Below are 72,089 nucleotides of genomic sequence, written 5' to 3'. Positions count from 1 at the left end.
GGTAGAGCCTTGCCCAGTGTCCGGGCTGCTGGGCGGAAGGCCAGGACTGGAGCTTGGGTCTGGCTGACTCGAAGTCTGGGGCTCTCTCCACCAGACCCATCCAGGATGCTCCTGGTCATGTCTGCCCAGGTGGTGGCCAGCAGCTGAGGTCATCGGACGGAAAACACTATCTCTGAGCCGTACTCACCCCACCCAGCCATCTCAACAGCTTCCCTGAACCAGGGAGAGTTTATTCGTCCAATGCCCAGATCCACTTTCAACCTCGAAATGGCCCCACAGCATGAGCCCATGGAAAATTTAGAGCCTAGGAAAACACATCTGACTTGGACAGGACTCTTGGTTATGAGTTATGTTGGGGAAGGAGGAGGGCTTCGGAGCAGGAGAGGCCAGGGTTGAGTCTTACCCGGCTGCGTAATCAGGAGCAGGGCCCCCACCTTCTCTGACCCCCAGACTCCTCCTCTGTAAAGTAGGAAATGACAAGAGATATAAATAGCAATAACTCCTCCCTGATCACTGTGCAGTGAAATGAGGTCATAGATATGAAACGGCTCTGTGAACAGTCAAACTCGGCCCCAGAGTCTCATCACCTCGTTCCACGTGGGGTCCGGAGTCCCACCCTGGTGCAGTCACTGCAATCACATTCATAGGCCCAACCCAAGGCCAGGTTCACCCGCAGAGGAGTGCAAGCTCTCCCAACAACGGCACCACAGTCAACATGAGCTTAGTGTATGACCTTGCCGAGCCACATGCCCTGCATCTCTCTCTGTCCTCCCCTTTGCTGCTGGAAAGATGGGTGCGAAATGCAAACAGATGCGTCTCTCTCTCACACATACACACACACACACACACACACACACACACACACACACACTTTCCAAAACTTCAGTGCCCTCACACTGTTCTCAGGACCAAAACAAACTCTCAGCACTGCCCACCAGGCCCCAGGAGCATGTGCTCCTGCAGTCAGACACAACACATCCTGCTTCTTCCATGCATCGCCCCTTTGCCTAGTTACCCCCTCGTTTTCCTGCAAATCTCGACTCAGTCAGGATGCCTTTGTGTCTTCACGGTAAGCCTTCCCCAAATATATGTGACACTAGGGACTTCGATTTCCTAGTTCCTGGTAGAGGAGTCATTTTAAGTCACTGCGATTCTCTCCTGTCTACCTACTTATGTTCTAGATAACAAATTCCACACAGGCAGGAGACATGTCTATTGGCTACCACGATGTAACCCTAGGGCTTAAGACAGTGACTGGCATGCAGGAAGTTCTCGAAATAAATGTCAAATTGGTTGGTGTATGGTTGGAAACCAATGTCCTTTCCCTGCCCCCTTTACCTGGATGCCTGGGCCTTTTACTTCAATTGAAAAATATTGATGAACCTAAACCCACCTCACATACCATACACAAAATTAATCTGAAAAGAACCACAGACCTGAATGTACGAGCTGAAACTGAGATAAGTCTACAAGGAAGCATAAGAGAAAAATCTTCATGATCTCAAGGTAGGCGACTATTTATTAGGACATGGAAAGGATTACCTCTAAAGAATAAAATCATAAGTTGGACTTTCTCAAGACCAAAAACTTCTTCTCTTCAAAAGAAACCATTGTTTTTAATCAAATAACTTTAAGATTTTATTTTTAAGTAACATCTACATCAAATGCGAGGCTCAAACTTATAACCTCAAGATCTTTTACCCCTAAAAGAAACCAGTTTAAAAATGAAAAGATATCGGGGCACCTGGGTGGCTCAGTTGGTTAAGCGTCCAACTCTTGATTTCAGTTCAAGTCATGATCTCACAGTTGGTGGGTTCGAGCCCCACATCAGGCTCTGCACTGACAGCACAGAGCCTGCTTGGGATCTATTTCTCTTCCTCTCTCTTTGTCCCTCCCCCACCAACACTCTCTCTCAAAATAAATAAATAAACATTTAAAAATAAATAAATAAAATAAAAATGAAAAGATAGGGTCACCTGCATGGCTCAGTCAGGCTTTCCACTCTTGATTTCAGCTCAGGTCATGATCTCACAGTTCATGGGGTCAAGCCCTGTGTCAGGCTCCACGCTGATAGCACAGACCCTGTATGGGATCCTCTCTCTCCCTCTTTCCCTGTCCCTCCCCCGCCCCTTGCACATGCATGTGCCCACTCTCTCTAAATAAATAAACTAATTTTTAAAAAATAAAAATGAAAATGAAAAGATAAGCCACGGGTTGAGAGAAAATATTTTGATGCATAAATCTAACAAAGGTATTATATCCAGAATACATAAAGAACTCTTATAACTCAGTAACAAGACAAATACAACCAGTAAATAAAATGGGCAAAAATCTTGAACAGGCACTTTGCAAAAGAAGATACATGAATGGCCAATAAGCACATGAAGAGATGTGCAAAACCATTAGTTGTCAGCAACATGCAAATTAAAACCACATAAGACACCACTTTTCACCACTAGATTGACTAAAACAAAAAACCTATAGTATCAAGTGTTGACAAAGATGTGAAGCAACGGGAACATTCATCCACTGTTGGTGTGGCTCTAAAAATTTCAAAGTGACAGGGGCGCCTGGGTGGCTCAGCGGGTTAGGTGTCCGGCTTTGGCTCAGGTCATGATGTCACAGTTTGTGAGTTCGAGCCCTGCATCGGGCTCTGGGATGACAGCTCGGAGTCTGGAGCCTGCTTTGGATTCTGTGTCTCCCTCTCTCTCTGCCCCTCCCCCGCTCACACTGTCTCTCTCTCTCTCTCTCTCTCTCTCTCTCTCAAAAATAAATAAACATTAAAAAAATTTTAATTTCAAAATGACACAATCACTTTAGAAAACCAGTTGGCAGCATTTTTTACAGTTAATCCTACACTTATGTCCCAGGCGTTTACCCAAGAGGAAGTAAAATATACGTCCACACGAAGACTTGTGTAAGAACGTTTGTAGCTACTTTATTCATAAAAACAAAAACCGGAAATAACCAAAAGAACAATAATCAACAAAAGAACTGATTAACTGTAGTATATCTATATGATGGAAACTATTCCACAATAAAACTATCTGAAGTGCTGAGCAAAAACGTAAATAAATCTCCAAAACATTCTACTGCACGAAAGAAGTTGGACATGAAAGAGTACAAAATACAGTAAAACCTTGGATGGCGAGTAACTTGTTCTGCGTGTGTTCTGCAAGACGAGCAGACATTTCTAATAAATTTTAACTGGATAAATGAGCGATATCTTGCAATACGAGTAGTACGTGACCCTGACTGTCACATGATCACAACTAAGGCAATGGTTCTTGAAATTTGCTTTGACAGACAAGTGCTTTGGATCACAAGCGTGTCTCCAGAATGAATTATGCTCACAAGCCGAGGTTTTGCTGTATATGATTTCATTTGTATGACATTCACTGAAGAAGAGGCAAAACTAATCTATGCTAATAGAAATCAGCTCAGTGGTTGAGTGGGACAGGAAGTGGGTGATGGAAATATTCACCAAGGGACTGGTTACATGACTGTATGTGTTCCTCCAAACCCATCAAAGTTTACATTTAAGATCTGGGCTCTTACTCTCTGTAGATTATGCCTCAATAAAGCCTTCACTCTGCCACAAGCCCTGCTGAGTCCTGGGGAAAGGAGGTGAGAAGGCTGGCCACTCTCTCACCTTCCACTGGCCAAACTTTCACCAGACGAGAAAATGGACATTTTTTAAGGAACTGATGCATGCACGGGTTGTGTTTTTTAAAGAGTACATGACTAAGCTGTCTCCTGCCTCCTGTCTCCTCCCCTCCTATCCATTTTCCACGAGAAAACTGGATGATCTTTTGAAATCACCACCCTACACATGTCCCTACCTGCCTAAAAAAATCTCCTCAACCCTCACTCCCATAAGAACTGGGTTTACGTGGCTGTATCAGTTTCCTGGGACTGTGGTAACAAATTACTACAAACTGGATGGCTTACCACAGAAATTTCTTCTGTCACAGTTCTGGAAGGCAGAAGTCCCAAATCGAGGTGTCAGCAGAGCCAGGCTCTCTCTGAAGGCTCTACGGGAGGACCCTCCCTTGCCTCTTCCAGCTTCTGGTGGTTCCGTGTTCCTTGGCTTTTGGTTGCATTGCTCTGAACTTGGCTTGTCTTCACACAGCCCCTCGTCTTCTCCATGTGTCTCTTTCACAGACAGGCACCATTGCATTTGAGGCTCATGCTGAGAATTCAGAATGACGGCCTCTTGATTCTTAACTTAATTACATCTGCAAAGACCTATCTTCCTACTCAGGTCACGTTCACAGGTTCCAAGGATTAGGACACGGCCATGTCTTTGGGGGACGCGGAGGGCACCATTCAACACTACGCTGGCCCACGGCCACTGTTTTAGCACCCCGACTTTCTTTTAGTTTATACTGAAATGTGAGACGTGTCCTACAGGAGCACATTGCAAGGGTTCAACATTTTCACTGAGAGAGTGCACCTGGCACCCAGCACCCAGATTGAGACATAGAACTTTACCAGCCCCCAGAAGCCCCCCTGTGCCCCCTTCCCAAGGGGATGTCCCCTCCTGACTTCTAAGAGCACAGACTAGTTTTGCCCACTCTTGTCTTTTATAGAAATAAAATGGTACCCTATGCTATCTTTGGAGTCGGGCTTCGTCTTGCAAATCATCCCCAGTGCTGCACGTAGCTGTAGACTATGCGTTCCCGTTGCATACGGTATTCCACCATTGGGAAAACCACAACATATTTATCCATTCTCCGGGAAATGGGCATTGGGGGGCAGTCTGGTCTGGGGGTATTTTGAAGAAGGCTGCTTTGAACACCCACCCTCCTATACGTTCCTTGGTGCACGTGCGCACACAGTGCCGCTCGGGGCATGACCGGGAGTGGGCTTGCTGGGCACGGAGCGTGTTCAGCTTTAGAAAATGTAGCTGAACCACGTTCCCAAGTGGTGCTGTCAGCTACGCTTGCACCAGCGGCCCCTGAGAATTCCTCCCACCCACGCCAGCACTTGGGATTGCCCACCTTTCAAATTGCAACCCTGCTGGAGGGCCTCGTAAATCTTGCTTTCTGCCGCTTGTTTTGTCATTCTTTTTAGGGTGTCTTTTGATAACATTAGTTTTGCTGTGGGCTGAATGGTTTTGTCCCCCCCGCCCCCACCCTCCCGGATTCACATGTTGAAGCCCCGGCCCGGATGTGATGTATCTGGAGGCTGGGCCTTTGGGAGGTAATCAGCTCCCGAGAGGAGCTCTCATGAGTGGGTTTAGGGCCCCTGTAAAGAGAGACACGGGAGAGAGAGCTTCACTCCCTGCCATGTGAGGACACAGTGAGAAGGCAGCTGTCTGTGAAGGGGAAGCAGGCTCTCGCCAGATGCCAGACCTGCAGCACCTTGCTTTAGACTTCCACCTTCCAGAACTGTGAGAAACAAATGTCTGTTGTTTACGGGGCCCAGTCGGTGGTGTTCGTTACAGCAGCCAAGCTGACTGAGGCCACACCTTTGCCTTAAAATTTTCCATGTGTCAATTTCTCCCTTTTGATCGCTGAGGTTTTTTTGTCCTGTTAGGGAGTCTTTGCCTGCCCCCAAGACGCCTGCCTCCTGCTCAGTCCTGTGGCTGCCCACCGTGCCCGCCAGTGCTCCAGGACCTCAGAACTTTTCCACGGATGCCTCAAGCTTCTCATGGCTCTGTGCCTTAGCTTTAAAGGCTCACTCACGCCTTCTCTGATGGGAAAACCCCCCTTTTGGCCCTTTAAGACCAGTTTAGATGTAACTTCTCTGGGGCTGCCTTCGCTCACCCGGCCCATTCACCGTCCTGCGCCAGCTACTGTCCGAGCAGCGACCTGATCCTCTCTGGGCCCTGACCCTCCAGGCTTCCCGCTCTCTGTGGTATATAATCTGTCCTTTGCACATCTGCCCCTTGTACTGCAGCCACCACTCTTCAAATGCAGTGACCAAGCCTGACTTCTCCCGCGTGTCCACGTCCCGCATAAATCCCGGAATGTAAGAGTGGTCACCGGATTTGCTGAAACGAAACACACAAATATCAGGTATCGCCTTGGGTGTTATTTCATTAGAACCGTTAGGGAGTCTAGCCTCGTCCTTAAGATTTTCAGGAGCTCTGAGCCTGTTTCCCCACCTGTAAAATGGCTAATAATAGAACCTGTCCTCATGGGACTGTTGTCAGAACACCGGAAGAGAAGAGCTGTAAAATGCTCAGTCCTGTACCAAACACGTAGTAAGCAGTCAGTAAAAACTGTGATTATCCAACCCCCCCCCCCCCCGCCCAAAAACAAAAGAGCAGATCATAGACCCATGATCGGTCCCTGGATACCAAGGATGCCAAGACAGAGTTAAGCAGGAGGAAACATTTGCACATCTTCACCTAAAGCGCCTTGAAGATGAGCAGAATGATCCCGCCCCCCCCCCCCCCGCTTCCCGCTGGAAAGCTACAATTTTCACACCTGTATCAGGCACATCACCTATGGAGGTCCCAGGAAAGCAAATTGGGTTTATGTTGCAAATAGGAAATGATGACACTAATTATGTTACATTGTGCTGGCCCGAGATGCTTCCCTGAGCACTTCGCCTTCCATTATCTTGTTTGATCACACTATGAAAGAGAAGAGACTTCCATCTCAGGTGTGCAGAGCTGTATTCTAGATTTGAGACCACCTCTGCTCCCCATCGTGGTCTTTCTGTTTGTTTTCGGGATTGGGAGAGACTCACTCATGAGGCGTTACTTATTTCAAGTGAAACCTTCCCAGGATGCAGCGGGCCTGGGGCCCAGGGCCCCATACTGGGAGAGCAGGGTCACTAGGAAGTCACCGTGTCCTTGTGCTCTCTGGAGCTGGGACAGGGCTGTGATGTCAGAAGGCATTCCATTCCCTCCTTCCGCAGAGCTGGTTGGGTCCCACTAACAGCGGGCTCCCGTCATTCAAACTGGTTGCACCTCTCTGAGTTGCAAGGGGGGCCTCACTATTATGAGTAGAGTCCCTGAATTATACCCGGACGAGCGACGGGGGTCTAACTGCACCTTGGACGTGACACAAATCATCCTAACCTGACACAGACCATTTCCCTGCCAAGTATATAGGAGGTTCTGCCAGATCCAGTTGGCAGTGGGGGCGTCGCCTCCTTCAAACAGGATGTTCCTGCCATCCTGGGTTTCATTTTGGTGTTTGAAGGGAGTTCCCCTCTTCATTTAGAGGGAGATTTCCTTAAAAACTTTTTTTTTCCTTCAATGTGTGTCCTTTTTTCCATTACAACTGGAGAGAAGGGTCATGAGCTCTTCCCTGATGAAGGTATAAATATTAGATTCCAGAGGTGGAATCGTTCGCCTCCCACTTTGCAGAATCCCCTTGGGTAAAATCTCACCCAGAGCTGCAGTGACCTTACTCTTTTACGTGCTTGTTTGCAAAAGAAGCTCCCAAGGAGTGATGCAGACCTTCTCATTTCAAATGCTGCTACTCTTCTTAGGGTGAACTTGACCAACCACATCTCAGGCCTGCTCAGCGGGGGACTCTGCAGCTACCTCTCTCTCAATTTCCCGTTTTTGTGGACAATCCAGGAAATTTAGACCTTTTCCGATTTGGGAGAACAAAACATGTACCGATATATGAAGCACTTTTCTAGGGGAACACCACCTCCCCACACTTCATCTCTCAAGAAGTGCGCTGTATTTTTCATTCAAGAGATTTTTGAATGATAGGCTTTCCCAATCTCTCTCTCTCTCTCTCTCTCTCTCTCTCTCTCTTTCTCTCTTTTCTCTCTCTCCTCTCTCTCTCTTTCTCTCTTCTCTCTCTCTCTCTCCCTTTCATTTCCAACTGTCCACATGGCCTCTGAGAACAGCTCTTCCGGAAACGTCTCCAGCAGGACCCTCCTGGAGACTGCTTGTTCCTATTACCTTTACCATGCTAAATGGTGCTTTTTCATTTTGTTCATTTATAGGGCTACTCTTTTATCTGAGGCATGTTTATTAACTGGTAGCTGTTAATTATATAAGAAGATAATTTCATGTAAATGTTGGATTTAAAAGCAGCCTATCTAGCATGCTTACTGTTTAACAAGAAAGCTTTGGGATTTGTTTTTTGTTGTTCCTATGTGAGTAAAGCAATTAATTGATTCAGTTGATTGAATGAAAAATGCATCGTAATTGCTTTACCCCATCAAGCAGCTACTAGAACGATTTAATGCTGGCAGAGGGACAACGGCCTCCATGATACACCATCTCTGCTTACTGTCCTAATGAGCCACAGGAGTTGGGGCCCTTGGCTAACAAAGGGACACTCAGATGGGGTCCGGGTGGTCCTTTCTCTGAGAGCAGCGAGAACAGCCCCAGTGACTTGCATTATTTGGGACCAAAAGAAAAGAAAGAAGAGAAAAATCCACTTTTGTCTCAATTAATCCGGGCAGTTGCCTCCCCTCCCCTTCGCTTCTGGGTGGCTGGCTTTGTGGGGTCTAGAGCACAGGGACTGGAGTGTGCACACTGTGTTCCTTTCAGGAACACATGAGGTTCTTCCCACGGGAGAAGGATGTGGGTGGCTCCCAGGTATGCCTTCTACGAGGTTTTCAAGCAGGGGCTTAAGAAAGATTAAGGGTGGGGACGAGGATCTTGACAGACCCATCTATTCCATCCAAGGACCACATATCTGATTCGCCCCCAAGCTCCCTGTGCCCAGCATGGGCGCCTGGCTCGTCACATAGGCTCGGGTTGAAATGGAGTGAACAAAACCCACCGACACAGACCCTCTGGTGCTCTCAGTGCAGGTTAAGCTCAGGACAAACCACGAGTACAGCCCGATCCGAGCCCTGCGTCCAGGACCATTGAAATTGAACCCCCACCCTCCATACATGGCTTCATCTGGCATTGAGAACCAGCCCTAACAAGTTCTCCCAATAGAAAGGAAACTCCGTATTGGGCACCTACCACAATGTGCTTGATCTGAATTGTCTCGTAGGCGTGGATTTGTATTTGACAATAAACTCACAAGGAAGATTTTATCATTGGCATTTGTGGAAGGAGAAACTGAGGCACAGACAAATGGCCGGCTTGCCAATGAACACATTGGTGGGGAGTGATAGAGCTTAAGTGTGAGCCCAACTCTCCTGCTCCAAAGGCCAAGTCCTTTCCGTATAAAGGACCAGTAGAGCATCAGACACATGGAGAGGAAAGTGCTCCTTCGTTATTAGCTCTCACTGTGTCATTAGTTCTCAATTGTTGTCTTTGTAGTTCCACGGCGCTAACTGCCTCCATCTGACCAAAAGAGCCTACGGTTTCATCTAAGATGTGCGTATCCGGCCACAAGTCGCTGATACTCCGTGGACGGCTGCAGATTTCCAGGTGGACCCCAGTGCTTCCCTTTGTCTCCTTTTCCTTTTTTGTAATGGGTGTTCAAGCCGGCTGACTCAAACCCACTCTTACGTGCAGTGACAGAATGATATTGGGGCCACCAAACTGGGACTTCTTCCACTATAATGGCCTTCGGGCCTCTGTCGCTAGAAAGCCTAAAGAAACATTCAAATCACAGTTGTGGATGAACCAATGGACTAAACACACACACACACACACACACACACGCAACCTGTAAGGATGAACTTGAAGAAAACTGACCCGCAAATTAAAACAGAAGAGAAAAAGCATGTGCTGTGTGCACTGTGGAGCTTCCCACATTGAGCAGTGACGTGCCATCATAAAAGGCGACACCCGCTGATGGCTCACGGGCAGGAGGACCAAGACCCAGAGCCATCCCCTTGCTTTGCTAAAACTTGTTCCACACCAAACAATGGCGAAAACAACAATAATGCGCCAAAATTCACTTTGGGTAAATTAATACAGACCAGCCTTGAATTTTTTTTTTTTTTTCTCAGCTGCCAACATGAATTATTTAGTGTTTCTAAAATTAGGGGGCATTTCTAACGCCTGTGGTAATGACCTTCCAGATGAATATCCATCACCGTTGAAGACATTTGGCCAACTGGGTGCCATTATAGTGACCATACGTCACCTAGGCCCAGCTCTCCTGGGCCCGCTGTGCTGCTTGTTAGGATGACACGGGCTCTGGTGTAGACCCTGCTACTCCTGGCCGCGTGCATGTCCCAGCCAGTGCTTCCTGTCATTGCCAGAGACACACACGACTCTTGTTGTGAGGCAGGGGCCTGGCAGGCAGGCCCCTCCTTGTCAAGTCCGGATGCCTCTATTTTCCGCAGGAGAGAAGGTGGAAGGGGATGGAAGAGCTCTGAGCAGGGCCGCCGTTTCCAGGTCAGACAGTAACTGTGTCACTTCAATGACGGAGGCTCAGCCACCGATGACTTGAGCCACATTACGATCAGCCAATGTTAATGAATTTTAAAAGCCTTTCAGGAATAAACATTTGGGGGATGCTATGTTCTCTATTCCCCTCTTGAAGACTCACACTTCTCCTTAGCACTGTAAAGGCTCTGAGAAGTCCCTCAGTAAAGAAACTCGTTCCACAACTTACTCAAACCACCTTTTCCCACTTCCGTCACTGCCAAATATTTCTCAAGAACCCTCTCGTAAGTCCCATTAAGCTGCCACCTCCCAACGGCCACAACTTGGGAAATGCTAAACAGGATGGCAGCTTTGGTCCTTTCCCACGCCGATGCTCTCGAATCTTTGGAGCCCTGTCATGTGTCTCTTCCGACGGCGTCCTGCGACATCGCTCAACTGAAAGGACTTGCTGTTTTTGGAGATTTGCCTCCTAGTTTTACTTAGAACGCCTTTGTTCTCAAGTGAGGGCAACCTTCCTCTGACCACCATGCAAATAGAAGGAATTTATTGAGGGACAGGAATACTGGGTTGAGGTGGCCCAAAATCCAAGGCGAGCTAAAGAATCGGTACCTCGAGGATTGGAATCTGCAACCCAGTTGTGTGGGGGTGAACAAATGGGGCCGAATGGAGGGACCTTCTTGACTTCTGGGTACATGGCCGCCGGGAGCCCCAGCTGAGCCAGCCCCACGTAAAGAGAGAGATTCTTCTTTCTATCGTCTCTATAGCAGCCTTGGGACAGGATCCTGGAGCCCCCAGCTTGAGCCCCCACATGTCCACTACACGATTCATCACACGTGTCAGGTGGGTACACTACTACCACTCGTGGGTCACACACTCGCCCCCACATCAGGAGGTCACACACTTGCCCCCCGTGGCCGGGGGTGGGTGGGCGCAAGTGCACTGAGGCTCGAAACCCCACGGCAGCTGCACGCAGCAGAGAAGCGGTCCCCAAAGGAAAAGAGACCACTCCCACAAAGCAACGGGGAGACGCCAGGCATGCACAGCCAGTGACCTCCCCTCTCAAGCAGGAAACATCCAGCAATGAAGCCCTTGCGATGGCTTACCACCTCCATCTGTCTCAGCCTTTCTTCAAGCTAGATGGCAAGAGTCTTAAATTGGAACGAATGAGCCTATGTAATGGATCCTGTCCTTAAAAGGCTACAAACATCTGTTGGTTTGCTTCCAGATATAGTACACTCCCGTGTGAAAGGGAAAACGAGAGTGTGGGACTGATTAACTAGGACACCAGATCGGGAGCCACCAGTCTACCCTAAGGGGTCCTTCTTCGGACGCTTCCATTGGTGAGGGTTTCTGTCTGGGACCCAGGAGGATTTACGATCAAATTAGCCATTCAGTGACACAGCACGGGACCCTGGAAATCATCAGGGCTGTTTGTGTCAGTGCAGAAGGTGGTTCAATACTCAATTATTGCTTTTCCTGGGGTTTTGTCCATATCATGCCAAAACAGCTAGTTTAGAAGTGAAAAATCAGGCTCATCAAGCAAAAGCACCATCTCCCGAGTGCCAGTCTGCTATGATCGAGGGTTTTCAACCAGCGCCGGGTTGCTTCGGCCTCGTGGTATGAAGATCTACCGAGCTGGTAAAGAAAAGATGAGGATATTCGGGTGGAAAAGTCTGGACTACCATTAATGTGGTAAACGAGGGGGAAAGAATCTATTCGTGCTTAATTTCTCATTATTCCTTACAAAAGCCTTGGTGTCGCACGTCAGCCTGGTAGGTTATTTGCCTCCCACAGGGCTTGGGAGGCAATCCACCTTGCCAAGAGTGGAGTTATTAACGGGGCCAGGTGTTGCTGGAGGACAGGGGCACGCATCCACCGCACCCCTGCACAGACAGGGTGTGCGCACTGAGGGACGGTGCGCTTTATGGGTATTCGCAGATGGACGTTCGTAACAACTTGACGCCCGCAGGGCTGGGGCACAGGGACACAGGGAGAAGTGACGTTTGGGCTGAGGCTTGAAGGATTCTGAGAATTATCCAGGAGCAGGGGGCTGGGGTCAGAGGAGAGAGGAACAGCATGGGGGAGCCTGCAGGAACCTGACCATCAGTAAGGAGTCCTGACCATGGGAATCCAGACCGCTCCCGACACGGGGCCTGGGCCAGCGAGGGCCTTGTCCTGGCCGCCGCCGAGGGAGCGGACAGGGCAGGTCCAGTTGCAAGAGTGACACCTGTGACGAAGATGGAGGCACCCACAGCTCGGCATTGACCCTTGTCCCTCATCCCCAGTGAACTGACCGCCTTCTCCAATTCTTTCTGCGTGACCTTGAAGGCAGGTCTGGCCTCTTCAGACTCTTGTCCCACTCAAGGGGGAAGAGAGACACCGGACTTGCGGTGACTGTGGCCAGTTTGCGTCCATGTCCCTTTTATTCAAAAAATTAATGATCTGCTACCCTATGACCCAGCAATAGCACTGCTAGGAATTTACCCAAGGGATTCAGGAATACTGATGCATCGGGGCACTTGTACCCCAATGTTTATAGCAGCACTCTCAACAATAGCCAAATTATGGAAAGAGCCTAAATGTCCATCAACTGACGAATGGATAAAGAAATTGTGGTTTATATACACAATGGAATACTACGTGGCAATGAGAAATAATGAAATATGGCCTTTTGTAGCAACGTGGATGGAACTGGAGAGTGTGATGCTAAGTGAAATAAGCCATACAGAGAAAGACAGATACCGTATGTTTTCACTCTTATGTGGATCCTGAGAAACTTAACAGAAACCCATGGGGGAGGGGAAGGAAAAAAAAAAGAGGTTAGAGTGGGAGAGAGCCAAAGTAAGAGACTCTTAAAAACTGAGAACAAACTGAGGGTTGATGGGGGGTGGGAGGGAGGGGAGGGTGGGTGATGGGTATTGAGGAGGCACCTTTTGGGATGAGCACTGGGTGTTGTATGGAAACCAATTTGACAATAAATTTCATATATTGAAAAAAAAAAAGAGCGAAAGCAATGTTTTTCTCCAAAATAAAAATCCCTCAGAGATTGATCAAAAAAAAAAAAAAATTAATGATCTGTACTCAAGTTGGTGAGATGGGACACAGCAGACACACTTTCAAAAACTATGTGCAGGGGCACCCAGGTGGCTCAGCGGGTTAAACGGCTCTCACAGTTTGTGAGTTCGAGCCCCAGCTCGGGCTCTCTGCTGTCAGCACAGAGCCCGCTTCAGATCCTCTGTTCTCCTCTCGCTCTGCACAGCAACCCCCCCCCATTCTCAAAAATAAATAAGCATTAAAAAAAATGTTTTTAACTATGTGCATAACAAGACCTTCTATGCTTTTGATCAGGGTGGGATAACCCATCTGCCCAAACTGAACTAATATATATTTCAGCTCCCAACTTTTTTGTAAGTAACGATTTCCATTAATGCATATTCCTTTATTGCCAGGAAATGTGGGCTGGCCACCGGGGACAGAGAGACTACTGGAGATGTCTGGAATTGTTCCCATCCCCTCTTCCTCTCCCAGCTCGGTTCAGCCTCCCTGGTTCTCCATATATCTGAGACCCGCAGGCCAGGAGCCGCTGTCTTAGGCCCGCGTGGTGCTCGGGACGGGCAGGGTGACCACGAATACCCCGCACCGGCACTCACACCGTAAAGTGCCTTGCTTGCCCCCTTGCCTGCCTCCTTGACCACCTGGGAACCCCTCTGGGACGGGAACTCTCACAGAGGAGCTGGTATTCAGTAGGCGCTCAAAAAATACGTTTGTGAAGAGAATGAGCTGTGAAGCGCTCCCCGAAAGTGGGGGCCAAGCTGGACCTGTTGTTTGGGCTTCACCCCCTACATACCCAATACACCTGCACGGGCCTCATTGCATCACGGGGCTGAACCCTTGTTGCGGGGTGAAGGCTCCCAATGCCTGACTTCCAAGTAAGACCCAGGCAGGATGACTTTATGTCCCCCTCTTGCTAGAAAGATGCCACATGACTCAGCGATGGTCTCTGGCTTTGTGGCCTGGTATCCGTGCAGCAACGGCCGCTCCTCGCTGGGCAGCCAATAATAGTCCGTTAGAAATCACCACCAAGGTCAGTATTGGGTCACGGGGAAAACCACCTTGTCCCTCCACCAAAATGGTGCCCTCGCTCATGACAGTCACAGAGGGAACCTAATTTTAGAAAATGGATCTTCTAAAGCCATTAATTAGAGAGCATCAGGCACTGTAATTACCCAGGTCAGGATTTTCACAACTCAGGCCTAACTAACTATATTATTAAATAATGAGCATACAGTCGGGATGTTATATTTTGCGTGTTTAGAAGAGGCATGTGTCAGAAGCCCCAGAACGTTAGTTCCATGTTCTACCGCTCAGGCGGTAAAAGGGATTTCGCTGCGTCACCGCCTGGCACTTGTTTGTTTTTGTGTCCCCAGCCCAATTACCCTTTAATTAAAAACTTCCCTAAGAAATGGAGCTGCCATGTCACTGGAGAGGTTCCCAGAGACACCAGGGGATATGATTGCGACTGTGTAGAGACAGGGTTCAGAGAGGGGCTGGCTCCCCGTGGCTCCCAGCGTAGGGCTTGTCCTGGGCAGAACAGGCCTAAGAAGGTATGGATAACCAGCAGATGTCAAGTATATTCTGGAAGGCACAAGTGGCTCGTTTGGGAAGCTTTGGAAAAGGCCAGTTCATTCTGAAACCTCGACCCAGAATGAAAGAAGCGGATGGTTCCACAAGGATCTGGCAGAAGACGGGGGGGAAAATCGCCAGCCTTTTGCTTAATTCCTCGATTGGGCCATAATCCTTCCTGTCTCGGTGCATCCCCACACATTCTGGTCCCTGTCCCTGGAACGCTTTCCCCCTGTGGCCGCCTTTACTGGCTCACCCCTCATTGGCTGCTTCTCCTTCGGATCCCACCTCAAACCTCACCTCCTCGGGGAAGCCTGCCCAGATGCCCCCTGCACCTGCCGGGTCCAGCTCCTGATCCACTCTTGTGGCATCTGTCCTCCTTGCCATCATGACTAGGTACAGAAATGTGTTTAGTTGTGTGACTCGTGTTTAATCGATGGCTGCCTCCCCTGTGGCAAGCAAGCACGATGTGGGGGTGAATCATTCCATTTCCACCCCTTGCTGTGCCCCAGGGCCCAGCACATGCCTCACACACAGGGGGCACTCAATAGTTGCTGAACAAATATAATAGATACACTGAGGGAGAGGCTCAGCAGGCTAGGCTGGATGGGCCGGTTTCATTTTGACCAATGATCTCTCCTGCTCTGCCGTGCACTTTATGATATTCCTGCCCTTTCGTCAAGTAGCTGCATACCCTAAGTGGCCGAGCGTGTGACGAGCCAAGGACAATGTAGACAGAGGAGCGTGGGAAGGGAAGGGGAGAATGCCAGGTCCCAATTCCCCAATCCCAGCAAGCACCGTGGGGACGACCAAAGGCAGCTTCGGTCGGAGAAGAGGCACCACCCGAGGCCTCCTACGCCCATTCGTGAGTTCGGTAAACTCTCACCCAGCATACTCTGCATGGCAGGCATCACGGGTACAGCAGGAAGCCGAACCGAAAGCCGTGCCCTCATGGAACGTGCTAGCGAGGAGAGTCGGCCAAGGACCATGTAAGCAGGTAGAACGTACAGGAAGCCAGATGGTGATCGCCTCATGGAGGATAAAGAAAGATGGACAGGAGGGTTGCTGTTGCGGGCAAGCGATCAGAAAAGCCTCTCAGATCAATTGACAATTGAAGCGTTCCAGCCACGGGCAGCAGAAAGCCCAAGGGTAGTGGCTTCTTCCTCACCCAACTTACTCAGTGGCATTTAAAGAACAGAGAGTAGTGACCACCTGGCACCCAAGATCCTTCTGGAATATTTGTGGCTTGTATTCACAGCCGGTTCATTAGGTGAGGCCAAGGGGGTGGACCACTGGGACGGGCCTAGAGTTCGGAGGACACGCTCACGTAGAGTTGATCTGCTCTGGCAGCTTCGGGGTGTTGCCAGCTGGATGCCCCGTGGGGCCTTTAGAAGGTGAGTAGGGGAGGGGATGGGAGGCACAGTGACCCAGTGTCTGCTTCCAGAGCTTTCCCCAAATGCATCACTGAGGATTTTCAGAGGATGCTTCCAGTCCCAACAAGAGCGTTGCTAAAAGACTCTTAGGCAGAGGGGAAAGAAGAACAGCAAATATTTTTGAAACATCCAGAACTACAAATGGATGACGGTCCGAACTAAGCCAGCCGTGGGCCGCACATACACGGAGGGAACTGCTGACTCACTCCCTGAGCCTCCCTCCCATCTCCATCCATCAGCCTTCCGGCTTCCTGAGCTTCCTAACTGGGAGCCAAGGAAGGAGGCTTTACTCAGTGGAACTGTACGATCTGAGCCTCAATGACTGGTCCCGCTATAACGCATCACACCAGCAGGGCCGCCAATCGGAAATGGTCACTTCTGCTGTGTTTTCGAACATAAATTCACCGAGTTCATGTTTGAATATGGCCCCTCCCGCCAGTCCTGATCTTACCTTTATGATAAGCCGCTGGCGGCTCTAGCCTAGAGCCTGGGGTCTCTGCTGCCCCTCCCCTCCCAGTCTCCGAGATGAAAGGCGGGGTGACCCGCTTTCCGACCAGGAAGCAGACGCAGACACTATCATGCAGCAGGTTCCCCTGGTTCCCAGGATCATGGCCTCCCGTGGCCCCTGCCTGGGCTCCCCTTTCTGGCATCAGGGCCCGATGAGACCCCTGCGAGCTGAGGGTCACAGGCACACCGCAAGAAGGAGGCCAAACGTCTCACTCACTAGAGCTATAGCCGCTGTGCTCAGGAACTCATCAACCTGTCAGCCTTGCCCTTGCCTGGCTCCCTGCCCCACACCCACTGCCCACTTTGTCCCGAAAACTCTTCCTGACTCTTGCACTGTGGCAGACCCAAAGCTGTGCGTGCAAAAGCATATGTCACTTGTGTTCTCATCCACATCATCTGCCAACACCTCGAACCTTCCATGGCAGCCCTCTCTGCCTTCCCACTTTCTCGATGCCCTTCCATCCTCCACACTAAACACAGTTGTTACCAAGGAGTAAAGCAAACAGACAACAACAACAACAACAGCAAACCAAGCAGTAAGAACCACCAGAGCAAAACCCCAAAGTCCAAAGCAACATATTATCCATGCTTCTTTTTTTTTTAAATAGAGAGAGAGAGAGAGAGAGCATGTGGAGCCGGGGGGGGGGGGGGTGGGGAGAAGCAAAGAAAGGGAGAGAATCCCAAGCAGGCTCCATGCTGTCAGCACAGAGCCCAATGCAAGGCTCAATCTCACGAACCATGAGATCATGACCTAAGCTGAGATCAGGAGACAGACACTTACCCGCATGAGCCACCCAGGCGCCCCTCCATGCTTCTTTTTAATATATCTACTTCCAAAAGATGTTAAGGTTCGCACATTCATTTCATTTCCCGTTGACTTTCTGGGACATTGTAACACGTAGGCTTCCACCCTGTAAAGCACATGTTTGTATTAAATGGTATTGAGGAGAAGACCAGTTACAAGAGGTCCTCAAAGTCCATTCGCATTGCTAATTGGTTTAACATAATTTTGCAAAATTGTAATCTTTTAGAATAAAGACATTTGGTGCCCACAGAAGCCAGACTGCCACAATTACTAGCAACATGCAGACTTGTCCAGAGACTGGCAGTCTCAGCGATGTTGACAAACTATGGCTCTAGATTTACCACCCTTGCCTTGCGACGCCTGGAGCATGGGGTATGAGCGTGAGTGGTGATGGCAGCGGAAGGCGTGGGTAAACCTCAGATTATCTGAAGCTGTCTCTGACTCACACTCTGCCCAGCGTTAAAACACCTCTTTTCTTTTGTACCTTAGGCACAGATAGAAACAAATCTTTCCAAACCAGGAGCTAGCTGATAAAGGAAAGCCCGGATTCTCGTCACCTGTCGGTGACGGCTGGCGGGGGTCACGTGCGGAAGTCTTGGCACTTAGGAAGTGCTCGACCGGTTGCGGCTGAAATGACGATGACTGAGATAAGGACAATTCTGACGCCAACAGAAGTAATACAGGCGCTGATCCTCAGGAGGGGAGGGGCCGTTGACACATCCACGTGGGTGACAGGGGAGAGGGTGAAGCATGGTTCCCTTGGCATTGCTCCCCTGCCCGCCACAGGCTGGCTGCGCTGGGCACAGGAAGCGCCACGGGATCCGCGCTGAAGGGCAACTTGCAGTTACACCTACTGGCCCAGCTCCTACTGAAACTTGGAAGCAGGAAGTGATGGGACTTCAGAGAGGCGCCATTTCCCACCACTGCAGCAAACGGGAAAGGGGACCCGTGTGCGCATGGGGACATATGACCTAGCCCTTTGCCCTTCCAAAGAGCCTCACTCGAGACCTCCCCCCACCATCAGCAAGGCACATTATTGTCACCAGTCCCCAAGAGGTGAAGGGATTTGGCTGAAGTGACAGAGCACGTAGCAGGGCTGGGATTCAAACTCAAAGTCCTGGGTTTCTTTTGCCAGGCAGCATAGAAATAGGTTGCCTTTAAAAATAAAACTTTTTTAATGTTTATTTATTTTTGAAGAGAGACAGAGAGAGAGAGAGAGAGAGAGAGAGAGACAGTGCAAACTGGAGTGGGGGGGGAGGCAGAGAAAGAGGGAGACACAGAATCTGAATCAGGCTCCAGGCTCTGTGCTGTCAGCACGGAGCCCAACATGGGCCTTGAACTCACGAGCTGTGAGACCATGACCTGAGCCAAAGTCAGACACACCCAACCGACTGAGCCACCCAGGCGGCCCCCTTTCTTTTTAAAAATTTTTTTAACGTTTATTTATTTTTAAGAGAAAGAGAGACAGAGTGTGAGCAGGGGAGGGGCGGAGGGAGAAGGAGAAATAGGTTGCCTCTAAAATTGGGTTTTCTTGCTATTTGATGAATGTTTTTTTATAGAAGGAGGATCAGATTGACTCAGTTCAAGCGGTGGGAATAATGACAGAGTCATCTTGTGGCCATTCGCAAAGCAGCTGGATGCCCACCTGCCTGTGGCAGCCAGTTAGGGGTGAGTGCCCAGGAAAACCAGAGAGCGGGAGCCAGAATTCCAAGCAGCAAAGTGGAGACAGTGAAGTCTGGGGAGAGGAGAGGCCTGCCGGAGTGGAGAGCTTCAGCAATGACCCAAGTACTCGTTTGCTCAGAGGGAGTGAATGGAAAGATCTGGGAAGCCTTTTACATAAGCGGTATTCATCAAACGCCTCCCCGGGCCCAGAGGTGCAGAGGGTACTGGGGTTACCGGTGCACCGTTGTTACAAACAACGGATGTGATCAGAGCAAAGGTGTGGCACAGAAGAGACCCAAAGGATGGGTGTGGAAGAGGTGATAGCCATAGGACCACACCTACTACTAATAATAGTTAAATTTAAAAAAAAAAAATAGACTGATACTTACATCTACAAGGTGTGTGTTGTGATTGTGCCCATTTTACAGATTAGGAAAAGTCTGCCTGGGGTCCCAAAGCTGAGATCTGGGGGGAGCCAGGATTGAAATCCATGCAGTTTGGCTCAAGGATCCAGCCTTACCTCTACTGTGAGCCCAATCCCAACCATGGCCTAGAAAATGTCTGAGAACATAGAGAACAGGGACCCTCTCCACAGTCTCTCTGTCCCTAACGACCCCATATCCCCAACCTAGAGGTTCCTTGAAGCTCCGGAGCCTTAAAGGGCCTTGAGCCTTGGGCCCAACCCTCCCTGGGATGACCTGGGAGGTCCGCCATTTCTGACAGCAACACAGGGCTTCCCCCGGACTCTCCATCAGCCTTTCCCACCCAGAAAGGGAGAGAAGGGCCCTCCCCCCGCCCCCCGGAGTGTTGTCAGCCCTGACTTAGCCTCCTCGGATCTCCCTGAGAGGCAGGCCAAGCACCCCTTCTTCCGGTTTCTCCCTTCCGGGGCCCCCCTGCCAGCTCCCCCAACTCATGCCATCCATCTCAGCTGGGTGTCTCCAAGGGAGCAGAGCACAGCTTGCCTGTAGCCGCTGATGCCCACATGTTATTCTTTGCCTTTACCTTGTTAGCATAATGTGCAGCTTCATTAACCAGCCAGATGAATCATTTAGTCATTGGAGCGAATGAATTTAATTTTCCCCTTTCTATTTTTTATAATAAAACAAAGTCCTAATTTGCCGATAGGTCAAGGAAGGCTCCGAGTTGCTGTTTTGAGTCCGTGTTAGGCCAAGAGTACAAAATGGCAGACGGCAATGGAGTAAACCCTCCCACGGATCCCGCCGCTGTTTTTTAGAGTTTCTCGGGCACTGGACCCGACTGGATCGGTTTCCCAGTTCTGCAGAGAATGAAACCAAAGGCCGGAAGGAGAACTTGCTTTGCTTTTTACTATGAGATATCACCGTGACGGTAGCATAGGTGAGTATGAGGCACCGGACTGGCCAACAATGTGTAATATTACCAAGGGAACTTCCCGGGATCCTACACGAAGGGCTGCAAAACAGAGAATCAATCTGGCTTAGATTTTTCCCCCAAGAACTCCTCCCGCCTCCCGCAGTCAAGTGACCTGGGGTGGTAACATCCACCCCCCCGCCTTCTCACTACCCCGTTACTGAAAAACCTGAAGCCCAGTGACCACGCAGGACTTGAAACATCAACACCGGAAGGAAGGCTAATTAGAGGGGCTCCCGCCCGCCTCACCGCATAGCTGAAATGCACCGTTGAAGGCTCCTTGTGACTTGACTACCTGGTGCCTCATCCCTGATTAACAGAGCCTGGCTGCAAACTAAAATGCAGTTAATTTATTGTAAGTTTTATTAGGCATATAAAAGGGAAGCAGGAATGAGTAGCCTTTCGTTGCTGGAGATACATTTCATCCCTGACTCAGAGCAGATTCCTCGTAGATTAAGCTTGTTAATTTCCCTACCGCCAACATTCTTGTCTGCATTGCTCAAGCAAAAGCCACAGGTTCTTGTCTGAAATGGATGGGATGAAAAGGGCCAGCCCCCCCCCCCCCCCAACAACAGTTACATTAACCACTTTGTCCTTTTAATTCATCTAATTACATGCAAGGAGAAAGCTGCTGCCTTAGAGGCTCCACTCCTCCCAGAGCCCAACGCTGCTGGGCCATTGCTTTGGGGGGTTTTTTTTGTTGTCTTATTAGGGGTGCTTTTGTTCAGAGAGATGGTTAAAGCCATTTTCAGCAGCCAGCGAGATGAAGCAGTTTCAATAAGGATACAATGTACTTGTTTAAATTACCTTTCAAAATGCCCAAAACCATTAAGGGGGAGGCGCTGCAAATAAAGTTGGATTTTTGTTATAATGTTTTACCCTAATAACAGCTTTTATTTTATTATAATCCATTAGTTGACAATATTATTCTATAGATTATTAGGCAGCAATTTTGTTATTTTATCACACTTTCGGCGCTCACTCACCGGGCCAGGATCCACAAATCTCAGTATAATGTGCTTTCAATTTTGTTAAAATCTCTATTTAACTGGTTTGGCTGCGGAACATCTTGGCAAATGTGTTTTTAATTTCGTTCTAATTAACTTGACAGTTGACAGAACTCGGCGGTGGCGTGATAGTGTCCCCTTTTTTCCAGGGTCCCTGCAGCTCCATTCCTGGGGTCCGTTTTCTTCTCGCTCTGGTCCTAACAAGCAAGACGTCTGAGGTAACGCCAAGGAATGGGGTATTTCGTCTCTGTCAAAAGTACATGTAATTTTTAAAAAACCAATTAAAAAAAAATCTGCCTTTCCTCTTTATCTGTAAAAAGAACGTCATTGGTTCTGTGGGGTTTCAAAAACGGCTTGCTTCTATAGATGTGTGTCCTAAAAGGTAAAATGAAGGCAAAGCAAGACCAGAGGGGGGGTTTTGGTTGCCCATACGGGAAGCCGGCTCTTTCCCAAACAGGTGCTATTCTCTTGCACGTAGTGGAGAAAAACCCGAAACGCTCTGCTTTTGGGGGATCTGCCCTGGGAAGAGCAGCTTTAAGAGAACTTACCCTTGCTCCTTAAACGATTCTAAATTCTCGCTCTCTCTTCTCTGAGCAAGTTGGCTCTGGCAACCACTCTTGAGGTGCCATCTGCTTCCTTGCTTCTAGAATCCTGCAAACATCTCAGAACAGGCTTCTCCCCAACCCCGAGAGTGTCAGCAGGGTTGGTCCTAGACCACAAGGCAACTAACTTTTGTTGTTGTTGTTGTTGTTAACTGTCCTGATGTGAAGGTAAAGCAAATCTCTGTAAAAGGAATCTGGTCTTGCCGACGCCTTTCCTTAGACAAAGACATGGGCATCCAGGAGTCTGCATGGAAACCTTTGATGATTGGAAGCCAGGTTATTGAGTGAATTGGGCACCAGCATCTCCTATCAGGTATCTTCCTTATTCTCTCTCTCTCCTTACCTTGCTCGGCCGACACAAATTTTGCCCGTAACTGGAAATTCCCTGATCCCACATTTGTACTACTCGTTATGCTTCTGTTCAATTATTAAGAATGTCAGTCCTACCAGGACCCTCGGAGATGAATCACTACAACATCCTCCTCACATTAATGACAAAAACTCATGGCTCGGGGGATGTGGGACTTACCAAGATACCAGCCAGCAAGAAGCAGACCGAGACCACACAAAGGTCTTCTGACTCCCAGCCCATGCTCTTTTTTGAAAATTTCCTTAAAGAAGATTCTAGGGTCTCAAAAAAAAAAAAAAAAAAAAAAAAGTCCGAATCATCTTTTCTAGTGTTTAAACCTGAATGTTGAGTTTTCATTTTTATTCAAAACAAGAATATTGTTTCACAATTGTAAACAATGGCATAAGCCATTAGACGAAAATAAAGCATTTGGTGTGTATATTTTCAAATAGTACTACCTGGGGTGCCTGGGTGGCTCAGTCGTTTAAGCATCCGACTTTGGCTCAGGTCATTATCTCACCGTTTGTAAGTTCCAGCCCTGCATCAGGTTCTAGGCTGACAGCTCAGAGCCTGGAACCTGCTTTGGATTCTGTGTCTCCCTGTCTCTCTGCCCCTCCCCCACTCTCTCTCTCTCTCTCTCTCTCTCTCTCTCTCTCTCAAAAATAAATAAACATTAAAAAAATTAAAATGGCACTATGCTTCAAGCAAACAAAACATAAATGCCCAGACCAGTGACTTTGAAGCAGGAGGAATTTTCTCCCCCAGAGGACATTTGCAAGGTTGGGGGACATTTTTGGTTGTCACAACTGGGGATGTCCTACTGGCATCCAGGGGGTCGAGGCCAGGGGTGCTGCTAAACAGCCTACAGTACACAGCGCAGCACCTGTCCCCTGCCGCCACCGCCAGCAGGACAAAGAACGATCAGCCCAAAATGTCAGTCATGCTGAAGGGGACAAGACCTGCCCTCCACCTTACCCTCAGAGAGTTCACATCTTACTCTCGGAGAAGAGAGACCGGCTACCTTGCAAGGGACAATGGGCTGGGCCAAGTCACCACTGCCCCAGGGTTCATGATGAAGGCAAGACTTGAACCAACGTTACACGGACATCCTTCATCCGTGTTCATCCTCCCTGGAAAGCAATCTGCTTTTTACCCACATTCCCCACCTCGGCCACATAACTTTAGTGATCGCCCTGATTCCCTCTGGCCTGTTTCTTCTTCTATTCAATGGAGTCCAATAGGGCGGTAGTGACATAAGCCACATGGAACACCTATAACACAGTAGGCAGCGGATGAATCCGAGCATCGCGGCCCTGATCAGGAGGATGCCCCCAGTGCTCTGGCCAGGGTGGGGAGGGTGTAAGTCTCGGGCTCCAGCAGGTTTCTATCACAACAGCAAGAATGTGTCCACTCAGACTTTGGGAACGTCATCCAGTCGCCCCCGTATGGGAAGAAGCTCACAGACCCAGGAGAATTTGGTGGGGAGAGGCGGAGAGGGAGCATGAGAAGACAGACCAAGGAAAAGAAGATGTGCTTTGTCAGGATGGGTGTCCCGCCTCCCTGTTCCTCCTACTCCCCAACCCAAAGTGGCACCAATGGGGGACTCAGGTAAGAACCGGCTGAGGGGTGGCAGGGAGCCCGGGCATCGACTGTGCTCAAACAAGGTGGGACTTCATTCTTCCTTCCAAGTCCCGCACGGGGAACCCTGTCGTTAGATACAGAAAACCACAGACAATACCTGAAACCCTACTTCTCCCCATCAGAATCTGAACCTGCCACCATTAAATATCTGTGGAGCCCCTGAAATGCTCAACAATACTCCAATACTCTTCCCCCTCATTTTCTTTGCATGACATCTACGTATTCACTGCAGGGCAGGGGGGTGTGAGCAGGAATAATTTCAGAGAGATGCTTCATTTAAAAAAAAAAACCAAACAAACTCATTCTCAAATTAATGCCAAAGAGAAGCAAAATGTTTTTCCAATACTTAATCCCCAAAACTGCTCTCCGGTTTGTGAACATCCGTCAATAACATACATTTCCGGGGCTCCAAATGGCCCAGATTTTAACATCCAGCTTAGTTAAACCACTAGAGTTTAACTACCGTGCTGCATCTTATGGAAACAGCCCTAGAATGAAAAAGGGCATTTGAATTCTTCGCCCAAGGCAATGCGTTTCTTCTGGATGGTCCCACTGTCATGGGTGGTTCTCGTCGCAGCGTGGCCTCACAAGGTACAGCCTTTCCCCACTGACGTCATTTTTGATAGCTTCGCCACCGGGCCTCCATTTTCCCAGGCCAGAATTAAGTTTTGCCGGGGACATTGTCGCAGGGCCTGCGTTTGACCGTCGAGCACCATGTGTGGCCATGAGAAAGGAAAGAAAAATCAATAGGGTTTCATTAAAACAGCAGGCAATCAGGGCCCAGCCCTGGCTTAATTACAGTTTCAGTAGCATTTGCTTTAATTGGAAAGAATAAAAGAAGTGAAGTGGAGTGCATGAAGAAATTAGCATATCTGTCACTGTTGTCACATTGGACCGTGGCCTTAAAACACTGCTGGCTCTTTCCTATCTCTGAAGCTGCACCGAACCCTGAAACAAAAATCGGCAATGGCAATTAGCAAATCCTCGGCCTCTACCTTTGTGAAATTCTAATTAAAGTCTTTTATAATCTTTGGGAGGCATTTCTTAAAACCTGCTAGATATGCTAGATACACTTTGCAACATGCCTGTTAATTATGCCAGCGTGGTGATGCGGCCGGGAGAATCGCAGTCCTCTGGGGCTGTACATTTAAGGCGGTCCTGAGCCGGCTTCCGCAGCCCAGAAAACTTGCAGAGAGCCTCGTTCTTGCTTAGATGGTGGGTCCCAAAGGCAGCTTCTGGAATTCTATTTGCTTACTGGACTTCCCAACAGTTGCAGACACAGTTAACGTCAGAGCTGTGAGATCCTTAGGCACCAAAGAGTTCAAACCTGCCCATGCCCCCATTTTGCAGATACAGAAACTGAGGTCCAAGATTCTCAGGCTACAATAGGGTAGAGAGAGGACTTTTTATCAGGCCTGTTTTTGTTTTTGTTTTGCAAATTCTGGTCTCCTGTCTACTCTCTCATAATATTTCATTGGATGAAGTTTCCCATTGAAAGAAAATATTTTCTTCCGTATCATGGAACACAGATCATATTTTCCCATGTCCCAACCAGCGTGTTGTGTTTAAGACAAAGAGGCTCCTCCTTTGCAATGGTTAATGGGTTAAAATCAGTCTGTGATTCCGAGTTTGGTTAGGATGTGGCCAAGGAAAGGCTTCCAAGATCACAGCCACTGGAGAAGGCACAGAGACTGTAGAAGCAGAGCTGGCCTTCCCACTGGCTTGGATTCTGGAAAGACGTGTCAAATGCCTAATAATCTCACAAATCACACAGAGATCACAGAGGTGGCTAATAAGAGCTTCCATTTTGTGACAGCCCATTTCGTGCTGAGTGGTCCCACGGAGGTTCTGTTGTCCCCACTTTAAAGATAAGACTGAGGCACAAAGAGGTAAAGCTTATTTGTTATTGGCCAAATAAGCCACAAGCCGGGCTTTAAACTCAAATTCATTTCCGAGGGGCTTCTCCACCAGCTACATGGCCCTCCCAAGGCAAAAGACCAGTTCTGGGGTTGAAGTGAGGCCTGCAGGTCTACGAGCTCACGCTCTTGTGGCGAACGCCTGGCCCGCAGAGGCCGCACAGCCTTGCTGGTGAGGCCCCGGGTCCAGGAGGGGTCCTTCCGAAAACGTACCCAGACCAGGTGCTTCCTCCCACACCAGTAAGGGGGGGCACTGCTCTTTGGTAACAAACCCCAGAACAGCAGCTCATTGTACCAGTGAAAAGACAGTGCCGTGTGGCCGGGGCGCGGGGCCACCTCCGAGGTCAGGGGGAAGTGGCGGGGGGACAGTAGGGAGACCTCCATGCAGAAAATTACAGGGAGGAAACAATTCTTTGTCCCTTCACAAAGTGGCCATTGGGAAGCGCGTGACTGGCTTCTCACCAGAGCGTGGCAGGGTCCTGTCCGGGGTCAGTCCTCAGAGGCACGGCAGTGTCTTCCAGAGCACTGGGCGTGAGCTGAGCCAGAAAGCACTTAAACTCCATCTGGTGCAAGCTGCCTCTGCTCTGGCCTCCATTTCCTCATCTGTGGAATATACCTGTCCCCCTCCATGCGCTCTGTGACCTGAGGCACATGGACCCCTGTCCCCTCAGTGACCAGGCCTCAGACCAAGGGAGGCCCTAAAGAGGACAGGAACAAAGCCACCGCAAGCCACGGCTGACCAGTAGACAATGCCCGTGGGCAGGGGGGTGCGGAGGCACTCAGAAATGGGGACCAGGCTGGCAGAGGCAAATGTCGCCTCTCCCCGAGGGGCCATCCAGAGCCAAGAGTGGGCACGTGGACAGTCATCCCGGCCAAAACGGTGGCTTGCAGAGTGAATGGAGCCAACGCGCTTCACGCCCCTGCTCTACGGCAGGCATTGCGCTGACTCCCTAGGGGTCAACTTCCAAGTCCCCACCCCCACCCTGCGCTGTGTTAGGAGGCGGGCACCAGGGTCAGCCTCCCTCCACAGAGGAGGCTGTTGAAGGTGAAGGTGAGCAAGTCCCCCAGGTGCCATGGTCGGTAAGTGGCTGAGCTGAACGCAGGCGGGCGAGTGGGTCCAGACCCGACTCTCAATCCAGCTCCTCGGTGTCCACACCACAGCCTCTCCCCCCAGCCGTGTGGCTCTGGCTTTCAGCCGGTTGGTGTAGGAACCGGCTGACACCTTGATGGGAAATGTGAAAGGTCAAAGGGCCTCAAGGCGGGGGCCCCACACTGTCGGAAATGCCCGCGGCGTCGCCTGCCCTTTGCCCCTGTGCTCCCCTCTATGTTGTTTCCTTTGTTTTTCCTAAGAGACCGTAGGCACGGATGCCCGGCTCTGGAAAGGCAGCAGAGCTCGGCGATTAAGCCCAGCCTTTGGATCCAGTCCACAGCCTGGATTCAAATCTCAATCCTACAGCTTCACAGGATGGCAGGCAAGTGACTTCACCCTGGTGTCCCAGGGGTTCCTCAGCGGTAAGGCGGAGACAGCAGTACTCAGTTTCCCCGGCGGTCTGCGGAATTCAGTGAGGGGGATGCGTGGGCAGGGCTCGCGATGGGGCCGCTGAGACTCAGACCCCTGTCTTTCTTAGCATGGGGTGCCCCGGGTTGCACCAACAGTGCCTGGCAGAGGGCTCCCACGGGCGACAAAAGAAACATCGCTCTCCCAACCAGGGGTGGCACGAGTGTCACAGCCCTGCCACTCCACGACCTGGGCTAGCCCCTTCCTCCCTGGGCCATCTGGACGTCAGCTTCCCATCTTTAAAACACGGAGGCAGAGCTGATCAATGCCACGGTCTCTCCCACATCGCGACTCACTCAGGGGATGGGAGAATCACAGGCCACACGAACCCACGGCGAGGAAGGGTCCCCTCCGTGTTGGGCTGCTTGTCGCCTTGTTCACACCCTGCCCCTAAAGCACTGATGGACCCACCTCGGAGGGCTGCCTGGTGGCCTTTCCAGCCAGAGGTGGAGGGTCTTTGAGAGGAGACTCATCTTGGCGCAAGCGAAATGCAGCCGCCACCATTAACTGGGACAAACACCCCCGTGCGTGGCTCGGCCGAGACGCACATTCACAGGGCTGGTAATTAGAGGGGAAATATCCTTCAGGCAGCTTAGCTGCAGAAAACCATTTTCATTGAAAATATACATTTTGTAATTGTAAATGGAAAGATTACCTGTAATAGCGGTAACAGACCCATTTCCTAATAAGATGAACACCATAGCTGATGAGTGAAGCATCTGTATATAGCTACATACACCATTTCTGTGCTGCAGGCTGCCAATTTGTTTCAGCAGCGAAAAGCGTGATTTAGTGTTTGTAGCATTACCATCTGTTGTCGTTATTACAGAAATTATATATAAACCAGTTAGTAAACACTTTGCCGAGTTGTCTGTTGTTTTGATAATCACCCATAATAACATCTAGCATCAATATGGTCTTTAAACCCGATTTGGGAGTTAATGGAATAAGAGGAGGCAGTCTGTATATGCACCGGGGTAATGTCATTAGGAATGTTTGTGAAGAACAAATTAAATCAGTTGTAAATTGTGCTCTCAAGTCAGCCAGAAAACCAGTCTTGTTCAGGAGAAGGGATTTATATTTTAACCTCGTGCAGAAAATGCACTTACGCAGATTAAAATAAAATAGGGACTTTGCCGATGGATGGAAATAGTAATTGCCAGCGCCTTAATGGCTTCCTGTTGGCTGTGTCATGCAGTGGGCACAGCTATTTTAAAAGTTAACCGGCACTCGGGGTCATACTTTGACTGATTCAGTCATTAAACTAGGCTAGGCATGTCACTAAATGGCTGATTATTCAAATGATGAGCCTGCTCCATGGGTCCCCGGTGTCGTCTTTCGAACATGGGGATTTTCAGGGAAAGTTCTCATAAAATCAACACGAGATAGACTCAAGTACAAGTCAATGGTAGCTAGGCTGGGGCCTGGCCCAGGTGGGGCGGCAGAGGGCCGCCGCCTGCTTTCTCAGGCAGGTGGGGGCGGGCGGACAGCCACAGTGGCTCAACTTGGTTGCTTGGACGCTCCCGGGTTCCTGGGGAAGACTCTTAGTGATGGATGTGTCCAAAGGAGGGCCATATGTAGACAAAGAAATGCCGGGGGGTCTGTGACTCCACGGGCAGACCATTATCAGTGTTCTAGCTCGCCAGCTTACACACCAGGAGGCAGTGGGAGGGGTGGGAGTGGGGCGGGATCGCAGGTCAGCCCCCAGAGCCTCTGCTCTTTCTGGATCCACAGTACTTCTTACTGAGCACGTTCAAGACCTTTCTCTCGTACATCCTCATAATATCCCCGAAAAACATTTTACTAATACCCCCATCTTATAGGTAAGAAGATTGAGGCTTAGCGGGAGTCAGGCTTTCCAAGTGAGATCACATAGCTGGCAAGAGGCCCATTTGGGTCAGAACACAGGTGTCGGTGAGGCTGGAATTATTTCCATGGCACTGAGCTGTTGAGCTGGTGGGACCCAAAGTGGACATTTTCCTAGGCACTTAGAAGTCCAGAACATCCCCGCATGGGGTTGGGGGCAGTGGTGGCAGGAAAGATGGCAAGACCAGCCCTCGAGTCCAGTCTGGTGACTGGGGAGCTAATCTGACTGGCGGCTGCAGAATATGGCTTCGTGGCCAGCTGGGGAAGGGACAGGAGGAAGTCCTCCGTCGAGTGCTAGCCCCAGCACGGAGACGGACAGGAGTTGGAGATGTTAGCCCGGGCCAGAGGAAGGGCTGAGCCATCCAAAGGACTGGCCAGATGCCAAGGCTCTGGCCACATCTGGCTAGGAGCACAGAGCGTAATGCAATGTTTTTTGAAGAGCAGACACCCTTGGGGCGCCTGGTGGCTCAGTTGGTGAAGCGTCCGACTTTGGCTCAGGTCATGAACTTGAGGTTCCCGAGTTCAAGCCCCACGTCGGGCTCTGCACTGACACCTCGGAGCCTGCTTGGCATTCTCTCCCTCCCTCTCTCTCTGGCCCTCTCTCTCACTGCCTCTCTCTCTCTCTCTCTCCCTCAAAAATAGACATTTAAAAACAGAGCAGACACCCTTAAGATAACCAACCATCCTGAAGATGATTTTCAGCGGTCCACATTAGAAACTCATTTTTACTCTGTAAAAAATGTTTATTAGCTAAAATACAAACAGCACATCCGTACTACAGGATAAATTTGGCTCTAAAGAAAATTTCTTAAAAAGGAACCTAAGCACAAACACCGAGACTATTTTAAAAATATTACGTAGGCAGTCGTACAGATGATATATAGACATGGCAACAGCCATAAGGAGAATGATTCAGCTTTGGCCTCTGGAGTCAGGAAGACCTGGATTCAAAGTCCCGAGTGGCCTGGGGTCAGTGTTAGCCCCTCCCAGTTTATTTCATGGTGTATAACACAGGGCCGACAGGGACAGTAACAGCCATCAGAATAGCCATCACACAAACAAAAGGGCCCAGTCCTTTCTTCCAAGGAGTGCCCCAGAGACGTCAGCTCCCCACTCAATGTCCTGTGTTAGGGGACGTTTGCTCAACAGTTGCTGAATCCGAACACACCGAGAGGCAAAGCCCCCGGGGCCACCCTCCTGTTGCCAATAAGAGAAGTGCTCACCCCAAGGGGATCAGACACGGCCCCTGGATGCTCCGGCCCAAGCCTGGGTGTTTTAGGTTTTTGTTTGTCGTAATAAATGCGATAAATAAATCACAACCAGACTCCGAGGGGAGACTCCGTCACTGCCATCTTCAAGTTCTAGACAAAGAAGCTGAGGCTACCCGCTGGCCCACAGTCGCACAGACAGCTAAGACCTTTCCAGAGCCGGGAACAGCCAAGCGGTCTGACCCCAGATGAAGCACCACTATGGAGAGGCAAACTATGACCCGAGGGCCAGATCCCGCCCGCCGGCTGGCTATTTTGTAATGGCTGATTGGGTACGAATAGTTTTGACATATGTAAATAAATAGTTGGGGAAGAATTCAAAGGAGGATATTTTGTGACATGTAAAAATGATACGAAATTCAAATTTCCATGTCCATAAGTAAAGTTTTATTGGCACCCAGCCACGCTCCCTCACTTAGGTATGGTCTCTGTCTGCTTTTGGGCTAAAACGGCAGAGCAGAGTGGCGACGGAGGCCACACGACTCGCAAAGTTTGAAATATCTCCCACCTGGCCCTTTACAGAGAAAGTGTGCCGACACCACCCTCCAGCCCCCACCTCCCCACTGCACTCTACCCCCTTAGCAGTTCTGTAAACTAAGGTAAAAGGAAGAAGAAGTTCTCAGCCTCAGAAATAAATCTCACTCCCCCGCAGCTGGGCTCAGGGCGATAATGACCGGGGTGGAAATCCACACCCAAGGGACCCCAGGAAGGAGAATCGCTGAGACCAGGGCACCATAGAAATACGCTAGGTGCTTGAATATTTTTCATAAATTCGTGTAATTATTTTAATTAAAAACCTTTAAAATATTAATGGGGGAGGGGGATCCAAAGCAGAGTTAATTAGAGCAGCTCCACTCACCGCATGTACTTAAGACTCCGTCAGCTTTTCCATTAGGAACTGCTGCTTTTCAGGGGGGTTATAATTCAACCGAAGAAATTGGCCACAGGCTGAAGCTTGACGTGCAAGTTTGCAGGGTGGGAATTAATTGTTTAATTGATTTGAATATTCAAGGCCTGTACGTGGAGAGGGGAAAAAAAATCCTATGTTGTCATCCCGGCGAGGGTCAGCCTGCAGACAGCTGCCTTTTTTGTAGCTCGCCGGTTATCACTGCCCCTATTAAAACCCCACCAGCCATCGTTACAGTTCAAAAATCTATACCTAGGTGCGCTTTGCACCGAAAGGCTCTAAGTACCTTACTTAGCTCTTAAATTCATACCTAAGTTTCCCCTCGAATGAGCTTCATTAATCTGGAAAGGAGAGGCTTTTGCCTGTTCAGGTGAATGTGTTTTAAAATAAGCCTTTTCATTTTTGGTAGCTTCAATATACAACCAGCGGCAATCGCAGGCTTCCCTTCCCTTGGCTGAAATCCGATCATTAAACCAACTTCACTATTAGGGGGAATATCTGGCTGGAAAATGCATTTTATCCCTGAAGAATATGCCATATTAGTGAGAAAATTACTCTAAATGGGAACAAAGCTGACAACTGCTGCTTGCAGACTAATGGCCTAGTGTATATATTGTACCCAAAAAGTATGTCATCACCCAGCTGTTGAGCAAATCACCGGTGTGAGATTCTGGTTGGCAGAAATGGGACATTAGAGATGTCGGAAAGGTTTTAGGGATTTTGCTGGGTGTCTCCCTCCTCCTTCTACTTAAAACCAACAGACTTGGTACCACCAGCCTAACCCTAAATCCAGGGGAACCCGATGCCGAGAGGCCGTCGCCGTGACCGCCAGCAGGTAGCCACGGCATCCTATTCTTCCTTCTGCTGGGATTATTCAGCAGCCATTTAACGCAGAACCGCATCCTGTGAACAGCAGAGCGTTGTTCGCCTCAGCCTATTTAGGGACTTGGAGGAAGCCTTGGAGCCCCACAGACAACCGGGGACGGGTCCCCGGCCCTCATTTAAGACAGAAAAACTGTATCACGGCAGTGCACCGTAAATGCAATGAATGGCGAGGAGGAAGGACGGAGGACCAGGACCCTAAGAAGTCTTCAAGATCAAAACATGAACGCTGTCGTCAGAAAAAAAAAAAAAAAAAAAAATGTTTGTTTCATTTTCAATCCTGATACTATCTTCCCCAGGAGAACAGATTCGAATTTAGGGCCATTTTGCTGTTCCTATTAAAGAGGAAAGTGGTATCACTTTTAATAAAGTCCAGGAACACTCATTAGGGGAATGCATTTTCCATCCGCCTACAGACAAAGTGGAAGTCATGTTGGTGACTCAGAACATTCACAGGGAGGCGCCCGGGGCTCCGCGTCTCTTGAGGGAGGGTCTGCAAAGGGTGAGGATTTCAGTCATCTGTGGCATTCAAGAAACAAAGCAAATGGACAAAGGAAAAAGAGAGACAAACCAAAAAAAACCCGACTCAACTACAGAGAACCGATGGTTACCATAGGGAAGGTGGCGGGGGGGGGGGGGGGGGGGGGTGTGAAATAGATAAAGGAGATTAAAAGCACACTTACCACGATGAGCACCGAGGAATGTATAGAATTGTTGGATCGCTACACTGTATACCTGAAACTAATATAACAATGTGTGCCAACTATACTGGAATTAAGATTATAAAAAAGCCAAAAAGAACATTCATGGCCCAGAATTGGGATTGCTCATGCCCATGAACCACAGGATAGTTTTTTTCTTAGTGTTTATTTATTTTTGAGACAGAGACAGAGTGCAAGTGGGGGAGGGGCCGAGAGAGAGGGAGACACAGAATCCGAAGCCGGCTCCAGGCTCCGAGCTGTCCGCACAGAGCCCGACGCGGGGCTCGAACCCACGAACTGCGAGATCATGACCTGAGCCAAAGTCGGACGCTTAACCTACTGATGCACCCAGGCGCCCCCTAGGATAGTTTCTTATAGCCTGAAATACCACGCTTTAACCAAAAATGCAGACAAGTGAACTGGGACCAAAGCCTGGGCGCCGAGAATTGCCACCCTGCATAGTACAGAGGAGTATCAGCTACGACCCAAAGTACTCATTGTGGCCCCTCAAACAGGAACAACTGGAACCTCCAAGAAAGTACCATTTCTGTTCTTCCTTCTACCCATATGCAGCCCTGGGTACCAGAAACAAGCATTCTGCCTAAATCTGCCCTGAAAATGTAGTTATGTATCAGACTCTTCAAAGCCTCACACCCTTTTCAGTCACGTAAAGGACATATCCATCCTGTTGCAAGAGCTGAACTCTCACATGTCTTAAGAAACGCTTAGATAAGAACCATATTTGTGATCACGTGGTACTCAAGCAAACAGCAAATTTGTGGTAATTACTCAAGTCCTACTTATTGAGCTACAACTATGAGCAAGACACTGTTCCAGACATAGCAAAAGCTCAAAAAGCATTTAGAAGAGGAAGATCCTACAGGAGAAGACAATTAGTAATGCAAAGTAATATTTCATATGATGTTCAAGCTGGAAGAAAGCATGGCAGTCATGTGGCCCAATGTGCCCATTTTACAGATGAGGAATTTGATCTAAACTGAAACAGCTCGCCTGGCTTGTGGCTGAATCAGAGTCGCAACTGTTTCATCCCTCATATATTTATTATATAAAACGAATATAATTATTACTGTGGGTCATGCATTGCATTCGGTTTCCATATAGTCTTTGAAACAACCCTACAAGGTAGGGGGTATTCTTCTCCCAATATACAGGTGAAGAAACAGGCTCAGACGGTTGTCATTTGCCCAAGAGCACAGAGCCCCGCGGATTCCAACTCAGCCCCGTCTGTTTCCAGAGCTGCATTTCTCATCCATTAGGCTCTGCAGAATAAAAGCATGAAGTGTGTTCCATGCCCCCTATCTGCTTGGGAAATGCCAGTCCATCCTTCAAGACCACTGAACCCAGGTGCCTGGGTGACTCAGTCGGTTAAGCGTCCGACTTCGACTCGGGTCATGATCTCACAGTTCGTAGGTTCGTGGCCACGGTCGGTACACACATCTACCATACAACCAGACTTTAACACTGTCGGGATGGCTCTTCCCTAGCTCATCGCTTGAGCACCTGATGCATCTGGCTCTGACCTTGAGTGGCATTTCCAAGTGCCCCTTTGTTATCCTGACTCCAGTGAGTTCCCAGGAAGTGTAGGGGAGGGAGGGGGGAGCGCTTCACAAGCAGGAAATAGGATCCTTCCACTTAATGAAACCCAACCTGTAACAAAAGCAATTTAACGCCATAACTTTGATCTGTTGAATGATTAAAAAGACAGAATTTTAGAAAAACAAATGATTCTTGATTTTTGAGAAAACTAAATGCTATTGTTCTCAGTAGCGATAAATCGTCTCCCAAAAATTCCAGCAGATTTTGAATAAATACTGACATGCGTACTTTCATCAATGATGGGAACATCGAAAGCTCCTCAGAATATAAAATCCTAATACTGTCTCACCAGTTTGTTCAAATATTGAAATGCAATAAAGATTTGTATAAACTACCAGAAGTATAACTGATTCCTTTTTTTTTTTTTTTTTTTTTGATAATTCAGAGCACGGTTCCAAACTTATTCCTCCAGTTCACCACTGCTAACCCCGCAAAATCCTAGATCTGGAATTTTTGTTAAAGCTCTTGTTCACTGAATGCCTACTCATGCCAGCCTTGGTTTTCTTCATTTAATGAACACTGACGTGATCACCCAAAGGCTGAGAAGAAAGGATCCACAACAGATGCAGAGCCTGGGTTCAAGCCAAACAAACTGTCCAGGTATACACAGCCTGACGGTGGTGGTCTCAGGATCCTAATCCAGGTCTCTCTATACACCTTCAAATCCAGCTCTGTCTCCTTAGAATATGCTAGACTTTGGGGTGAACCCTTACGTATCCTGACATATCCTGGGATACTAATTTTTTTCTATGGGGGGGTGTTGTTTTGTTTTCATAAATTTTCATCAGCTTGCTTGCCTGTCTCTTTTGCTCGTCACTTCTTGTTCTCGCTTCTCCCGTCTTTCTTCGGGTACCAAAGAATTTTCTGGCTTTTGAGACGCTGGGTGAACAGACTGAGGCCACAGCCGAGACGTGAAATGTGGTAAAACCAATGGCAGCTTCGTGTGCTCATGGTGAACTTCCTAAGATTTCACTTTTCTACCAAATAACTGAGACAAACCCACCCCTCCTGACCTGGCAAGCCCACCGAGGACCCACAGTGTTGGCGTGACAAGAAACGAACTGCACACACATGAGGGAAAAGGGTCCGCCACAGCAGGAATTTAAAAAAAAACGCAAATTGGAAAAACTGAAAATACAGCCTTTTGCCTGTCGGATGAGCTTTTAAAATCTCACACCAGAAAGTACTACATGCTGAGGAGGATGCGATAAACTTTGATACTTTGCTTGTGGAAAATAAAACCCCTCTTCTAGAAAACAACTTAGTGATACATATAGGAGCCTTAAAAACGCTCACCCCTTGAATTAATAATGCTTCTGGGGTCTCTAACCCAACCAAATAATTTAAAATTTAAAAAATATTTACACATTGTCTAGTGAGATAGTATTTATAGCAACATATGTACACAAAACATCAAATAACCTCAAGCCACAAGAATACAGAATGGTTAAGTAATGTGTGATATATAAACATTAAAACCAGAATAGGGTTAAATACTAGGCAACTATGAAAATAGTTACTGGGGGCACCTGGGTGGCTCAGTCAGTTGAGCCAATGGCTCTTGATTTGAGCTCAAGTCATGAACTCACAGTTACTTGAGTCCGAGCCTGTATCGGGCACCATCAGCTCAGAGCCTGCTTGAGATTCTCCCTCTCTCTCTGCCTCTCCCCTGCTCACACTCTGTCTCTCTCGAAAGAAAGAAATAAACTTTAAAAAAAAAAGTTATTGTAAAATTGTGTGATGCAATTTTAAATTTTTTTTTATATGCTTATTTATTTTTGACAGTGAGAGAGAGAGAGCACAAGCAGGGGAGGAGCAGAGACAGAGGGAGACACGGAATCAGAAGCAGGCTCCAGGCTCCGAGCTGTCAGCACAGAGCCCGACGCAGGGCTCGAACTCATGAACCGTGAGCTCATGACCCGAGCCGAAGCCGGACGCTCAACCCACTGAGCCACCCAGGTACCCCTATGTGATTCAATTTTTAAATTACAGGTATTTATTATAAATACACACCTATAAGAGAAAAAAGTAAAAAGAAATACATTAAAATCCTAATAGTGACATTCCGTAAGAAATTGTATTTTTACTTCTTATGCTGCTATTTCCTTCTTTTACCTTTTTATATTTTTTATAATAAAGAAATAAGTCTTTAATACTATGTTTACAAAGCGCTTATGACAACATAGCCATAGGTGGTACGTTATTATGTGGTGGGAAAGAAAACAGAAGGATAAAAAGAATATGAATTCGATTTTTGCGTTCAAAAAAAGAAAGACATCAAAATATTACAGTGGAGGGTATAATGAGTAATTCTACTTTGTCTGTTTTTCCATATTTTCAAATTTTTATACAAGTTTTCATAATTATTTTTAAAATCTTTACTGTTTGGAAAAGTGGCTTTATGGATCACTGTCGGCCATAAAACGGAAACTCAAACTGCCAGATGCCCATCCCTGAGGAGGGCTCTGATGTGGTGCCTTCTCCCTTTGTTTAAAAACAAGACAAATCAGGGGCGCCTGAGTGGCTCAGTCCATTAAGCGCCTGGCTCTTGACTTCGGCTCAGGTCCTGGTCTCGCAGTTGGTGAGTTCGAGCCCCACATCAGGCTCCACGCTGACAGTGCAGAGGCTGCTTGGGATTGTGTGTCTCCCTCTCTCTCTGCCCCTCCCCTACTCTCTCTCTCTCTCTCTCTCTCGCTCTCTCAAAATAAACATTAAAAAAATCTAAGAGAAACCAACCAAGTGGTGTTTAGGAACATTATCGAAGTGTTAGAGATATGCCGTCACAAACTGAGCCTTTGTCCTGGACTTAATCAGAAAATTAGAGAGCTGAATGGAAAGGGAGTAGCTTTTAACCACGTGCCCTGTGTCTGGGACCCTCTCAACTCCACTCTCATGCTGACACCCCTGCAGGAGACCCTGGCAGGGCCACCAGGCTGGGGTCACTGCGGTGTGTGCCCATCGGCCGCCACGCTGACTGGCCCTGTGCATGAGAGCTGAGCCAACAGGGCATCAAATCCCCTTTCCTCTCTTCAGGAGACACAGGATTTCCATCCCAAAGGAGATCTTCCCAAAGGAAGATGCCATGAAGCTGCGGTCCGCATGACCAAGGTCTCCTGCCTGGGACAGTGCAGGCATTTCGGTGCTAGGCACACTCTTCGTGGATGGGGATTCACACAGGGAGGGAAGAAAGGTGGTAACCTTAGCAGGAAAAGACAAATGAACATACAGGGGGACAAAATAAACAACATAAAACAAAAACATTAAGGAAAGAAAAAAATTCCCTATTTCTCAGGGCGCCTGGGTGGCTTAGTCGGTTAAGCGTCCGACTTCGGCTCAGGTCATGATCTCACAGTTCGTGAGTTCGAGCCCCGCGTCGGGCTCTGTGCTGACAGTTCAGAGCCTGGAACCTGCTTCGGATTCTGTGTCTCCCTCTCTTTCTGCCCCTTCCCCACTCGTGCTCAGTCTCTCTCTCTCTCTCTCTCAAAACTAAATTTAAAAAATTTAAATTAAAAAAAATTACCCATTTCTCACTTTAGCAGGAGAATGAATCGTGTCTCCACTCGGCCCCAAATCCATCCTTCTCCCCACCTGGGTCCCTCAGCCAGCAAACTGAGTCGTTGAACTCCCGACCTGAAGGCAACCTTATTGACTGGAGTTTATGCTGAGGAGCTATATCCAGAGGTCATTATGACATCACTGTGTCTAACGCTGCTCAGCTTTATCTTGCTTAAAAAAATTCTTCTGATTGCCGCAGATCAAAGTCCATCTCTGAATCAAGGCTGTGGCATATCTTGAGTGGCGGAGAGTGTGAACACTGAGGCTCCGCTCGACACCCCCTATCACACACACACACACACACACACACACACACACACACACACAGTCTGATGACTGGGAGTTGTTATCTGGGCTCTCTAAACTTCAAAATTGTCATTTACAAAGGGGGTCCCTCCCTCCAGGGACTAACTTGAGAAGTGGAGGCTATCAGGCCACATAGAGCACGCAGCATGAGGGCGCCTGGCACGTGGGCAGCCCTCGACAACCACTGGCTGGGATCAAGGAATCCCAGTTCCGGATAGCTGCATTAGGGCATCCAAGAGAAGGTGGTCAGTAGCCCACAGGCTCATCGTCACACTCTTGAAGGCCTGATTTCTCAGCACCTTAGGTAAGAGGCCAGGGCAAACCAGCAGCCAAATAACTTAGCATCCAAACCAGAAACAGTAGGAAGAGTGCAACAGCACTGTTAACGCAAGGCAGAGACAACCAGAGTAAAACGGGACCATCCCAGACAGACAGACAGTGCGTTCACCCTGACAACAGCAGTTCCTGCGTGCCGGAGAATGTTCTGGAAATGCTGCACTGAAAATGGCTTTTAAGTTTCGCACAGAGGGATTGAGAGTTAACCACTTACCCTCCCTCTCAGAGCAAGAGCCCAGGTGACATGGGATACAGAAGACACAGGCGTGTCTTCATGTGTTCATTGAGGTATAATTTACATATAATGAAATCGCCTACGTTAAGGGTACTGTTACAAGAGTTTTGAAACGTGTGCACATCCAAATAACCAGCATGAAGATCCAAATGTGGGACATTTTCACCACTCCAAAAAGTTTCCTCATGTCACTTTGTGGTCGGTCCCCACACCCAGTCCCAGCCCTAGGCAACAACCGCTGTGCTGTCACTATATTGTGAATAGGCTGTCTGCCTATTACAGAAGTTTATATAAATGGAATCATACATCACGTTCTCTTTTGTGTCTGGTTGGTTTTGCTCAGAATCATCCGTGTTGCTTGGATCCATAGGTCATTTCTTTTTACGGCTGGAAGTATTCCTTTGTGTGGCTACAGCACAATTGGTGTGTCTATTCATCTTTGATGGATATTTGAGGCTATTATGAATAAAGCTTCCATTAAGATTCTTGTACGTGTCTTCTTGCATACAGAAATGTTTCGTTTCTTGTGCGTAAGTACCTAAGAGTGGAATTGGGGACCATATGACAACATACGTTTAATTTGTGAAAGAACTTTCAACATGGTTTATAAGGGGACTCTTCCATTGTTTACTCCCACCAGGAATGTGTGAAAGTTCCAGCTGCTTCCACATGCTTACCACTACTGTCATTGTCAGTCTTCTTAATTTTAGCCACTCTAGTGAATGAGTAGGGTGTCTCATGATTTCAATTTGCATTTTCCTGGTGGCTATTGATGTTGAGCTTCTTATGTACTTATTGGCCATTCATAAATCTTCCTTTGTCAAATATCTTTTCAAATATTTAAAAAATTAAGTTGTTTGTCTTCTCATTATTGAGCTAGAAGAGTTCTTTGTATATTTTAAGTACAAGGTCTTTTTCAAATATATATATTGCAAATATTTTCTGTCTGGGACTTGTCTATTCATTTTCTTAATGGTGTCTTTCAAAGAACACAAGTTTTAAATGTTAATGAGGTTCAGTGTATCATTTCTTTTGTTTATAGTTTGTGGGGTTTTTTTGTGGTCTACAAAGCTTTGCCTACTTCCAAATCACAAAGATCTTCTCACATTTTTTTTCCTAGAAGTTTTAGAGTTTTAGCCCTTACATTTAGGTCCATAATTCTTCTTGAGTTAATATTTGTTCTGGTATGAGTCAGGATCAAAGTTCATTTTTTTTCCCCACAAGGATATCAAGTTTTCCAATACCACTTGTTGAAAAAGCCTTTCTTTACCCCACTGAATTATTTTGGCATCCTTGTCAAATATGAGTTGTCCATAGATATGTGGGTATATTTCTGGACTCTTTATTCTGTTCCACTGAACTATATTTCTACACTTAGAAAAATAGCATAGTTACTTGTTAACTATAGGCTTATAGTAAGTTTTAAAATGAAATAACATAAGTTCTCCAAGTTTGGGGTTTTTCCCTGATTATTTTTAGCTTGTCAATTTCAACAACAACAACAAAAAAGCCTAAGATATTTGACCATGATTCCACTGAATCAACAGATTTATTTATTTGGGGAAAATTGACACTGTAATTCAATATTGAGTTTTCCTATCCATGAGTATGGTATACCTCTTCATTTATTTAGTTTGGTTTTTTTTTTTAATTTTTTTTAATGTTTAATTTTGAGAAAGAGAGTGCGAGTGAGGGAGAGACAGAGAGAGAGGGAGACCAGAGAATCTGAAGCAGGCTCCGGGCTCTGTGCTGACAGTACAGAGCCCGACGCGGGGCTCGAACCCACAAACCACAAGATAAGATCATGACCTGGGCAGAAGTCAGATGCTTAACCAACTGAGCCACCCAGGCGCCCCCATTTATTTAGTTTCTTTAATTTCTCAGTAATGTTCTGAGGTTGTCAGTAAATAGGTCTTATATGTATTTCATATTTGTCCGTAAGTATTTAGTGTTTTTATGTCATGAAAAGAGTATTTTTATTTAATTTTTCAAATGTTCATTGCTAGTGTGTAAAAATTCTATTGATTTTTTTTAACAGTGACCTGTGTCTACACTTTACTATTAGTTTTAGTAGACTTTTTTATCCATTTGTTAGGATTTTCTGCATAATAATCACATTGATGAAGATGGTTTTACTTCTTCCCTTACACTCTGATGCTTTTTATTTCTTTTTCTTGTCTTCTTGTATTAAGATCTCCAATTACAATGTTGAATAGGAGTGGTGAGAGCAAACATCCCTGTTTTTCCTAATCTTACCAGAAAAGTATCCAGTCTTTTACCATTATGTATGATATTCAGTGTAGGTTTGTCATAAATACCTTTTAACAAATTGAAGACATGTTCTTCATGTTCCTAGTTAGCTTTGAGGGTTTTTTTTAATCATGCATGGGTGTTGACTTCTTTTTGAATATTTTTTCAACATATAGAGAAATAATCATATGGTTTTTCTACTTTATTCTGCCAAAATGGTGATTTGCATTGATTGATTTTTATTTTTTATTTTTGTCTCCGAGTTCTTATTTAAATTCCAGTTAGTTAACATACAGCATAATATTGGTCTCAGGTGTAGAATTTAGTGATTCATCACTTCCATACAACAGCAGTACTCATCACAAGTGCTCTTCTTAATACCCTATCACCTATTTAATCCATCCCCCCCACCCACCTCTCTTCCAGTAACTATCAGTTTGTTCTCTACAGTTAAGAGTCTGTTTCTTGGTTTGTCTCTCTTCCCCCTGCCATTCCATGTTTGTTTTGTTTCTTAAATTCTGCACATGAGTGAAATCATACGGTATGTGTCTTTCTCTGACTTATTTCTCTTAGTATAATACTCTCTAGCTCCATCCATGTCATTGCCAATGGCAAGATTTCATTTGGAGAGACCCACCCCTAGAAGACCAGCTCAAGCCCTTGGCCACACCATGTACACTGGTTGATTTTTAATTTTAAACTAGCCTTATATTCCTGATATAAACCCCATTTGATCATGGTGTATTATCCTTTTTTTGTATTGCTGAATTCATTTTGCTGATATTTTGTAAGTATTTTTGCATCTATATTTATGAAATTTATTGAAGTATAGTTTTGGTTTGTTTCTTTGTACTGTCTTTTTCTGGTTTTGAATTAGGGTAACACCGACCTGATGAGGGATCAATTTGGATAGTTGAGAGTGGTAAGGGCAGAAATAAGTTCAGGAAAAGAAGATGAGATGAGCATATTTGTAAAATGAGACAACCAACTGAATGGCCACATATGAATAAAAATTTTACTGGTTTGGGGCACCTGGATGGCTCAGTCAGTTAAATGCCTGACTGGCTCAGGTGATGACCTCACAATTTGTGAATTCAAGCCCCCCATCAGGCTCTGTGCTAGTCTGCTTTGGATTCTGTGTCTCCCTCTCTCTCTGAGCCTCTCCTGCTCATGTACTGTCCCTTAGAATAAACATTAGAAAAAAAAAAAAAACTTTACTGGTTTTAGTTTCAAGTTTGAGTTCAAAAATCAGATTGTTTTTACTTAAAAACAAATAAACCAAACTACATCCAGAAAAAGAGAGGCAATAATTCCCCCCTCCTCTAAGACAGTGGAGTCTCTCCAAGGTCCGGAGTTCTGTACAACACATTTTAAGACAAATCGAATTGAATGCCAACATACCACAATCAGGATGATAAGCTGTCTTGAAATTATGGAAGGATTCAAAATGTTTCCCATGGTGAAGGGCAAGAGAGTGGGGAAGAAGGACACACTGGCTGTCTTCAGGAAAAGGTCAGACTGGCTGCCTTCAGGTTTGTGAAGGGCTGTCACAAGGGAAAGGAATTAAACTTGTTTCCTATGGCCCTAGAGGGTAGACCAAGGGACAATGGGTGGGTATTGGGTTTCAGTTCACCATAATGATTTGTAACAACTACAGCAACCTCAAAATTCAGTTTTAGACATAGTAAGTTTCCCTCCACTGCCTGTGATCAGGGAGAGGTTGTACGGTCACCGAGAAAAGGGTGGGCAAAGATACAGTACAGGGCATTTGAATCTGCTTTTGCTAAATCCTTCACATGGTGCCCCTGCCCTGCTCCACTGTGCCTGCCGATTGCCCCTCGAACAAAACCTTTTCTGTGTAGCTTCTACACTGTTTTCCAAAGAAAGAAATGGCAAAATCCTTATGGCTGTGGTTGCCAACACCAAGACCACTGCTTGATAAATCTGGGGTAAATTTTTTAAAAAGGAAAAATTTAATATTTTCTTAATAAAACCAAATTTCCTCAATTAAAGGATTCTCCTTTATTCCAAGAATATACCCTTACTACTTTTTTGTATTAAAATGTGGTTTTTTTCTTTTATGGAAAGGTGGCGATAGTGGATGATCTTGTTTTTATGTCTTCACCCAGCAAAATTAAAAATTGGCAACTCTATCTCAAAACTTCTCTCTCCTTCTTTTTACAGTGATTGCTTTGTGAATTGCAAAAGTCTATAGCAGCCCACCCAGCCCAGTCACCATAACGACCTTGTCCTTGGATCAACCATATTTATCCAGGCTAGATTTTCTTAAAGTGTGCTCTGTGGGGCGATAGAGGAGTTAGGGCAGTTTATGTCTAGGTTTTAGCATGTCTGTGAAATACTTAAAACTGGAAATAGTTTACATAGTTTTTATCAGGACCTCACAGATGACCACTCTCTGATTTAGTCCAAGGATACTAAAATTAGCTTTTGAAAATGGATGGTTGAGTGACTGGGCCATAAGGACCTCTACCCTAGCCCTACAATTTCATGCCTCTGTTTTCAAGACCCCATGCACGGAAGGTTCTCTGGGCACGGATAATCATCTAAGCTCACTTACAGGGCCCTTCACAGCCAGAAAACATTCATGAAGTCACCGAGAAGCCAAAGGTATAGAAAAAATTCATGCCAGATCCCCCTAACATCACCATTTTACTTTCTACTATCCCTGAACACTCTAAACTCCAATGAACTCTCTTAAGTTTCTAAAGCAAATGAGCTCATTTCAAAATAGAAGTTCTTGAAGGCTTCACTTATTAGGTCACAACTATTCTTACTCTACAAAAGTATTAAAAGATGATGTCATCAGCATGCAAATATTTGAGTTGCCAACTCATGGTCTGCCTAAATTTTTCTTCTATGGAATACACTCAGACCCAGTTTGAAAATAGGCTTTCAGCCCCTGCAGTATAGATAAATACAGCCAGTCGTGGGGAAGAAGCTTTCACGATGAGAATGCGCTAGATATCCTGGCCGGTTGTACTCTGAGACTACAGAGCAGTCCAGAAGCTATACAATGTGGCTTTTGTTCAAGTGGCAATTAGCAGGAATTATAGAACAGGGCAGTGTCATTGTGCAAAGGATTCAGCCAAAGTAGACACAGACCGGTTTTCATTAGACTAGCCAAAAGCTGGAGAACCCTCTTTTAAAAAATTAAACAAGCTCTCAGCCTATTTGCTCCAGTTATAACGATGCTGAGAAGTGTGCTTCCTCTCGCTTACAGATAGTACCTGGAGGACACTCTGGGGGGGAGCTCTCTAAGTGTTGGGTCTTTGATTGACAAATGTATTCAAGGGGAAATTGCTGGTGTGATTTTATTCATTATTAGGGAAATGAAGGAGCTGAATTGTGCTGTCTTGTAGCTCCTGTGCCAGTTATAATGGTATCTCTGGTTATTTTTTTTTTTTAAATCAGACATTAGAATATGAGGATCCATTTTGGTCCCTATGTGGTAGGAAGGAGAGAGTCTGCAGGAGGAGATCAGAGTAATTAAAGGATAAGGAAGGGGTTTTGTGCATGGCAAGCCACAGGATCTCTGACTTGACAGGTAGCTCAAGGCTCATCCGGTCTACCAGTTGGCCTTACTTCAGCCTTTCTCGTGGTCATTAAGAAAGAAGTCAGTTCCTTCTTCCGAGAAGCATCCCTTCGTGCCCTTGCAGAGAATGACTATGCCCAACCGCCCCCAGTCTGTTTTGACATGTTTCTGGACTCCCAGACCCTTCCCTGTCCCCTTCATTTTCTCCTGGATGCTCCTTTCTCTCATCCCAAGATAAGGAAACTTAACTTTGAAAAGGGAAAATCCAGAAGCCTCTGATAACCACTGTCAAGGTTTTCAAGATTCAACACTAGGAGAATGTTCTGGACTCTTCCAACTTCACAAAGGAGATTCAGCAAGACATTGTGGTAAGCAATTCTCGCTGGGTCTTATAATAAGCTCTCAGTTCCACAGGACTTCAGGAGAGGCAGCTTCTTCCTAGTTGTCTCACGTGCTAGGTAGTGTTTGTGAGGCATTGCCAAAAGCCCACAAACCCAGGGGTCGAGAGCCCGGGCATAAGAGCCAGCTGTGCCCACACTTTCCTGATGGCATCCTGTGCCCCCGAGCCAGTCCCATTTCTGCAGTCCCGGAGGAGCTAGACTCCTGGGGTTCCCAATGGATCAGGACAACAGCAGAATTATTGTTAACAGGGCTCAAGAACCCCTACACTATGGAGTCTTATCAAGAGATGAAACGAAAGAATAGCTATGTGCTCAGGAAAAACTTGGTGTTCAAAGGGCATTCTTGGACTGGAGGTGGACCCACAGGACAAGATGTCTCTCAAGGTCCTGAAGCTCCTTGCAGCTTAAATACTCCATACAAAGGGAAGTCCTAATGTGAGGAAATGATTTCTCCAGGTCTACTCTGCCTCTAGATGAGAATCTGGAGAACTCACTACATGGCTGAAACCTTCCCACTTTGGCACGATGGCTTCTTTTTTAAAAGTCAAATTTTAAAAATACAGAAATAAAATTTAAAAATTAAAAGTCAAATGTAAAATCTTGACCCATAAAGGTATGTTATCATGGTGATTCTTACAAAGTCTGCCCAGGGGAAGTCCTACATATCTTATCAGATGAAGTTCCTTTTGTCTCAACTTTTAAATTTTTTTAAATTTTTTAAAAAATTTAAAAATTTTTTTAATTTATTTTTTGCAAGCTATTTATTTATTTTTTTAATATGAAATTTATTGTCAAATTGGTTTCCATACAACACCCAGGGCTCATCCCAACAGGTGCCCTCCTCAATACCCATCACCCACCCTCTCCTCCCTCCCACCCCCCATCAACCCTCAGTTTGTTCTCAGTTTTTAAGAGTCTCTTATGGTTTGGCCCCCTCTCTCTATAACCTCTTTTTTTTTTCCTTCCCCTCCCCCATGGTCTTCTATTAAGTTTCTCAGGATCCACATAAGAATGAAAACATATGGTATCTGTCTTTCTCTGTATGACTTATTTCACTTAGCATAACACTCTCCAGTTCCATCCACGTTGCTGCAAAAGAACCTCCACACTGTTTTCCAGAGCGGCTATACCAGTTTGCATTCCCACCAACAGTGCAAGAGGGTTCCCGTTTCTCCACATTTTCTCCAGCATCTATAGTCTCCTGATTTGTTCATTTTAGCCACTCTGACCGGCAGAAGGTCTTATCTCAGTGTGGTTTTGATTTGTATTTCCCTGATGAGGAGTGACATTGAGCATCTTTTCATGTGTCAGTCGGCCATCTGGATGTCTTCTTTAGAGAAGTGTCTATTCATGTCTTCTAACCATTTCTTCACTGGATTGTTTGTTTCTCGCGTGTGGAGTTTGGTGAGTTCTTTATAGATTTTGGATACTAACCCTTTATCCGATATGTCGTTTGCAAATATCTTCTCCCATTCTGTCGGTTGCCTTTAAGTTTTGTTGATTGTTTCCTTCGCTGTGCAGAAGCTTTTTATTTTGATGAGGTCCCAATAGTTCATTTTTGCTTTTGTTTCCCTGGTCTCTGGAGACGTGTTGAGTAAGAAGTTGCTGCGGCCAAGATCAAAGAGGTTTTTGCCTGCTTTCTCCTGGAGGATTTTGATGGCTTCCTGTCTTACATTGAGGTCTTTCATCCATTTTGAGTTTATTTTTGTGTCTGGTGTAAGAAAGTGGTCCAGGTTCATTCTTCTGCATGTCGCTGTCCAGTTTTCCCAGCACCACTTGCCGAAGAGACTGTCTTTATTTCCATTGGATATTCTTTCCTGCTTTGCCAAAGATTAGTTGGTCATACGTTTGTGGGTCCATTTCTGGGTTCTCTATTCCATTCCATTGATCTGAGTGTCTGTTTTTGTGCCATGTCTCAACTTTTTTAGATGGTTTATTACAATGGCAGTCTTCAAACCAAACCATACTAACTACTTACATAGCTGTGTGACCTCAAGCAAGTTACTTGAGCCTCTGAGCCTTAATTTTCCCCACCTGTAAGATGAGAGTAAGAGTCTGGGCCTCACAGAAGTGTGGTAAAAATCAAATGAGATGCCCCTCGTGAAGTGTTTAACAGGCCTTCCTCCCATATCAGGCATGATTGCTTTGGAATAAATTTGATCATTTTTACTAAACCAAATTTTACACTTTGGGTCTTCAGATTACTTGGCAATGGAGTCTTCTGGAGGAGGTTCGAACCTGATAGAGGAATCCAGCCTCATTCTCATAGTTCAAAGTGAGGAATTACACTCTCACAATGGCACAACTATGCCCTTGGGAAAAATTTCCAACTCAGAACTCTCCTGTCAAACTTTCAAGCACTGCTTTTTATCCTCTAGTGAGACACCTTTCCCCTCATCTTGTCTCAGCTGGGAGCTCATTCTGGGTGAAGTCCTACCTCCTTCATCATCCGTTCCCTGGAGCCTGGCCCCTAGCAGCTGTAGAAGTAAATCAGTCTTGCCTTCCCTGGTCACCCAAGGTCAACTCCCCTTAAGGAGAAAAAGGGAAACAGGGATTATGTGACATGGGTTGGAGATTGTACCCACTTTAGGCCAGGCTCTTCCCTTCGTCAGCCCCTGAATATCTTCATGTACCTGAGAACATATCTAGTAAGAACATCCCAGGCAAGGGAATCAACTTGTGCAAAGGCCCTGCCTCCAAGAGGAAGGTGATGCCTTCCATCACTAGAGAGTCTAAGGGTCCAACGTGCGATCCGAACTCAAGGTTCTGGTCTCATGCTCTCTCTTCTTGGGTTTTACTGCCTCCTCAGAATGGAAAAGTTGGCTTGTTTTGCACCATCCAAGTCCTCAGGAATGAGGCAACCCATCCCTGACGTGATGCACTGTTTCAAAACATTAAGCATGCATGCAAATAAATGCAAATGCATTACACATTACAAAGAGCCAAGATACGCACAGCAGGGAAGACTTCCTAGCATGGCGTATCTCTGTTGTGATTCACAAGGATGGGTATATTTAATTACAGCTTTCTACCTTAAATCAGAGAGTCCACTACCTGGAAGTGTTTGCCGGGACTACTTCAAGAAATTCAATCTATGTGTGAAACACAAATAGGCTTTCACCTCCTGGAGCCGGTAATCAAGGCTAATGCTCTTGACTTCACAGCTCTTCATTTCTATGGCCCTGGGAATAAAAGTGTCAACATTCGAAATACCATTTGAATTTTTTCCCTTTTCGGGTCCAGGCGAAAGATACATTTGGGAGGAGGTTTCCGAGCCAGAGTCTTGGGTTCTAACACCAGCTGTGCTGCCGGCAGGCAGGAGACCTAGAAAGCCACTTAACCTCTCTCTCTCTCTCTCTCTCTCTCTCTCTGAGCTTCTTCGTCTCTAAAATAAGGATAATAGACATTTTATTTCTCTTCTCCAGCCTTGGAAGATGAAGCCTTCTTCCTCCTGCCTGGTCCCCCAGTCCAACTCCCCTCTGCACAAGAAGAGAGAAAGAAATAAGGCTAGTGCTGCGTGGACCACTGTGCGGTGGTGGCCATAGTGGGAACCAAAGACAAAGCGCGCAGAGTCGGTCTAGAACGGCGCCCGGAGACAAAGGAAGCATTGGGCACAAGAAAGTCTTTGCTGTCACCAGCTCTGTGGCTGTTAATCATGCGTGTGGCCCCTGGCCTCAGCCTTGCTTTGCCTCCGCAGGTTTGTACACCAGGATGCATTTGCATAGCTGCCCGCGAGCTGCAGCATCAGTCCCAGGCATTCTCCAGCTGGAGAAAATGCTTGCCTTCGGTGCAGAGTCGTGGTAATGATTCAGACACTACTCTACCCTAAACAGATTGCAAATGGTCCCTCAATGGAAAAGAGGATACACCATAAAATGTAATGTTTCCTTAAGGGTTTGGGGATTTTCTTTCTTATAGTCAATCATGTTTTTAAGCATTTAGGAAACAAATATAACGCATCTTTTTTTTTTTTTTTTTTAATCATGACCAAGTAAGTTCGCCTCCAGATGGAAAAATTCTAGGTTTTTAAATTAAGACCATCATATCTGCCTATTTTTCAATGTTTCATTGGGTTTTCGGGCTGCAAAGGGCCTTGTGAACCACCCCCACGCAATATCTTGACTCAGATCCAAAGAGCAAGACTCGGAAGGAGGACCTGACCTATTTAAGGTCACACAGCAGGTCAGGGACAAAGGTGAGATGATCCACAGGTTTCCAGATCCACAACCTACCCTGCCTCATTCCTTACTGTGCTGCCAGGGAAAGTGCCATGGAATTGAGAATGAAATTAGGTTTCTTTCTGAATGCTAGTTTACCACCTATAATTGGTGAGCTGGATTTTTAGTATATTTGCAATGGTCTGACTCGTAAGTGACCTATGTGTCAGGTTGAAATTCATTCAGGGAGAGGTGCTGGTGAATCCCAAAGCCCTCTATCCCCTGAAACAGGAGTCCCAAGACGCCAGCATGACCCCAGTCCGAGCAGGGAGACCAAACATTTGAAGCAACGTAGAGAGTTGTCTGATGCAGAAAGTCGGGCGTGGACTATACTTACGCTAAAAAAATATTTGTTGCTTACTGGAAATTCAAATTTAACTGGGCATCCTATTTTTATCTGGTAAATCCAACCAAACGGACAGGGTTTAAAGACACAATATTCAAATATCAGTCTCAATGGAAAGCCACAAAGCTCCAGCCACAGGTATCATCTCCTAACCAAACTGTTCCTCATGTAGGCAACTCCATGTAATGTGTTTCGGGGTGGTTCTTGACAGAAACTAAATTCATTAATTAGTTAATTAAATTATTTAATTAAGGCTACAGAGTCTCCAAAGTGACAGAAAGAGTCCAGCTAATATAAAACATAAGAATCCATTAAGAAACTTAAATTTCAGAGTTCACTCTCAAGTCCGCAGGCAATCATTTCTAGATCATGTACCACATGTAAAACAATCTCTCCAGGCACCTAGGTGGCTCAGTCAGTTGAGTGTCCGAGTCTTAATTTTGGCTCGCGTCTTGATCTCGGGGTCATGGGATCAAGCCCCACATCGGGCTCCGTGCTGATCATGAAGCCTGTTTAAGATTCTCTCTCCCTCTCTCTCTGCCCCTACCTCACTCATGCACGCTCTCTCGCTCTCTAAAAAAATTAAAAAAAAAAAAAATCTCTGCTCTTCCTTCTTTCACTTCAGCCTCACGAAGGACGTGTCTACACTTGCTCTCCACATTTCTTCACTTCCCATTCAATCCTCAAAATGCTGCAATCTGGTTTCTACCCTTATCATACAACTGAAACCCTTCTTTCTAAGGTATACAATGACCTGTATAACAGGTCACAGTAGATACTCATCAGCTGTAGTATTCATTGTCGATAAAGTCACCGTGAACACTGAATTAACAAATACTAAGCCACTGCCCCATGGGAAATAGAGTTGGGTCCCTAAGAGCCTCTGGGCACATTTTCTCTCTTTCTTTTTTTAATGTTTATTCATTTAGAGAGAAAGAGAGAGAGCACATGCTTGCGTGCATGTTAGTGGTGGAGGGGCAGAGAGGGAGAGAGAAAATCCCAAGCAATCTCCACACTCAGCATGGAGCCCAACACAGGGCTCGATCTCACAATCCTGGGATCATGACCTGATCATGAAATCAAGAGTCAGACACTTAACTGACTGAGCTACCCAGGCGCCCCTGGGCACAGTTTCAAAAATCAGTAAATAGACAACTTTATTTTATGTGTGTTTCTGTTTAAAGACATTTTATTTATTTATTTTTTAATGTTTATTTTTGAGAGAGAGAGCGTAAGCAGGGGAGGGGCAGAGAGAGAGAGGGACAGAGGATCCGAAGCCGGCTCCACACTGACAGCAGAGGGCCCGACACGGGACTTGAACCCACAAACCACAAGACCACAACCCAGGCCAAAGTCAGATGCTCAACCGACTGAGCCACTAAGGCCCCCCCAAAAGACATATTATTTAATATACATTGTTTATTCATTAACTCCGAATTCACGGCCAACAGCACTGTAACTGACCCCTGAATGAAACTTATCTAATGTAAGGCACATCACAGCCTTCTTACTCTTGGGGGTACTACACAGCACTTCCCTACATCTGGGCGCTGTTTTAAGATCACCAACAAAAAGCACCAAAATGTGAAAAACCTGGTGGCACTAAAGAGACTACAAAGGACACATGTTACAAATGACCATCCCCTCTGCCAAGCCCAGCGGCCGTCGTGGGAGTAGCACCAGCATTCCACATCCCCAACACCAGCTTCTCCAGCCACAGAGCTCCCAGTCCACCCCAGCAGATCCCAGAACCCAGGCCACTGGCCCTGTGACTTCCCCTACATCACTCCTGTTAGCCGAAACAAAGGAAAGACATGGATGAAGCTCAAGGAAAGAGACACAGGCAATCACGAGTAAGAATGTCAGTGACTGGGGCGCCTGGGTGGCTCAGTCGGTTGAGCGTCCGACTTCGGCTCAGGTCATGATCTCACAGCTCGTGAGATCGAGCCCTGTGTCGGGCTCTGTGCTGCCCGCTCAGAGCCTGGAGCCTGCTTGGGATTCTGTGTGTGTGTGTCTCTCTCTCCGCCCCTAACCCTTGTGGTTGGTATGGACAAAGGAAAACTTACATACTCTGTCCAAGGTCACACGTGAGAGTTGAGTATGAGACCGGATTCCACGTTATGGTCGTCTGATTCCTAAGCCTTTCTCCAGAGCAGAGCTTGGCCAGCTGTGACAGGTGGCCCAAACCCACGCCCGCTCATCTGTGTATTGTCTATGACTGCTTCTGAGCTACAACGGCAGAGCTGAGTAGATGCAACGGAGAATGTACGGCCTGCAAAACTTAAAATATTTACCGTCTGGCTCTTTGCAGAAAAAGCTTGCCAATCCCTGCTTTGGATCACTGTGGGACACTGCCTCTTGGCGATGAAAGCATACGGAAAGGACACTGGGGGGAATTCAACACGCCACAACTCATCCCCAGGCAGGTATCAGTCTCCGCGTTTACAAATGAGGAATCCGAACAACCGTCATGGTCATGTGAGTACCTGCCAAGGTCCTTACCTTACCTGCCATTTCTGAGTGACAGAGCCAGGATTTGCAATCACCTGGAATTGCTCCAGGGCTAACCCTCAGGCCACCAAGACCTAGAGATGAGACCAGTGTGGGTTGGGGGCCTCAAGACTGCCACTTCTCCTCTATCTTAATGCATTCAAGACAGATCTACAACGCAGGGCAGGGAGACAAATCTCTGCCTTGTACATTAATTGTTCATAAAAGAACGCCACAATTCACAAATGCTGATTTTGATTAAAATAATCAAGATGATTTCCTACTTCCAAAATACTGACAAAATAGCTTTTTTATCTATGTAGACAAAAAACTAACCGAGGATTATTTAAATCAAGATTATGTACAACACGCATCCTAATTACTACACGATTACCTAGCTAAAAAGTGGATATTAGTGAATGCTGTTTTCTGCTGGCAGTCAAACCCAAATTAATAGCATTCTAGGCTGATCTGGATCACAGATAAAATTAAATTAATGTGACTCCAAGCCAGCCCTATTTATAAGCAAAGCCCAACTACAAAGGGAAAAGAAACATTTTAAGATGCAAAAATATGCCTCTGAACACAAGCCAAACATGGGTTTTTAATTAAAGCACCAAGATTTTTTTTTTTTTTCCTACCGATTGTTCCTTTTGGATATTAGTTAGCTGTGGCAGGGCCAGCCTGGAAACTGGGGCCGGGATTCTGAGGAGAGCTGAAGGTCAAAAAGCAATAGGGATGGGTTTTCCTGGAGTTCAACCAGAAGAGCCATAGGAGATGGGAGTTTGAGCTCCCACCTTCAAAAGACGCCCCCTGTGAGCCAAGATGAAAGAACTCCAAGGGGAAGAGAGAAAGAATGGGAGACTTTTATTTGGGGACAAGTGACCTGACTTCTAGGCTTGTCTTCTTTCTCCGGGACCCACCACATCCTGGAGTGAGCAGGAGACAGAAATGATCTCCTGGCCCTACAGTCCTCTGATGCAGAAAGACTCACGGCTCACAGGCCCTCAGAACACTCTGCACTCTACAGCTTGTAAGGACACTGGCATGGACTTCTTGTCACCAGGCTAATGGTTGACAGGAAGCGGGGATGTAGGTGGCAGCGGGACCACGCTCCGTGGTCGCCCTGGAGGTTCCAGTCCGCAGCTTGGCACAGTGGCATCCCTTGGTTGACAGGGTTACGACCTAGAGCGCCACCTAAGACGACAGAGCAGGACCCAGCACTGCATTTGTTGACAACCAGATTTGCGCCCTGGTCTCAGTTTCCACATCTGTAAAATGGAAACGCCTGTCTCACAACATGGTGGCCTGGGGGACAGGGTCCAGCGGGGCGCAGTCTCTAGGTCCACAGTAGTTCAACGCCAAACACATTCTCAGAATGTCGGCATTGGAAGAGCCTTTTGAAGACCACCCCCCACCTCTGTTCTGATCAAGGAAACCGGCTCAGGAACTCACCCAAAGCCACCCTGAAACCTTAGGCAGAATGAGAACAGAACCCAGAATGGCTGACTCCCAGCCACTGCTCATTTCAGCCCGTCTTACCTCCTTCACCTCCCTCTCCTCGACGCCCATCGATTCCTGCCGTCACTCCGAGTCTAGACGGGCCTGTAGGGCTTCTTGTTCCATTATAATTATGGCTGCCCTGCGGGCCACACGAACCCCTGCTCCGCCTTCAAGAGCTTAACAAATATTTACTGAGCACCCTTGGGCCCCCAGAGATTTGCACTGGAAAAGACTAAAAACAAAACCAGAACTAATTCAACCAAGAAAACAACTCCCAACCTGACTGTGACCACTGTGCATGAAGAGACACATCATGAGCCCCATTTTTTTTAAATTTTCTTAATGTTTTTGTTTTAGAGAGAGAGAGAGAGCATGCAAGCGGGGTAGGGGCAGAGAGAGAGGGAGACAAAGAATCTGAAGCAGCTCCAGGTTCCGAGCTGTCAGCACAGAGCCCGAAGTGGGGCTTGAACCTACAAACCGCGAGATCGTGACCTGAGCCAGTGTCAAAGGCTTAACCGACTTACCCACCCAGGTGCCAGAGCCCCATTTTTAGATGAAGAAAGTGACATTTAGAGACAGTCCATCTCTCTCTGGCTTCTCTCTGGCTGTGTCACTCGCCATTGCTGGGGTTTCCATTATCCCCAGCTCCCCTCCTCACGCCCGCCCAGATCAAGGCTGTGTATCCCCGTCTAAAGAAGCTTCCTTCTTCTCCAACTCAGAGCACCTGTTCCCTCTGCCCCATTGGTCCTCAAGCCTCCACACAGGGTGATTCCTGGGCTGGAGCCTCACGGGCTCCTCAAATGAGTGCATTCTGTGACCTGTCTCTGGACGGCAAAATGCCCACCACACCCTCCCACCCACACCCTCTCCCCAGGGGCAGGAAGCGTTCTTATCTCCGTTTCTTGGTATCCCAGACTGCCCGGCATGGTGGCAGGATACACAGGGGAAGCCCTACTTGGCTCCTAGCGCCCCAAGGCCCTGTGGCCCCGAGCAGCGAAGGCGCCTCATTACCCACCGATTCACACGCACTCCCAGGACAGGTCTGCAAACCTCTCTTGAGGACCACACTGAGCTATCAGTTCTTTAAGAATGTCTGGTAAGTTTCTTGACCCAGGTCTTGGGGAAGAATAATTCCAGGGCATTGCTGTCAGGATCCTCGGGAAGAGATCCTTCCTGAGGAGCCCTCAGCCCAGCCCTAGGCATCTCCCCAGCCTGCGTCAAGCCTGCTTCATTCTTCCTTGAGCATCTGTAATTCCTAAACTAAGCCCTGAAGGAGGCAAAGAGATCTCTGACTTCCCAGCTCTGCAGCCTGTGTTTACCCCCTTGGATGGGCCTTCTCCCTGACCCAGAGAGATTGAGGGCAGCTAGCATACGTGGGGCACGTCTGGCAGCTGGTACGTTCTTCTCTGCAAGGCACTGCTATACGGCAGTGCCCCCCGCCCGAAACGGAAACGTTCTTTTCAGCTCTCGTTCCTGACATCTCTTTGGCAGGCGGAGCTGGCTTCGTTGTGTGCAAGGGATCACGCCTTCCGCGTGATCTGGAAAAAAAGCCATAACCTCTGAGGCTCAGTTTCTGCATCTGTAAGATGGAGACAATAATCCCACCCCACACGCCCCCCAGGACTGTTAGGGGGATTGCAAGCAATTGTGTGCATAAAGCAGCTCTAGGATGCGGTCATGATGATGCTGATGTTGATGCTGACGGTGGTGATGGTGACGATGACAATGTTGATGGTTTTGATACCATGTGCAATTATGGTTATGTCCAGATAGATACAAGGCCTAGGAAGGGGAGAGTCACAGGACTGATCCCTTGGACTAGGCATAGATGCCTGTGTTCCTGGGAGGAGGTCCTTGGAAAGCAAAGAAGGGGATTCTTGAAGCAGGAGCCATGAGCATTGGAGTTACTTCATTTAAACTGGAAAAGTAACAAAACCTTGTTCTGAAGTCCCCGCCGGTGCGGCAAGGCCTTTAACATGGCCACATCCCTCTCCACACCACAGGATTAGGCAAGGACCCAATATGTGCAGAATAAACGGACATTGTTTGTATCAATGGCAGAGCAAACCCTCAGTCTGCTCTGGAAGACATGAGAGGGTCAAGGTTGGCCTCTGGGGTTGAGGGTGAACCTCGTGGGATTACGAGGTTACAAGGAACTGCCCCTCAAGGTTTGCAATGCTCCCTGGACAATATCTGGGCCAATCTCAGGTCTGCCTTTTTTTTTTTTAATTTTTAAAATATTTATTTATTTTGGAGAGAGAGAGAGTGTGAGCAGGGGATGGTCAGAGAGAGAGACACACACAGAATCTGAAACAGGCTCCAGGCTCCGAGCTGTCAGGACACAGCCTGGCGTGGGGCTTGAACTCATGGACCACAAGATCATGACCTGAGCCAAAGTTGCACAATTAACCGACGGAACCACCCAGGCACCCCTCAGGTCTGACTTTTCCGGTCTAAGCAGGGATTCATGCAAGGTTTTGACTCGGAGGCATGTGCTCTCATGGGTTTTCTGAATGGTCTCTAACCTGAAGCCTTGGGCCATGCGTGCTGGGCTACGGAGGGCCAAGCCCATTCTCTGGTTGGAACTCAGCAGTCCGTGTTTTTCAAGAGTTCTCCCTTACACCCTACGCCACCCCACCACACACTCACTAAAGATTGGGGAACACCATTCTGAACTATGAACTGATGCTTAATCTAAGTATACTCCATACTCGGGCCGTCCTGAATCTCGTCTGCTCTTTTATCATTCCATAAAGTTGTCGACTTCCAAACATTTCCATGTGGTGTGGTTCCACTGCTTCCAGAAACACCGATTGCTTCTCCCACGAGGAAGCCTTCCTTGATAACCACCCCTATCCCTATCAATCCCTTTCCATGTGATTTCAAAGGGGCCTAAAAATTGATCCACTTAGATCGTAATTGCCTGTGGGCTTATAGATCCCCCTTCTAAAATGAGAGTCCCATGGGGAATGAAATCACTATTTTAGGTCCAAACACCTTGTATTGCATCTGGTTTGTAGTACACAATCTATATGGACTGAGTACATGAGGAAATTTATCTTAATATTCCCCTAACAGCCAACACAGACCTTAAGGGCCCTCAGGCACTCCTCACTGCTTACAAAACATTGCCTGAACTCAGCACTGGCTCCTAGCTTGACTGAGTGGTCCTGGCTGAGAATACACAGCCCTTTTCTCCACCCTGAGGACTTCTTCTGCTTCTTTTTTTTAAGTTTACTTATTTATGTTGACAGAGAGAGAGAGAGAGAGACCATATGTGCACACATGTGCTAGTGAACAGGGGAAGGGCAGAGACAGAGGGAGAGACGGAGAATCCCAAGCAGGCTCCTCGTTGTCAGTGCACAGCCCCCCTCGGGCTTGATTTCATGAACTGTGAGATCATGACCTGAGCCAAAATCAAGAGTCAGACACTTAACTGACTGAGCCATCCAGGCGTCCCCACCCTGAGGACTTCTAACCAAAGATAAACAGCATGTTCCTCTAAAAATAAACAGAAAGCCAGGAGACTTCTTGAAGTTACCTCCTGAACCTTGGTTGACTAAAGAATACAAGAGTTGAGATATTCTACAGGTAGGTGCTGACACTCATGAAAATTCTGGCCGATGTTCTTTGTCCCCCTAAACCACATGGCTGTGGCAGCTCTACCTTCTAGGGCTACAGGTCTCTCCCAGGGACAGAGGTTATGGATGGCTGCCCAAGGATGTGGGTGGGCATCTTTGGTGTTCTTCTTGGTGGATCTTTTGTCTAAAATGAGAGAACAGTGGGTGAGAAGGATCTCTTCCATTCGGGTCACCACAAGACAGCCCTCCAAGGCATGGCCTCACACCTCTGCTCTTTCTAGACTGTAGACAGACTAAAGGTCTGGTCTTCCAACGTCCAGAGCAAGAGATTTTAATTTGCTAAGTGTAGCTTTCAAAGCACACAGTAAATTCTTTCTTTCAGTGCTTGGAAGAGTCAAAAGAGAAAAGCTCTTTGGTTTTGACAACCTCATTCCTTTAACTGGCAATCCTATTTTCAAACTTTCTAGCCAATCTATCTCGTATCAGATTCTCTCCACACCCATCAAAAAAAAAAAAAAAATGAACCTTAATGTTATATGATTTTTTTTAAGGGACGAACAAAAGACAAACTGGATATAGAAATATATATTTGTATACTAAACTAAAAAAGCTGTAAAACAAATAGAAATCCCTGAATGCCAAGTTAGCATGCAATCTTTTTCCAGTCTGACACCCAAAGACCAGGTTGGCCTTTGTGATTGATTAGGGGGAGTTTGTAGTTGCTTTCGATTCGAGGGTTTTGCTTTTGCTCGCTTGCTTGCTTATTTGGGGGTTTCGTTTGTTTGCTCACTTGATTTTTGGTTTGCTTATTTGTTGTTTTGCTTTTCATTTTTGCAATCATCTTTCTGGAAAAAAGTCTTCTTCTGTCATCTCCTGTGGCAGGATCAGGGGCGGCTTCTACGTCTCTTAGGGGAAAACATAACCAAAATGTAGCAATGAATGATTTAGACAAAGAAGGACCGTTCCCGCTTTTCAAGAATCTGTGGCTGGCCTAAACTTTTCAACAAGACATTATTGATTGAGGACTGAAGTCAATATGCCCAAACTTCTCAGCCACTGGCCAAGCACATGAAAACGGGAGACATTTCACAGGTTTTCATGAGCCCTGCCTCTCACAACTGCCATCCGCCAACAACTTTAAGAACAAACTTAACTTTTCTAAACAAAAATAATTTCATCATTTTGTGTGGCATTAACACCCTGCTACTTCGATATGTTGTCTATATTTTTCTTGTTGACATCCAACCAATTCAGAGCTAAAAATCCATCCTCCAGTTTTTCTGTGGGTCGTAAATCATAAAAAGGTTATATTTTATGAAAGCTGAAGCTGAGAAGTAAACAGCATATTTATATCCAAAGAGTTTCATCCATTAAGCAGCTGTGACAGGGCCCTGTGGGCCAGAATCTAGTTTTCTTACTTAAAAAGCTTAGTTCTTTTGTAGACTCCTGCAGGGACCTATAACAGTTGGAATTGGGTTTTTTATGCCTTTGAGGCCTCCGAATGAATGTTACACTTTTCCATTATTTTCTTTTTTCTTTTGAGAAAACTAGGCTACCTGCTTATTGCCTAAAACCCACACCCCATGATTGTACTGTCGTAAAATCTGTCTTCTGCCCTCTCCTCCCACATCGCACTGACATCCCCAAACTTTTTGTTTAGGGTCTGTGTCCAGCGAGGTTATGCTGCATTTATTGAGATGGGGGAGGGCTCCCTGTGATGATCTGGGCTGATGGATGGCACTCCTGAATAAAACTTCGGCCCAGGGGCCACCTGACAGCCTTGACCTCCCCTACCTTACAAAAAATAAAAATAAAAAAGCTTCAATCTTAATCTCTCCCTTGTTCTAGCTTGAGAATGCCTCAAAGTCTCCTGACTATTTCACAAGATGGTACGTGGCTGAAATAAAAAGGCATAAGTTCGAATCTTGCATTTCACACTACTGCCCACTATTAAAAGGTGAGTGTGCCTGCCCCTTGGGCTATTAAAAAGATGACGCCCCCGCCCTGTCTGCAAATGGTGTCGTTTGTGGCCATGAATCTGGATCCAGGTCTATGCAGACACGGATGTAGATTTCACAGCACTATTACATCAGGCAAGTAAGTATAGGTTCAGAGTCCGCAAAATGATCACCCTGAAACTGGCCCAATAATCACTAACAATTAAGAAAATGAAGTATCTGAGCCTCAGTCCTCTTTTTACCCACTTCGAACATATATTTGTTCTTTTGATGTCCTGTGTGAATAGGGGTGCTTTATCTGACTGCTGATGGGCTAAACAATGCTTCTGAGTCGTAATATAGAACTCAATTTGCTGGGCCTATCATCTGAAAGGGCCTGGACAATTTATCGAACACTGCAGATGAAAGAAAGAGAGGGGGGAAAAAATGTTAAAACTGACCACTTCTAAAATGAAGAAAATAGGGCAGCAAAGGGTATTGTAATATACTTTAATCTTCCTTAATGTAGAAAAATATGAAATGCCATTAAATCTTCCTTTGAAATGAATGTGGTCGCATGGCTTGAGCACCCAAATCTAGTTAATGAATCTATTGTTAAGGCAAATAAACAGGAAGGAAGCCGCGAAGGAGCGATCTGTGCATTATACGACTAATTCAGAAGATGAAAGGCAGAAAAATTAAAGTTAAATTCACGTAAATATTAGAGCAAAGGAAAATAGTTGCAGATGTAAAATAGGGGAGCCTGCACCTCCCTTTGGTTGGTGTTGGGAACACGCAGATACTTCCCGCTCAAGAGCGAAGTCGGGGAAGATGAAAGTGTTTCAAGGGCCCCGATAATTAACATTTTAAAAGGTTTTTCTTAATAAAAAATGGTCTGACGATAATAGAATTTAATCATCTTATTTGAAAAATTAAACTGATTGCAAGCGTCCGTTTGTGTGCAAGTGGCGTTTACAGAATTTGGATGACCTTATCCAATCAGATCTCCACTTTAATCACTTTTAATGGAGCCGATATACAAAAAGAAAGCTGGATGCAATAGAGATTCAAAGGCCAGTGATTTGGGGGAGATTAGCAGTCCTCCACAAAGGCCCACGGCGACCTGCGCAACCTTTTCCTTTGTTGCCGCCAGAATGTTACCAATGGAACTCAAGCCATGTGGCTGAGGCTGCTGGGGAGATGGGCGTTTTCAGGGAGTCTCACGGGTGTCCCCACCCATCCCCCAGGTGGAAAAATGGCCCCATGGGCATAGCATCATCTCTGTGAAATAAGAATACTCCCGTCAAACTAACATAGCGCAGGGAATTCATCTTGGCTAAACTTAATCTAAAAAGGATGCGAGGGCGTAATACCTATGAACTTTTAAAGCATCCTAAATGATCAGAGTATATGAAGTCCTGTCTACAGGCATTGTTTAATGTGATCTTCACATCAGAGCCCCTTTTTTGCAGGAATCAGATACCCACTCTCTCCTTTCTCTGCTTTGGACACTGAGGGGGGAAAACAGAGACACCCCCTACCACCTGGCACTATACGTTTACGTAAACAGTGGAGATCAACTTATATCCCAGAGTCCCAGCTCCATATTCTCAGACAGAACACAAGGCCCAGCTTGGCTCTAAGGTCCCCTGTGATCGGATCCGTGGCCAAGGAACAGATCACAGCATAAATATGGCTGCAAGGACATATGGGAGATGGGGAGGGGCAATTCTCAGAGAAGCAGAGAACGGGCCTGGAAGATACCCCAAGACACCTTTTGCACAGACGCAGGACACAAAAATTAAGAGCGTGAACGGGGAGGCCAGATTGCCTTAGTTGTGTGACCTTGGGCACAAGGTCCTGTGCGTTCTGTTTCCTCACCTGTACACTGGGGTAAAATTGCCTATCTCATAGGGAAGGTCAGTGCAAGAATTACATGAATTGATACAGGAGACACTTTGAGAACCGCGTCTGACACGCAGTCCCGGAGAGTATCCCCTAAACTGGTGACTATTATCACCACTGTGGTTGTTTGCCCCATGTTTTTCCAGGCGAGAAAACTGAACTTCAGAAAGGTTAAGTGCCTGGCTCACCACTGTAAGAAGTGGCCTCTGACCTCAACCTTCTTCAAGCTACTACTGGTCTGCTCATCCTCCAGCAGGCTTGGACTGACGTGGGCACGTCCCCTAGCAGTCTAATGTCTCACGCTATTCATTTGTTCCTCAACAGACGTTCTCTGGTGCCATCACAGCCATACCTTACCTTGCTTAGTGGAGCGGAGGCAGAAGGGAGGCCGTGGGACGGCGTCCCACCTGCAGGGGACTAGCCCGCTCATCAAAACCAAGGCTGTGTGGTGCACCAGACCCACCCGCCCAGAAAGCCCTTTGGCTCTGGTCACCCACCCATAAAGGGCTTTCCAGAGTCTCCTCCAGCCGCACTCACTCCTCTGCCTGGGAGTTACGTAAGCACACTTCATTTCTCCGCCATAGTACGCTTTCAGCGAGGTAAAGCCACTGCACGAGTCCTGGCACTTAGCAGTCACTCATAAGGGGTAGCCATTACTATTCCAGAGGGAAAAGCGGACAGTGATCGAACACCTACAGGCTCCTACGGGCATACACAGGCCCTCCCTTGGAGCCAGCACTGAGGCTACCACAGCAAGCTTTGGCGTGCCCCAAGAAGAGCTTCTTGATGTCAAGACGACCAACAATTTTGCATTGGGCACTGGCCACCCCAACTGCACAACACAGCCTCGTTGTCCAGAAAGCCATGGACGAGGGCAGGCTACCCCAAGTTTTAAGTGTTGCTCTAGCCTGGGGCTCTTCTGAATATTCAGAGGGTCTTGAATACTTGAATCAAATTCATCTTTTACTCTACATATTCTTTTATCAGAGCCACATGCCTTTCAGAAATTGAGCACAGTGGAGATAGTCGAATGTATTAACAATTGTGGCAACTTGTTTCTGAGCACATCTCAGAATAAATATTCTCCTGTATTACTCTTTAATTGATGAGCATCCTCTAATTTCAAGGTAATCTATTTTTTTAATTACCATTTGCAAGAGGATTTACTCACTGCCATGAAAAAAAAAAAAAAAAAACAAACCAGAATCTCACTTCAATTGGAGCTGAGGCTGCTATAAGCTGTGAAGGTAACTCACAGGCCCGAATGCAAAACAGTTTTATGGTTCTTATTGATCAATTTTAAAATATTGTTCATTTGAACTTCCAAAATAAATTTATACTGCTAAAATGCCCTTTTTAGCTGCTACATATGTTAGGGCTCCAAATTATATTCGTAGAAAGACTAAAAGTCTCCTAACAAATCGCTAACAACAATAATTTTTTAGGGTAAGTATGTGCCAAATAGAGCACAGAACATTTTTCAGGGTTTTTTTTTTGTTTTTACTATTTTTAGTAATTTTAATATTGGTTATCTGATGCTAACACTTAACTGAGCATTCTATATTTTACCTGGCAAGCCTACCCACAATCCAAACCAACTGACTCACCACACTGGGGTATTTTTGTTCTGGTTGCTTTGATTTGTTGGTCTGTGTTGTTAATGCTATTTGGGATTTTGTTTGTTTTTAACTGGCTTGCCTGCCAAATCTCTAAGACCGGGAAGTCCTCAATTTCCTCACATGAAGGAGACGAACCATAGTCATCACTCCCCCAACCTTGCAAATGGTGACAATATCACTAGATGACAAGAGGGAAGAATCCAAAAAGTGGAACCACTTAAGCAGGTGAATCTCTAAACAAAGTCGGATGGAAAGAGCAATGGCTTTCTAGGGGGAGTCCTTTCCTTGGGACATGACAGTTTCCGTTCAAAGGACTATGCTGTATATATATATATATATGGATATATATATATATATATATATGGACAGAAAATTAAATACTTACTATGGAAACAGCTCCATTAAATTAAAAAGAAAGCCATCAGCATTCCAGTAGAAAAATGACGCCTCATTCACTGCAACGTAGCGGGGTCCACTACCTACTGGCTGTGTCCCAGGGAGGACCCTCAACCTCTCTGAGCCTTGGTCCCCCTTATCCCACGTGGACCACAGTGTCTATGAATGGGGTTAATACGAGGACTAAATGAATAATGCATCCCATAAACACTCAGTGCTGGCCCTGTTCCCTAATTTAATAAGGCTGTACTTAATCATCTCAGAAGAAAAAATGCATGTAAGTAAGCAAAACACAAAGAGAAAAATTCGACTTTACTAGAAATAAAGTAAAAATACAATTACAATGACGCATCGTACTTTACTTATGAAATTAGCAAAGGGTTTTCAGGATTCTAATGACATTATTTAAAAGAGCAAAAAAATGTTCATAAATATTCAACAAATGAAGAATGGCTAAACCGTAAGAGAACGGTTAAACATGCAAAGAATGATTAAGCTACGGAATTTTTAAACAAAAGAGAATGGTTATTACATAAATTATGGAATTCCTTATGTTGTACATTCTATGAGGTCATGTTGAATGACGTATTGTGAGGTCGAAGAATATCTAATGATATGAAAGATGTCCGTACTATATCACATAAAAACCAGTTTCAAAATGTTATTATGCACAGTACGATCGTATCTGGATCGGTGAATATGAATGCAAGTACAACAGAGACTGAAAGAAAGTACGTCAAATGTTAATGGGAATTATCTCCAGGTAAGGGAGTGGTTGTGGGTGACATTTATTTTTTTCTTTGTGCATGTTCTGTTTTCCACATTTTCTGCAATAATGACCATATTATATGTTTGTAACAAAAAATTTTTGGTTAAAAACATTCAATACTGAAATACCGGGAAGTAAATATTGTTTAGGAGGAGATTTTAGGATGTTCAGTGTATGTGTGTATAACAATCTCCTTCCCCCTCCTCCTCCTCCCCCTGCCTTTCCTCCCCTTGTCCTCTTCTCTCTTTCTCTCCCTCCCTCTCAGGGGGAATGGGGGGCTCCGGTCTCTGCCAATACACCGTATTCAGTGAGGGCATACAAAAAAAGTCTTGTGTGATGGGAGAGTGGTTATGAACTCTTGACTTTCTATTTTGAAACATCCCACAATGAACATCGTAGGGGCACTCTAACCATTAGAATTGCACCTTCAGCCCTTGCAGACAGCCACCTTTCATCCCAAGAACTGGGGGCTGCCCTTAGAAAAGGGGAACCCGGGGCGCCTGGGTGGCTCAGTCAGTTAAGCGTCCGACTTCGGCTCAGGTCATGATCTCACAGTCTGTGAGTTCGGGCCCTGCGTCGGGCGCTGTGCTGACAGCTCAGAGCCTGGAGCCTGCTTCGGATTCTGTCCCTTCTCCTGTCTCTGCCCCTACCACGCTCATGCTCTGTCTCTCTCTCTCTGTCTCTCAATAATAAATAAACTTTAAAAAAAAAATTGTTTTTAAAAAAAGAAAAGGGGAACCCATCCTAGTTTTAGAAACACCAACAAAGTTTCAAGTTGGACCCTTCCAGGCCATTTTCGCTAAACCTATACCAATCTCCAGTAACTATATTCTGCACTCATTTTCCAAAACAAAACGTGTCAAGCACCAAAACCCAGGATGCAATCATGGAGCCCTCAGTCAGAGGGGAATGCTAATACCAGCTTACAGTACCCCGAGGTGCAGTTAAGATTGCTGTTTTTTTTTGTTTTTTTTTTTTTTTTTTTAATTTTTTTTTTTCAACGTTTTTTTATTTATTTTTGGGACAGAGAGAGACAGAGCATGAACGGGGGAGGGGCAGAGAGAGAGGGAGACACAGAATCGGAAACAGGCTCCAGGCTCCGAGCCGTCAGCACAGAGCCTGACACGGGGCTCGAACTCACGGACCGCGAGATCGTGACCTGGCTGAAGTCGGACGCTTAACCGACTGCGCCACCCAGGCGCCCCTAAGATTGCTGTTTTAATGGAGATGCACACATTGTACGATGAGTACCAGGGAAGAAGGGAAAGATGCCCAAGAGTCTGGGAAGGCTTCACAAGGGGGAAGTCTGGGAACAACTGGAATTTGCCAAGCAGGGAAAAACATTTCAGACAAAAGGAACAGCATTCTCAAAGCACCAAACCCCAAGGGTGTGGCAGATCTGACACCCTGTGGGTGTTTAATGTGGGGATGGGAGAGATTCGGTTGGGTCAGCCCATGCAGAGGCCCGAATGTTCTACAAGGAGCTCCCGCTTTATCCCAGCCATGCTAGGGAGGACATCGTCCCAGAACCAGCTCTCCACATGAGCACTCCATCATCCCCTTCCCTGCCTCTTTGCCCTCAGGGGGAAATCTACCTCAAAGCCCCAGTTTCCACATGGTCACTGCAAACGGGTTTGTCCAAACACCAGGCCATGAAGGCTTCTGAGTAATAGCCATCCTCCCACCCACCAGGAGAGCCATCCTTCCCAAACTCTGGTCCACAGGATGCTCCCCATCTTTTTAGACCCTCCCGCGCCCCCATCCCCGGCCCCAGAGGAGACGCTTGTCTGGACAGTGGCCAAAGGTCACCTGCAGCCCGAGGTCTCTGGTGGACTGGGAGTGGCTGGGAGTGGCCTCTCACCACAATCCTGACATCAGGGGGCGGCTGGGGAGGCCTGTCCACCCACCGTCCTCACCCAGGACAAGGCGTGCCTTCGGCTGCGTACAGCAACCCCGAGACAGCAAAACAAAGCCCTGCCATTAACTTCTCGCCTGCACCGGCCCTGCTTTCTTTAAATCCAATTGCAATCTTCGAAGCCCGACACCGCCTGAAACAAAAGCCTCACCGATGCCTGGAAGATGGCTTTGGTGAAAGTAGAGCTCATTTCAGAAAATCAAAGCAAAGAAAAATATTGAATACAATTCAGAGGCATAATGCATTATTATGGGCTTTTATGGATTTTACGTATAATTTCATGTAAAGTTAAGAGGCTGAAGCGATCTCTTACATTCAGCTGTATTATCAGCCCAGCACCAAACAATGTTCCACATCTTATTATGTTCACAGTTGACACACTATTAGAGAAATGTGCAGCTGTCTTACTCTGCTATTCATTTCCTCATTACTATTTTATAAATATATGATTAACAGTTATTGCAGCTGCCTAATTCACATTTATTGCAAATGCAACCCCACAAATGAATGCTCAAAGCAAAGAGATGTGGTTTTAGAGTAATTTAAATTTTACAGTTCCATTTACCCTGCCTTTTAATTTACTGCATAATGACCCCATTAGAATAAAGCACATCTGGAAGTTCTTTGGGGAACATTTAATTTTCTGTGGCTTCAGTACTAACAGAACCTTCTACCATAAAGCCCACAGATGCCTTAAAGACTGTACAAATTTCCACATTTTATGCCAAGATGCCGGTTAATTGTACAGACGAGACAACTACAGCAGAGCGCGAGGAAACGCTTCCCAGCGCGGAAAAGTGAAGATGCTGACCCAAGACTTACTCCGTGTAAAGTTTGCGTATCCGAAACCTGAAAGCAGCTCACCTACTTTTTTGATGTCCATTTAGCCCTTGTCCCTTTTCGGGAAAGAGGCCACCTCGGGCTGTGCGTTCTCCGGGGGTCTCTCTTGCCTTTTACGTACAACCTTCTCCTGAACCCTGTATGGCCCTTACTGTGTACAAGGGAAAACAAGGCAGTTTGCAGAGCTCTGGAAACCACGAGAGGCAAGTGTGGTAGCTGGGCCTGGCTTCGCCCTCTCCGGCAAGGCTACAGATGCCTCCAGATTCCAGCGGGCCACGTCAAGGGAATCATCTGGAGTATTCGAAATTGATTTGAATATTCAATACAGATCACCGCAGCAGAACTCATGGATGAGAAATAATGTGAATCCATTGCCATTGATTAGCTAATTTATGTTCTACAACTAATCGAAGCACAAATCTCATTAGCCACAGGTCAGTAAGGCTTGGAGAGAAAAAGACAATCATTTTGGTAGCCTAGTTGGCTGTAAAGACACAATTAGAAGCCCACCGGCTTTCCAGGCTTTCCTGCCCCTCCTCCCAGATCTCAAGCCGATCGTGAAGGGAAAGAAAGGTAGGGCTTCCCCGTGGTTCGGCCAGTCACTGCGAAAGAGATCTCCATATGCCACGATCTGAGCTGCTTCCTTTATCTAATGCAATAATAGCAAACATGACTTTATTGCTTCCAACATACATACAGAAGGCCCATGAGCTATTTGGAGTCACCACACACACTAGGAGCACGATGTTCACTGTTACCTTTTCCATCTTTTAAGCACTGGGAAAATGTCAAGTATTCGGCGGCAGGGGTCAGGGGTGGCCAAGGCTTTCTGTATCCTGATGTTCCACACATTTAAAAATCGATCTTTGGAAAGCACGGAGAAGCCATGCGTTATCAAGTTAGGTTTTGCACTTAAAGTGTACCTGCTGTAAGCCAGAGATTGGCTTTGTTCCTTGAGCCCTGCTCAGATCAATTTGGGGCGGACATTTTTAACCAAACTTAAGTACGGAAGACAGCAGGAAAAGGACGGAGGGAGGGGGCCGGATCCTATGTTAACTTCACAGGAAGAAGCACAATCCCTGACGAGCGATCAGATTCAGATTTCTAGCAGTAAGCTCCCCCTGCTACTCTGTGCTGGTGATTTCATTAGGACGGCATTTCAGAAAGTCACACGGCTTCAGCAGTGTTGGCGTGAGCAGAAAACCAAGGCTCCCAGAAGACTAGCCTTCTGCCGGTCATGTGGGCCCTCTACCTCTTTTGTCACAAAAGACAATAGATCATACTGGGACTTTGCTAAATGACCAGGAACAGAACCCACACCGAGCACCCCAAATTCCAAGTGTTCTCCCGGTCATTGCCATGGCACAACCGGGTCCGTAAGAGGCCTGGGTATCAGCCGGTCAAGGCATCGTTCAGGAGTGTGAACCCCTGTTCAGTTGAAACAATGGAGTAGTCACATTTCTTCACGTCCATTATACCGAAGAGCAGGGGATTTTTAACACACCCAGAAGGAAAGATCACAGAGGGCTGGGAGCCCCAGAAACAGTCATATCATCACCCCCGACGGGGGCCTGATCCTCATTTCACAGGGCGAACAGCCTTCACTCTAAAATTGCCCTAAAATTGAAAGAATGCTCTACATTTTCATTGTTTTATTTGAGTTCATTGAAAAGTCTCTAGAACTATGGGTATTTCAAAAGGCTAACTAGCCCCCTCCCACTGTCTTTGTCCTCAAAACCACTGGGTCCCCAGACCTATAGAACATAGAATGTTCCTGTCGTCCCTTCCTACGGCTCCACATCCCTATAGACAGGTCAACTCACAGACACTCTCCCGTCACAGCAGCTTTATTTTTTGTGCCGAGAAGTTCAGTAACAGGAAACACTGTACAACACTAATACCACACACTAAGTGGGCAGAGAGATCCCAAGAGCCCCTGGTTGGCACAATAGGTCCCCTCACCAGAAACTCCAGGCTCTGTTCTTTTCATATGTCAACATGCTGGAGGCACACCTGCTTCCACATTTAGTTCCCCTGCCCCCCCCCCCCCTTTCCCAGGACATCACCAAAGCTGTTAGACCTTGGAAGGAAGCTGCAGTTCCTTTCAAGCTTGACTCCCACGAGAGCTCCCCTCCTTTCATCCACCCGCACCAGTAGGGCCTCCTTGGTGACACCGCACAGGCACCCCTTCACTCCTCAGCTTCCAGGGAGCCAACCTGGGACTGTGGCTGCAGCCAGTCGAGTCCTAGCCACCCCCTCCCCCAGTAAAGATACTCCATTTGTATCTCTACCCCCTATTAGACACACGGAAGAACACACAAAACACGTATGTACGTATGAGGCATAATTATAACACGCATGTCATGAATCCAGCACTGGCCCGGAAAAACAGAACATTACCTACAATAGTAACGTCACCTATTTGCTCGATCCTAACTCACCCCTTGCCTCTTCCAAAGAGATCTGAACTGGGGGGCCTGGGGGCCTCAGTGAAATGGTTGACTCTTGGTTTCAGCTCAGGTCATGATCTCACAGTTCATGAGACCAAGCCCCACATCGGGCTCCACACGGACAGCACTGAGAGCCTACTTGGGATTCTCTCCCTCCCTCGACTCCCCTCCTGCTTGCACACATGTGCACACACGCATGCACAGGCACAGTTTTCTGCCCTCTCCCTCTCTCTCTCCCTCAAAATCAATTAACTAAACGTTTAAAAGAGAGAGCTCTGAATTGTGCGTTCACCATTTCACCCTCTAGACAATAAATCGTCTTTAGTGTTGATTGGCTTTTTAGTTTCATAAAAAGTGGCATTTTACTCGATGTGGCCTTCCACAGGTTGCTTTTGAAACTCAGTGTTATGTTGGTAATATTCACACAGGTGTCTGTGCGTAGCTATGCCCCATCCATTTTCACTTGTGTGTGACACACCCTAGTGTCTTTCACCATTCTCTTATCAATGGGCATGAGGGTGGTTTCCAGTGTTTTGCTTTTACCCATGGTGCTGCTGTGAAAGTCCTCACGGCACGTCCCCCTGAACGAACGAACAAGGGTTTCTCTGAGGTATCCACCAAGGAGTGGGATTTAGGGGATGCACGTGTATAGCTTTACAAGACCTTGCCAACATATTTTCCAAGTGCTTTTCCAACTTACTCTCTCACCAGCAAGATATATATGAGTCTCCAGTCTCCACATCGTCACCCGTGAGTGGCTCTGTCAGGCTTGACTTTGATCAACCTGGCAAGTATAAAATGCTAGACCTTTGTGGGTCTTGTGGGTTTTGGTATATTGTGTGTTGGTGCCTAAATACAGTTGTATCTTTGTTATTTAAAGCCGATGAGTAATACTTAGGAAAAAATCAGAAAAGAAAGAAAACTTCAGGGACTGGTCGTGTGAAACGAGTGGGATTAGTTGTAGAAGGTCACTGGTGGTTTGGTAACGCTTTTCTCCCCCCAAATTTTTGAGATTGTGTAAGTTTAAGGGGTACGATGCTGTGATTTATGTATATGTCGTGAAATGATTAGCACAATAAGGTTAGTTAACACATCCAGAAGCTCACATAATTCCCTTATAGCTTTCATTTGCATTTTCCTAATTACAACGGAGATTGAGCATCTTTTCATGTCAACTGGCCAATCCTATTTACTCTTCCATAAAAGGTCCACTCATGTCTTTCGCCCATGTTTCTTTGGGGTTGTTTTTTTTTTCTTATAGATTATTTTCCATTTGTCTATATTCCAAATGCCAATCTTTTCTTATATGTTACCTAAGTTTTTGTTGAAAGAAGTTCCGAAGTTTAATGTGGTCTAACTTAGCAATACGTTGTGCCTTGCTTAAGAGACCCTGTCCTACCATGAAGTTATAAAGTGGTCTCCTCTATTTTCTCTTCTAAATATTCAAGTTTTGCCTTTCATATTTTTTTAATGTTTATTTATTTATTTATTTTGAGAGAGAGAGAGAGAGAGAGTGAGCAGAGGACAGATGGAGAGAGAGAGGGAGAGAGAGAGAGAACCCCAAGCAGGCTTCACGTTCAGCACAGAGCCTGACACAGGGCTCAATCCCATGACCGTGAGATCACGACCTGAGCCAACCTCAAGAATTGGATGCTCAACCGACTGAGCCACCCAGGTGCCCCTGCCTTTCATATTTAATCTACCTGGGATCAATTTTTGCATACGGTGTGAGGTAGGGATCCCATTCAATTTCTCCTACGCTGTTAACTGGCATTCCCAGCACTTTTTACTGAGTAGTCCATGATATCCACCAATGGTCCACAGTGCTATTTATGCATGGTCTGCTTCTAGGCTCTTTTTCAGTTTCCTTGGAGTGTTGTCTTTTGTTGGACCAGGACTGCAGTATCACAATGACTGCAGCTTTCTAATAACTCCTGTTGTTGGAAAGGGAAGGCATCCTCCCCACCTCATGACCTCATGCACGTATAACTTTTATTTGGCAATTTTCAGTTTGACAGACCCATCTTCCAGAAGCAAAAGAAGGAGGAGGAGGAGGAAGAAGAAAAGTAAAAGAAGAACAATAGCTGATTTCCACATGCCAACTGTTGTGCTAAGAATTTAAGTCACAATAACCCTGCAAAGTAGAGACTTATTTATTTACCTTTATTTTATAAATTAAAAAATTAAAGCTCAAAATGGTTAAATGACTTGCCAAATGCACACATGAAATGCAGCAAAGTTATAAATCTTAATTCAAGTCTTTTGGACTCTCAAGCCAATGCTCTTTCGGTATCACTGGGGAAGCCTGGATTCCTGGAACCATGTTTAGAATCTCCTTTGCAGATGCCATTGGACTTCCACAGACCTCTTCTCTGCCCTGCTTGGAAACTGCAGCTGGGTGTCTGAGGCTGGGCCTTAGCTTAAGGGCTTTATGATGGGACTTGGGGCCTACGAACCCCTGCCCCTGACACATATTCTCCCCGGAACGTGCTATCAGCCTGGCTAACTATCCTTTGCTGGACATTTC

The 72,089-nt window shown here is 46.7% G+C and overlaps 1 long non-coding RNA gene across 2 annotated transcripts; it reads right to left on the bottom strand.

The window, feature by feature from the left end:
* Positions 1-24,577: 24,577 nt before the first annotated feature.
* On the bottom strand, positions 24,578-38,618 carry LOC122202575. 2 transcript variants are annotated; one of them, XR_006194739.1, is made up of 3 exons: positions 38,479-38,618; positions 31,711-31,865; positions 24,578-24,935 (listed from the first exon to the last, which is right to left on the bottom strand). It is a non-coding gene; the product is annotated as an uncharacterized LOC122202575 (long non-coding RNA). The 2 variants fall into 2 exon arrangements; XR_006194740.1 differs by having other exon boundaries at positions 38,490-38,618.
* Between the last annotated feature and the right edge of the window lie 33,471 nt (positions 38,619-72,089).

Source organism: Panthera leo, chromosome D2, assembly GCF_018350215.1.
Source record: "Panthera leo isolate Ple1 chromosome D2, P.leo_Ple1_pat1.1, whole genome shotgun sequence".
Taxonomy (NCBI): Eukaryota; Metazoa; Chordata; class Mammalia; order Carnivora; family Felidae; genus Panthera; species Panthera leo.
This window is presented reverse-complemented; position numbering and strand designations above follow the sequence as displayed.